At 35.5% G+C, this 72,089-nt stretch overlaps 1 protein-coding gene across 1 annotated transcript; it reads left to right on the forward strand.

Moving 5' to 3' along the window:
* The first annotated feature begins 24,713 nt into the window (after positions 1 to 24,713).
* On the forward strand, positions 24,714 to 32,653 carry LOC145276942 (la-related protein 6-like). Its single transcript, XM_080128448.1, has one exon. It carries the CDS (start codon positions 25,627 to 25,629, stop codon positions 27,625 to 27,627), a length of 2,001 nt encoding a protein of 666 aa, XP_079984574.1. The 5' UTR covers positions 24,714 to 25,626; the 3' UTR covers positions 27,628 to 32,653.
* Positions 32,654 to 72,089: the final 39,436 nt, after the last annotated feature.

The following is a 72,089-nucleotide window of genomic DNA, read 5'->3' on the forward strand; positions in this document are numbered from 1 at the left end:
TTTAGGTAGAAGGGGGAGAAAAAATAGAATGAAGGAGTTGAAGAGTATGTGATGCCACTCTAAGATTGAAGCAATTGGTGTAGAGTCTATGACGAAAAGAAAGGCTGGGGTGCGGGTATCTTGGAGGTTTCCTAGGATATGTGTTTGATTTACCCACATGTCCAATAAAAGAGCATAGTGTCATCAGCAAATAAACTTATCCGGACGAAACAATTGCATGGATGAAGTCATTTATAAAAATTATGAATAATGAAGGTCCAAGGATCGACCCCCTTGGAGCACACCAAGATTAATGTTTAACTCAGCCATCAACCCAAACTAGAGTCAATATTTTTATACATTAATCTCTAATAGATAATCTTTTAATCGGATTAAGGATTAAGCTTGAACTTGATTACTAAATGGAAATTCTCAAATTACACTTACTTTTTTTTTTTCTTAAACTTAACATTTCAATTTTTAGAGGGAGGGGGTCAGTTTGGTAATTTTTTTTAACTTAAAATTATATGGCACTGTACTGGAAGTTCCCAGTCTGGAGTTGATACTGCGTTACAACTGCCTAAGATGGTATGGACATGTTGAATGAAGCTCTGGTTGAATAAACAGATATGCACATATTTCAGTTAAGGGTAAGCAAGGAAAGGGCAGACTGAGAAAGGCTTGGATTGACGCAGTCAAAGATGATTTCAAACAATGGCACATACGGCATAATCACGTTGACACACTGGTTCCCATCAGATCAAAGCAATGTTGAGCCTGGTTATTACTAAAACGGGTGACCAATTTGGGAATTCCAGGCACTGCATGTAGGAGGACATCGACACCTCCCTGCAAGGGTTGCAAAACCTAACATCGTCATGTCCCCGAACAGGGATATACATGCAACTAGGGACCACTTGTGAATTTCATACTCCCATGGAACTCCCTCCTTTGAAGGAAGTATGTTAAGCCCGAATAGGGTTAGTGCCGTTTCTCACACACACATATAGAAAATTTATGTCCCCCCCCTCCTCATAGATGAATCACTACCTTGTCCCCTTAGGCTGGCAAGATTAGGGGTCACGTGAAGTAGCTTCTAAAAACCCTTGCATGAGTGTGCTCTACCTTTTTTTCGCACTTTTTTTTATTCCAGCAATAGGACAGCTGAAGCTCAGTGGCATAGGCCCAAGATATCAGTCACAGAAAACCAGTCCACTTCCTACCATTAGCGACCTGAACTGAAAACTATTTTATGACAAGCCCAAGACGGCAGTTACAAGTTATCACCGAATTCCTATTTGGATTGCAACCAAGTCCGATACCAAAAGAGCCAGAAGTGAAGAACGCACATGTGCAAGTTGCTACTCGAATTTTCCACCACCAGATAAGTTCTCACAAGGAATGTTTCTTTTGTTTTTTTTTTTACATAGGCATCACCACTTATTAAGGTGCAGAGGTAACTCGAGGATAAAGGTTAAAGAGTGTACAGTAGTCAATGGGACAATATAGTAATCGTTAGTAATGGAATTTGGTAAATTTGTTAACTTAAGTGGAATGGCTCATTAAGAACTTGTTTACGTTGGACTTGAAGACAACCATATTGTGGTCAGCTGGAAAGCAGGCAAACAGAAGACAGTTCCACAGGCGTGCAGTTCTAAGAAAGAAACTTTGTTCATGGAATCTACGTTTGTTCTCCCAGAAATATTGCTTTAAATATTGTACACACCTGTCGTGTTCCTTCTCGCAAACCAACCATCAAAATATTTCTGTCTCAGAGCTTATTCTTGGTTTGTTACTGCATTCTTATATGTGAGAATTAAACTTTTTCCGGGGTAAAATTAGTCTCAACGCATGGAGAAAGTCACTTCGTGTTGCAATGGCCAACATGCAACCAACATGTGAGAGCGATAGGTTAAACGAACAAGATCTGCTTGAAATTCTTAAAAAAAAATTGTAAACAGGATTATTTCGGCTAAAGAACAGTTAAAAGAAAATTAAGCAGGTGATTCATTTTGTGATAAACTCACATATCAAACTGCCCCCACTCACACTCTGGCTAAAATTTTAAAGTAGTGAGTGAACACATCTCTTTATATATTTTTTTTTTAATAGTTGTTTTCTTACACTAGTCTTTCTCTATTCTACCGTTATGTCCATGGGAGATGCTCGACTGAGCTCTAATCTCTGGTTCCTCCCTAAAAAACATTCACAACAACAACTCATCTTCTTACCACAACTGAAAAAAAAAAAAACTTCCTTAATCCTCGGTGTAACTAGTGTTTGGCAGAATTTTCATGAAGAGTTTTTTCCCCCAAGAATGTTCCATCTGTGCAACACATTACCACGAGACTGGTTCTCTGTATACTGCAACATAGTCGTCTTTAAATCTAATGTCAACAAATACTTGTCATAAACCGTTATTAGGATTAATTTTACCCTGGTAAGAAGTCCCATTCTCACACATGAGAATACGGTAACAAATTGAGTATAAGCTCTGAAACAGAAATCTGGTAAAAGTTGGTTTGTAAGAAGAAACATGACAAGCGTGTACAATATTTAAAGCAATTTTACTGGGTGAACAAATGGATGATACAAGAAGAGTTAATTGTACAGAAAAGAATAGGATTTGTGGAAGACGTGCTTGGACTTATCTGGGAATGAAAAGTTCGAGTAACTATTTGCACGTGTATGTCCTTCAATTCTAGCTCTTTTGGTATTGGACTTGGTTGCAATCCAGCAGGAATTCAATCATAAATGATGCCTAACTTGTAAATCTCGTCTCGGGTTTGTCACAAATAGTCTAGCCTCTCTCTGTTTTATCGATATTTTTGTGGCAAGTGCTTGTCTGAGCTCCAATCTATGGTCTTCCCACGCCAAACATTCATGAGAAACACTCGTTTGGCTTAAACACTATCAATAATCCTCCCCCAACTCTTTATCTTTGCGTAAACCTAAACGTAGATTCCATGAACAAAGCTTCTAAGAACTGCACACCAATGGAACTCTCTTCCGTTTACCTACTTTCCAGCTGACTACAATATGGCCGTCTTCAAGTCCAATGTAAACAAGTTCTTGATGAACCGTTCCCCTTAAGTAATCCAATTTACCAAATTTACACTTCTAACGATTACTATGATATTGTTCTTTTGACCACTGTAGACTCTTTAACCCTTATCCTCGAGTGACCTCTGGGCCTTGATAAGTGTCGATTCCTTTGTAAAAAAAAAAAAAAAAAAAAAAAAAAAGGAAGGTCGGTAATGGTAGGAAGAAAACTGGATTTCTGTGACTGCCATCTTGGGTATGTGTCACCGAGTCCGGCCGCATTTTGTTGTTAGGTCAAAAAAAGGGGGATGCGAAAAAGAGGCAGGGCGTACTCATGCAAATTTTTTTTATAAGCCACCTCACATAACCCCTAAAGCAGCAGGGACTGGAGTTCTTGCCAGCCGAAAGAGTCAGGGTCATCAATGAGGAAAAAATGTGAGGGGGGGGGCATTTTTTTTTACATAGGAATCACCACTTATCAAGGCCCGAAGGCCACTCGAGGATAATGGTTATTGAGTGTACAGTAATCAATGGGATAATATTGTATTAACCGTTAGTACTGGAAATTTGGTAGATTGGATTACTTCAGGGGGAAAGTTCATCAAGAATTTGTTTATGTTGGACTTGAAGACAACCAAGTTGTAGTCAGCTGGGAGCAGGCAAACGGAACAGAGTTCCACAGGCGTGCACTTCTAAGAAAGAAGCTTTGTTCATGGAATCTACGTTTTGACTTAGTCACAGTCAAAGAGTGGGGGAAATTATTAACAGTGGTTTCGGCTGGACGAGTACCGTTGTTCCGTATCTGCGTTTATTCTATTCATTATTTTCAATTCTTTCATAATATTTTTTTCATCACTCAACTGACAATCTATCCATCTGGTGAACCATTATTCTCGAGTGGATTCTGACCTTGATAAGTGATGATTCAATAAAAACTAAAAATTTCCGTTGACGATGACGACGAAATTAAAAATAAAGATTTATATTCCCGCGGTTAACAATGAGGCCAGCTGCTTCCCGGGTTTTTCACAAATATCGACCTTTGAGTGAAACTTGACGCGTGGGAGTGTTTAGCCTTCGCTCTAAATAACCTACAACTTTCGCAATTCGCCACGTGGTCCATTGAAATTGCAAGCTCGTTGTAATAAACAATAATAATAAAGTACACGTTGTTATTAATAATTGTATGCTTTGCCGACCCAAGTAATGAATTGATTAAAGTTAAAGCAAGTAAACCTTTTTTTTTGTTTTTAAATATATCATCCAAATAAATTCAATCTTGTATATTAAAAAAAAAAGCAATAAATAATTCAACTTTTTGTTTTTAGTTTGCCAGTACCACCGTTCTCATACAAACGTTTAGCTCTTTTAAAACAACGGGGGTTCGTTGTTCGAAAATCTGTTTTACTTTGGTTTAGGCGCACATTTGAACCATGATACTTGGCATATTTTTTTTTTTTTTTTTTTTTTTTTTTTACATTGAAAAACTTTGATTCCAACCATAAATCGCTTTCGGACTTCGCTATGAATACGAAGTAAAACATTACGATAGACGTGACAAAAGTCGGTGCGGGTTCGTTTCACAATAGAGAAAGGTACGGGAAAAAATGGTTAAGAAACAAAGATATAACAAATAAACGCCACCAAAGGCAAGATAAGTTACTCCCTACATGAATAAGTTTATAGTGTTTTAATTGATCTTCAAGTGTGTTTTAAGCGTGAAACGTAAGTAGTGATGAGCGCTTCAGTTAAAACGAAAACAAAAATGGCGCTATGCTTTCCCCTTTGGAGTGCCGAGAATCGGCCAAGACCTCGAAGAAAAAAAAGAAAATTATATATATATATATATATATATATATATATATATATATATATATATAGAGAGAGAGAGAGAGAGAGAGAGAGAGAGAGATGGGATATGAATGAATAAATATCGTGACATTTATTGAGTAGATTTCTATAAATATTGTTCTTCGAGTTTTTAACAAGGTAAAAGAGTAAAATTGTAATTTAGTTTTAACTTACTTTAATTATTGTGTTTTTATGTAAATTCAATAACGTGTATTCATTCATTTATCTTAATTCTTTAGGAATTCCCCTTTTTAACATGTTTAAAAAAAAGAAAAAAAAAGAAAAACTTGCATTTTCTGTACTTTTTGTAATTAAAAGCGAACATTATTGTCCGATTATTAGAATTAACCACAAGAAAAGAAACTCACTTTCCATTCATCTGCGTTTGACACCTGGAAAGTGAAATAAAAACTAATATAAATCCAACCATCGTTTTTAGAATGAAATGCATTCGTTCAAACAGGTTCCAGCTTCCCCTCCAAGAACAAGATGATTTACCAGATCGACCAAGATCAACGCCGCGGTTGAAGAACATATGTCAAATACATGTATGAAACACACACACACACACACACACTCTCTCGCATATGAACATTTAGACGAACATAACATTGGAAAGAACTCAAATAGGTCACAAAGTCACAAATAGAACTTGGGTTCAGATAGTGAAGAGCCACTATAGTAGGGCTGTGACAACAGAATATTCTTTTCATTGTTTTGACTCTTGAGTATATATCCGTTAATATCTTAGATGTTTTTATAAACAGTGATGTGGTTCTCGGTTGATTAACTGTGTCTAACTCTTTCGGATATATACTCGAGAGTCAAAAGAATGAAAAGAATATACTGTTGTCACAACCGTAGACATTAGTAACAATGACACACACGCACACACACACACACACACACACAACCCAACAATACAACATATGTTGATCCTAGCCACAACGTAACCTCACCACTTGTCGTTGGTGACAATGTTTGTATTTAAAATGAAATCAGACCTCATACAAAAAAATTGGATAGAATTGAAATGGTCTTTGAAGTACGTGAAGTCAACCAATATGTGACACACATTCACAATTCAAGGCAAGTGACACTCCGAAGCAGAAAGTTTCTAGGTAAGTATATTCCTTTACAATTCCCATCTCCATCTAGTTCCTACCTCTAGACTAGTAGCATGCAAAGGTCTGAGACCAACTCCTCCATTATATCCCTCAAAGACTTAAAAGTCTTAGTATTAAAAAATATTATGAATAAAGGAGACAGTTTGAATATGATTGGATGCCTCTCCCGATTTGGATGCTTAAGAGCCAACATCTAATCGTCCATGCATGACACTGTTCCAAAGTGATAATAATTATCTTCGATTAAGCTATACCAACATTGCTCCAACTTTTGGAACCAAAGACCGCTAGCCATTTTAACTTTCCCACCCAGCCACCAACACTGCTATGGAGGGTGTCAATTGATAGATGATACATCTTTGATCTTTGAAATTGTGGCATTGTCAAACCCAACAAAGAACTGCACATGCCAGTTCAGTCATTCTCTTTACCATGTGCCCTTGATGCGTTGAGAACACCAGGCCACACCAAGCATGCACTACAATGGTAAACGGACTATATAATGATAGTCTGGACTTTACATGACATTTAATTCATTGTTCTGGTCAACATATGGTGTTTGGTGCCCGTAGTTAATTATCTACCAGTTTGACTCTACTCAGACATTAGTTCATCAGGCATTTGTAGTTTTTTGTTTTACTAGGAATAACCACCTATCAAGGCCCAAACGCCATTCGTGGATAAAGTTAACAAATGTCAGGTGGCCAGTGAGACAATCTTTATGATTGGGAATGATGACCATTGGGTATTTAAGAGAATAGCTCAGTAAGAACTTGTTTACATTGGACTTGAAAACGACCATGTTATAGTCAGCTGGGAAGCAGCCCTGCGGTTTTGTGTTCCACAAATTAGTAGTTCTAGGAGAAAAACTTTGAAAATTTTTGTTTAGCTTAAGGCACAGATAGGGAGTAAAGGAAATTGTTGTGAAGATTTTACAGTGGGGGGGGGCACAGATTGAAGCTCAGTCGAGCACCTGCTATGAAGATAACGATAGAGTAGAGACAGACTTGCAATGTCTCTTCTGTGAGAAAGCGATAGTGGAAAGGAGAAAAGGACATCATCCATTAGATTTTGAAGCCGGTTTTATACTCGTCAAAGGAGTGCTGTAAGAAGCTCCTTCCCAAATGTGACAACAGTACTCCATTTTAGGACGTATTTGGTTCTTATACAGGCAGAGGATGCATCGGGAGTGAGATAACTTCTGGAGCCATAGAATTATGTAACCATTTTTCCAGCAATCTTGATGCAGTCTTCTCTTTCAGGTCAAGAGTGAAAGTCAATCCCAACAGTTTGTCAAAACAAAGTGCTTCCTCAAGATGAGAGCGTTCATTTCAATTGGGGTCAGTTTGGTGATCAGGCTCTTTGGGACGAACAATCCTAGATAAATAGCTCTCACAGAACAAGATATTTTCACAGACTATTAAGTACAGAGTCAATGTATATGCACTGTTAACCAAACATTCCTAGATATAAGTTAATTCATACACTTTCTCTCTAACAAAACAAACTCATGCTAATACAGACACAAACACACACACATGTAAACACATACACAGACATGGTGCCTGTCAAAACAAATATGTGTACTCAATTTCTCCTTGCACAAACAAACATTCCTTTTCTCATGAACTCTGGTGCTATCAGATCACGCTGTCTGAAGATATTGGCTTCCTGACTTAAATGCACCAAACATTCTTTTTTTCTTTTTCCTTTCCTTTTGCAAAACTCAATCATGTTCTGCGAAGCCAGAAACAAAAGCATTTTTCTCTACAAAACAACCAAACCAAACACCATAAATAAATATCTAGAGATATAAATAACTTCAACATGAAAATTTTTTCAAAAATGATTGAACCAGAAAAAAGGCTGACATGCTGTAAAACAAAACCACCAAACCAAACACCATGAATAAATATATGAAGATTTAAACAACTTGATGCATGAAAACTTTTTTTCCAAAATCACTGGATTCAGTATTAAATAACAGGAAAAGGGTTGATATGCTGTAAAATAAAACAACTAAACAACCCGTGGTGCAGTGGATAGATGCGTTGAGTCTCTATGGTTCTAGGAGAGCATTGTCGGAAGATAGCAGTTTCAATCCTACCCAAGCAGGCCAGAAAATTAGTTGGCCAAAACATGGTGAGACAACAACTATGGAAGGCAGTAATTACTGGGGATAAGTTATGAAACTCAGCATTTCTATCCCATCGCGATTAATCACTTGAAGAAGGCCAGAGGATGAGTTGGCCGAAACGTGGTGAAAAAGCAACAGCTTTGAAAACAAGGATAACAATCCGTAAAAAAGAATTAATTAACCAAATAATAACCATTTACTCCTGGACATTTCTTGGACTCTATCTTTATAACTCTTTATTTGCATTGTTTTGAACAAGTCGTCAAATAAAAGTCAGTTATAAATCTTGTTATTCTATTTTTTTATCATTTTTTATTCTCAACAGAGGTTACCAGTCGATGTCTTATTTGAGAATGAGACACTTGGAGAGGGGTGGGTAATAATCAAACTTAAGATATTGCTCTTGTAAAGCAAGGAACAAAGTGTTTTTCTCAAACCCAAAGATGTGGTGTGTTTTTTTTTTTGTGTGTGTGTGTATGTGAAATCCGCTTATTAGCGGATTTCACATACAAAAGAGCAGACATTAACATAAAAAAGAGATCTATTTTTTACTAAGATATTTTGATTTTAAGTGTCTTAGAAAGATTCCAGGGGTCAAATAGAGCAATCTGTATTTCTATAAATTTGTTTTTTTTTTTTTTTGTTTTTTTTTTTGTGTGTATTGATATTCATATTAAAAACCCTTTTTACTATTGGTATTTATTTGCTTCCCCATGAAAACAAAATGTGACACAAGGTCGTCTTTAATGTGGGGGAAAAACCAGCTCCCGAAAAAGAAGGGCAAAAAGGGGCACTCTGGCAGTAGCCGAAAATAATAAGTGTCTCAGTATAGAGGGTTTCCCCTCCATTGACCAAGGAAAAATTAACTTAAGTGTAGCATCAGAACAGATATTACACTTTGATCCAGGCCTGAAAGCCAAGGGCGTTTTTCTATTGGTATTTATTTGCTTCTCCACGAAAGCAAAATGTGACACAAGGTTGTTTTGAATGTAGGGGAAAACCAGCTCCCCAAAAGAAGAGCTAAAGCAGCACTCGGGTACTAGGGGCGAAAAATAATTATCGTCTCAGTATTCCCCCCCATTTGACTAAGGACAAATTAACTAAAGTGTAGCACAAATACTACACTTTGAGATATTAAATCTTTTATTCAGGCAAAAATAAACATGAAACAATAAAAATTAGGCACAAGGTCAATTCAAAAGGGTCGTTGGTCATCCTTGTCACTCTAGAACTAAACAAAAGTTTCTCTTAGCTAGAATCTTCTTTCACCATAATACCGCATTCGCCCTTTCGTACGTGGGGACGTCCTACTTAGCACCAAATTTTACTACAGATACTACACTTTGATCTTGGCTCGAAGGCCAAGAAAGAAAAAAGGAAACCCTATTTTCTATTTATTTCTATTTATTTAAAAAGCAAATACAACTTTGTTGTATATGGGTCGTGGAATTGCATTTATCTGCAAAAGATCTAGCTAATTTGCATATTCTTTTAAACATTCATTTTAATTATTTCCCTATTAGTTTTTTTCGTTTTTTCTTATGGGATGATCATCTTTAGTTTACTATTACGTGCAATTATATTCACGCAGACATTCTACATGATTTATACTTGCGTAATATTTGTCTAAAAAGGTTATAGTAAACACACACCTCTTTCTATATATATTTTTATGTATGCGTATATATATATATATATTTGTTTAAAAAATTTTGCTTACCAAACTCCTCTTTCAGTTTTTGGTCTACAGACATGAAACTTAATATACAGGGTATTTGAACCCATGCGAAACTTTATATCTGGATTTTAGCCGGGGAAAATTGGTGTAAAAGTGTGAAAATTGAAAAAATGCCAAAAAATTTGCCAGGTGAAGGTGGAACAGCAGCATTACGAATAATTGGTTCATGTTTTAATTCTTAGCTTTGCAACAAACATGTTTTCATAGCTCAGGCATTAACGTCAAAAAGAAAAAGTAAATCATAAGCTAAATGTTTTGGTTTCGATTCTCGATGGTGACACACGAGTCATTTTTTTTTAACTTTTTAAATCATTGCTATATATTAGGTCCAATATAATCTATATATCTATAAAAGTGAAAGTGTCTGTCTGTCTCTGTGTGTGTCTGTATGTGTACATTTCCCTACGCAATAACTCTGTCAATTTTTAGTTTACAGACTCGAAATTTGATATACAGGATACTGAGATTTGGGAAAATCTTTGTGATCCATTTTCAGCCAGAAATTTGGCTGTTAAAGGGTCAAAGTTCAACGATTTGACTTTTGAGAACTCTACCAAACTCCTCCAACACTTTTGGGTCTAAACACTTGAAAATTTAGATATAGGTTCCTTGGACATGGATCTAACTTAATAACTTGATTTGAGCCCAAAACAATAAATGTTTAGGAGTCATAATAGGGGTCAAACTTTTAAAAAAACTGACCTCTGCGGTCTCTACGAAATTACTCAGACAATTTCTAGTCTAAACATTTGAAATTTTACATAAAGAGTATTTCAGAGATAGGGCAAGCTGTTTAATCGGTTTGGGTCGAAAATTTTTAGTTACCAATATATAAATGTATGTATGTATGTATGTTTGGATGTCTGCCTAAAACTTTCGACAGAGGCAACGGATTTTACCAAGATCATTATCGTTTTGAAGTTCGACCTTTCAGACGACAAATATAAAAAAAAATTGGCTAAAAACCTTAATACCTATACTTGGGCACTTTTTTTACAGGGGGGAGGTCGCTTTTTTCGCCGATATTTTCGAAAGTCATCATCTCCTTTCGATTATCTAGCCTTAATTTAAACCTATGTTACTTCCAGCTTGGCGGTGGTCGTTACAGCAAAGACGTCAGGGTTTTTTTCCCCGTTCTTTTCCTCCTTTGCGGTACGGGTTCGAGCCTGCCTTCCTACTACCACTTTTTTTTTTTTTTTTTGGTCAACACACACCTTCAAACACCCGACCAACGCCGGGCTGAAATACTAGTATATATATATATATATATATATATATATATATATATATATATATATATATATATATATATATATATATATATATATATTATAAAGTCTGTTTAATATTTTGTTTCCTTTATTGTTTCGTCGTAAAACGTTAAAACTAAATTAATTTTTTAAAATAAAATATTTGTTTTAGTACTTGATAATACAAGAAGTGCTTTTGTTGTTGTTGGTTTCGAGATAACACAAGAAATGTTAAAACTAAAGTATTTTTTTTTTCCTTTTGAATACATATATGGTTTCGTTTTTTTGTTTTGTTTGTTTGGGTTTTTTTTTTTTGTTTTTGTATCTTGACTCCGTGACTCCGTTCCGTTTCATATAACACTAAAAATGAGAACAGTAGTCGGAAGAATCCAAATAATACGAATAATCAACTCTCATCTAAAAAATTCAGAAACGTGATTAATAACATTTCCCCCTTTCTATTTTTAGCCCTTCTAAAAATTTCCGTTTTTATTTATTTATTCATTTATAAAATGTGTGTTATAACGAGACGGGTAACAAACACAAAACGATCCAACATGTTAATTTTTTTACGGGTGATTGATGGGGTTTTATGTTGTTAAATAGTGTAGAGTCATTTGGATTAGTAAGAATATTTATACGTGTAGTCATTCATTTGTTGTAAATGATACGCCAAGCGAGCAGATTGCATCAGTTACCCTGTTGGAAAGTGACGAGCGTGGGGGTGGGGGGTGAGAGACAGAAAAACAGCAACACATTAATAGGATTTTCCAGAGAAACTTACCTTCAAAAAAAAATAAATAAAAATTAAAAATAAAAAGTACTTACTTCCACGTGCCAGCTGACGTCATCAGTTTGTGCGCAGAACGTGGGCGCACATGTTTCGTGAATAATGTAGTTGTAGGTTGGTTCGTCTAACACCATTATTCACGAGCGCGTGATTATGAATAATAATAATAACAATAATGATAATAGTAATAGAAAAAAAGGTAAGGAAAAAAAGTCACAAGCGGATCTAAAAATGGAGAAAGATTTATTATTATTATTATTATTATTATTAGAAACGCTATGAAACGTTTATCTTAAGGTAATAACAAAAAGTATCGATAATTTGATAGCATTAAGTAAAAAAATAAATGTGCTCACATTTTGACCAACTGTAAACAGAAAAAATGAATCGCACATGTTTAGAGCGCAATTGGGTTATGGGTTATGTGTAGGGAGATGTTTATTTCAAATATATCCCTCCTTCATTCATTCATGTCAATTTCCAGATTGTTAACGTATTTTCTTCAGCATATGTAGATTGTAGGTTTTTATAGGTAAAACATAGGTACGTGTAAAATAAATGACCAAATCTAGTGCCCAAAACATAAAAATATTTTAACTCTTCCCTCCATTTAAAAAATCACCAAAATTTATTAAATCAACCAATTTATTGATATTTTCAGCATTTATTACAAGGAATTTAGCAGAGAAGCTAACAAAGACAAAAAAGGGGGGGTATATATGTTACCAAAGGAAAAAAATAAGTTACTCTTCTACCTACCTGGATAACGTATTTTAAAGCTTTTATACAGTTAAAAAGTTTCACCTGTTAACATCTACAATGTATTATTTTCCATTAAAAAAATCAAATAAATTAATGCGTATTTTAACGATAATTGAATTTAATGAATCCATTATTTTTTATTAGTGAAAATGTATTATTTTGTAGACAGAAAAAAGCATTTTGAGGATTCAGCAGAGAAGCCAACAAAGGCAAAAAAAAAAAAAATGTAAAAATTGAAATATATGCTAATGGCAAAATAAGTTACTCTTCTAACTACCTGGATAGGTTTTAAATGCTTCAAAATAGGTGAAAACACACAAAACTTTTGTGTGTTTTCACCTATTTTGAAGCATTTATTCGATTAAATAATTAAATTATTAACATCAACGATGCCTTATTTTTATTTAAAAAAAAAAAAAACAAACAAAAAAACTGAAATAAATTAAAGCGTTCTTTTTTTATTTTTTAGTATTTAAAATATAACTTTAGTGAAGATGTAGATTTAGCAGAAACGTCACCAAATTAAAAAATATTAACAAATAACTGTAAGATTGGGTGGATTTCTATCAATATTTTTTTTTTTTTTTTTTTTTTTTTTTAGAGTTTGAAACCATTACTGACACTCCAAAGACAGCATGTTATTGTCGGCCATGTTCTCGGTTTAACTCACTAACTCGGCACTATTTATTTTACAAACCGAATAAAAGCTTCAAAATATGTTAAAACACACAAAACTTATCCAGCGTGGCAGAAGAGTTATGGCAGTTACTATAATGTAATTCTTGTTGAGTAGGTCACCATTTCAGCGGGTCCCCCTTTTAGGGAGTTGGTGAAATTAATAAGACGGGAGTAGAAACCGACCTGGGAATAATAATAAAGAAACAAAGGAACTTCCAAACGAAACGGTTTTATATTCATTTCAGCGTACAAGTGGTATCGGGTTATAGAAAGCTTGTGATTTTCATTTTTGTCCCCTAACTCTGGAACCACTCGCATCTCCGTCTTTTTGCTTCCAACACTTTTTGTATCCCTCTTTTTGTCTTTCCCACCAGAACGGTTCTTCGTCCTGATTGGTTACAACCTCTGGTCACATCTATGAGGAAAGGAGGAAGGAAGGAAGGAAGGGGGAAAGGGAAGAGTAGAGAGAAAGAGACATGTAGTGGAGAAATAGTAGTCTTGGCTTCACTACACGAGTCCCCTTCCAGTAACGGAGTTAGTTAATATCCTTAGAATTACTACTATGTCTACTTCTGTTTTTTTAAATATTCATTTTTCTTTTTCCATGTCACTTTTCTTCCTGATCTAGATTTATACATGCCACCAGCAATTTTACTCTCTACTTTATCATCTGTTCTGACATCCTTATCATTAGTAGTACCTATCTGTGCTTTCTCGGTCACTCTAGTTCTATTGCTGCTTGTTGGCTCTGTAAACGGTTTTAACCTATCGATTGATACGTGTGCATGAGTACCGTTATTCATATCGATCTGGAAGTGTTTATCTAATCGAGTCAAAACTTTATAAGGACCTGAGTACGGTGCTTCTAATGGTTTCCTAACTCGATCAACCCTTAACCATATTTCTCACAGGAAAGTAAGGTTTTTGGTATAAAAGATTTTGCATTTTCATGGATAAATCCTTTTTCATCGTTGAGTACGTCGATTTGGGACATCCATTCACACAAATTACGTACATACTTGTTGTTAACTGGAGTTTCTTTTTCTACTCTCTGCTTTTGTATCAGCTGATGAGGAATCAATATTGGTGCTCCAGTAACAGTAGTAAAAGGTGAAAAACTTGATTCATTAGGGGTGTTGCGTATACCTGGTAGAATCACTGGTATCGCTTTCATCCAGGATTCTTTTCGCGTTATTATTGCTGCCTTAAGGGTACGATGTGCTCTTTCAATCATCCCATTACTTCGAGGATGATAGGAAGTTGTTCTCAATCAGTAAAAACCTACTACCTTGGCCAACTCTTGAAACAATTCGCTCTCAAATTGGCTACCTCTGTCAGTTACAACATGCAATGGAACTCCAAATCGAGATATCCAGGCATTGATAAATGTCTCTGCTACCGACTGCGCAGTTATTTTGATCATTGATTGTACTTCGATCCAGCGAGTTGCACGATCGATACAGGTCAGCAAATATTTGTATGGACTGAGGTAAGAATCTGACTCATTGAGCGTTAGGGGTAATGGGCCAACAATATCAATATGTACCGTTTGGAAACGTGCGGATGGTAAATCAAACTCCTGGATTGCAGACTTTGTTTGTCTGTGAACTTTTGACTGTTGACATACAACACATTCTACACAGAATTGCTTGACTGTCTTATCTAAGTTATGCCAGAAGTATCTAGACTTAATCAGTTTAATAGATGCTCCAGTTCCAGGGTGCGCTAAACCATGTAAACTGTCAAAGACAGCCCATCCGAAGCTCTTTTGAGACAAACGGCCTGGGGTACTTGGTTGAAGTATCACACAGGACAGAGCCAATTTCATGTGACATGCAGTATTCTTTTAAATTAGCGTATGGCTCTATTTCGTCATCTCCTTTTTGTGCCTGGGCTATTTCAGCCAAATCACATGCATCTATTTGCACCACTAAAGCAGTTCTAGACATACAGTCTGCAACTACGTTCTCGTCTCCTTTAATATGCACCACGTCAGCGATATATTCAGCAAGTACTGACAAGTGTCATTGTTGTCGATCTGACTTTGCGAGTGTCTGACTATAAAAGGCTCCACATAATGGCTTATGGTCAGTGAATAATGTCACGTGACAACCCTCTATGAGGTGACGGAAATGTATTACTGAAAAATAAGCTGCCAGTAGCTCTCTGTCGAACGTAGAATATTTGGCCTGGGCTTGCGAAAATTTCTTGGAAAAGAAACCTATAGGTACTGGTTTCTTATCTATTAGCGGGTGTAATGCAGCACCAGCTGCGTATTGACTACTATCCGTAACCAGGTGGTACTCTGTGGCTGAAGACTGCGGATGAGCTAATGCCGTAATTTCTGACAACTTGCTTATTATTGTTCTGAAAGCATGAGTTTCTTCTTCGTTTAGCTCAAACCTTGCTTTAGGGTCCAACCTCATTCGTTCAGATAGTGGAAGCACTATGGTTGCGTTATTAGGGAATAACTTGCGATAAAAACCTGTCATTCCCAAAAATATACACTAGCTTTTCGAATCTTTGGGTACTGGAAAGGTTTCTAATTCTTTAATTTTTTTTGAAGTAGACAACAAGCCTTCTTTGCTTACATGAAAACCTAAGAAGTCCAACTCTGGCATTCCGAATACACACTTAGCTAAGGAAATCTTTAAATTATTATCACTAAGAATCCTGAATACCTTATCTAAGTCTTCCTTGTGCTGTTGTTCACTTTTCGCTAAAAACTAATATGTCGTCTAAATATACGAATACACAATTTAATTTTAGAAATATCTTGTCCATAAAACGCTGAAATGTGGCTGCAGCATTCTTTAAACCAAATGACATGTAATTAAATTCAAATAAGCCAAAAGGTGTCACGACTGCCGTCTTAGGCACATCTTCAGGGTGTATTTTAATCTGGTGATATGCTTAGTCAAATAGATCTTGGAAAAATATTGTCTACCAGCAAGTTGTGTTTTTGGGGAGTCATCGAAATTAATAAGATGGGAGTAGAAACTGACCTGGGAATAATAATAAAGAAACAAAGGAACTTCCAAACGAAACGGTTTTATATTCATTTCAGCGTACAAGTGGTATCGTGTTATAGAAAGTTCGTGATTTTCATTTTTGTCCCCTGACTCTGGAACCACTCGCATCTCCGTCTTTCTGCTTCCAACACTTTTTGTATCTCTTTTTTTGTCTTTCCCACCAGAACTGTTCTCCGTCCTGATTGGTTACAACCTCTGGTCATATCTTTGAGGAAAGGAGGATGGAAGGAAGGAAGGGGGAAAGGGAAGAGTAGAGAGAAAGAGACATGTAGTGGAGAAATAGTAGTCTTGGCTTCACTACAGAGTAACTTATCTCGCCTTTGGCAACATTTATTTGTTATATGATTGAATTTTTTTTTATTTATTTATTTTTTTTGTTGGCTTCTCTGCTAATCCCCATTTCTTATCTGTTACAAGGAAAAAAGCCTCTAAAGTTCGTGTTAATGAACACAATATAACCCAAAAAGAAAAATTAATTTCTCAAACTAACCAGATTATTGAATTAATCATTGTTTAGTCAATATTTTTACCAAAACATAAAATATGATAAAAGTTTTAAATATGATTTTCTAATATTTAATATTCCCTAATATGCATGAACGTGTTACATTTTCGCATTTTATTTATTTTTTTTTTTACTTTGTATATCTTGAAAATAAGAAAATATGAAACTTTGAAGACCTGGGCCATACACACACACACACACACACATATATATATATATATATATTAATATATATATATATATATATATATATTAATATATATATTAATATATATATATATATATTAATATATATATATATATATATATAACTACTTCATTTATTCGCATAAATTTAATATACGAAAGTATAGATTTATGCGTAAACTTTAAGTATTTACTTCAAAAGTGCTCAATACGTAGGTAGAGCTAGTTAGTAATTTATAAAATATATATGGCGATTAAGCTACACTGAATATTCTGCGTATATATATATATATATATATATATATATATAGTGACAAATTTTTTTCTCACGTTTCTCAATTTCCTCGCTTCAGAAGCAAATGAATTCCACAAACAAAAGCCATACCTTTAAACTCAAAATTTATTCACAATGTAACAGCAATGAAAGTTCTTTGGTTCTGGCAAGTCCTTTTGCAAAACAGTGGTCCGATTTGGTTGTATACACTAAAGCTGACTGGGATAGCTTCCATACATTTATATCAGTTCTACCTCTGCGTTCCATGTTTAAAAAGGATGTGTCCTCTATAGTATCAGACCTGACGGAATGTTTAATTTTAGGTATAGACCGTTTCATACCCTCAAAAAGTTCCAGCAAAAACCTAACAGCCAGCCATGGTTCCACTCAGATTGTTCACGAACCCACCCGTGTGCCCGACAATGACAGCCAGTATGCGAGTCTACTGACCTTTTTCTCACAACTTGCCCTGAACTATGTTCAGTTTCTGTTCTGTCTCCTTTTGGATCTTCCGACCACTCTGTTGTATCAATTAATATAAAAATGAAATGTAATAAGTCCCCAGGCGTACCTCTCATCGTACAGTATATCGATACACTAAGGCTGACTGGGATAGCTTCCGTACATTTATATCTGATCTACCTCTGCATTCCATGTTTAAAAAGGATGTGTCCTCTATAGTATTAGACCTAACTGAATGGTTAATTGTAGGTATTGACCATTTCATACCCTCTAAAAAGTTTCAGCAAAAACCTAACAGCCAGCCATGGTTCTCTCCAGAATGTGCTGCTGCCATTGCGCACAGAAATCACTTTTTCCACTGCTTCCAACGTAATAGATCTATGGAAACTAAAGCCGCTTTCAGGACTGCCAGCAACCATTGTAAGAAAGTAATAAGGAACGCAAGAGAGTTGTATGCTCAGTCCGTCAAGTCCAAAGTAGCTGAGCAGCGGCTTGGTTCCCACCAGTTTTGGCAAATAGCAAACAGAATTCTGAACAGAAGCATGTGCTCTATCCCAACTATTATCAATGGAGCTGAAGTAATCTCGTCAGCATCAGACAAAGCCAAACTCTTTGCCAAGAACTTTGCAGCTAATTCTACCAATATTTACTCCTGTATCAGAAAACACGCTATGTGACATACATATCTCTGTACGTGATGTTGCCAAGCTAATCAAAAAACTTGATTCCAGTAAAGCAACCGGCCCTGACGGTATTCCAAATATAGTACTCAAAAAACTTCAACCAGAACTAGCGCCCATACTTACAAAACTGTTTAAACGTTGTCTTAAGGAGAATAGCTTCCCATCACCCTGGAAAATCTCATCAGTATTCCCTGTATTTAAGAATTCAGGTGATCGCTCATCCCTCTCTCAGTACAGGCCAATAAGTCCCCTGTGCATCATGAGTAAGTTGCTGGAATCTGTGTTAAATACAGAAGTAATCAACCATCTCAACAAGAATAACCTTCTTAGTGACACTCAATATGGTTTCCATTCTGCTAGATCTACAACAGGTGTGCTTACAGTTATATCTCATTGGATTAGCAAATCTCTTGACGGAGGCAACTTTTCTAGGGCAATTGCTCTTGACATATCTAAGGCCTTTGATAGAATATGGCATAAAGGTTTTCTTCACAAGATCTCTAGCTATGGTATAGCTGGAAATGTCTTCTCAATTATAAAATCATTTTTTTCTGATAGGTTCATATGAGTAGTAATTGAGGGGCAAAAATCAGAAGCTCACAGTATTAATGCCGGTGTCCCTTAGGGGTCCATCCTGGGCCCAACTCTTTTCCTGATCTACATTAATGATCTTCCAAATCACATCCTTACATCATTTGTAGACATTTATGCTGATGACACTACCATTTATGGTGGCACATCTAGGACAATAAACGACCAAGTTCTCTCCGATTATCTCTCCTCTGATCTTGAGCACATGGTACAATAAGGAAAGGAGTGGCTGGTTACTTTTAATGCATCTAAAACCAAGCTTCTCTCTTTACATCATGAACATTCTGATCCACATCTGGCATCAATTGAAATGAATGGCTCTCGTCTTCAGAAGGCCTCAAGTTTTTACAAGCTTCTGGGCTTGACCGTTACTCCTGATCTTAAATGTAACACGTACATCAAATCTGTTGCGGAGGACGCTGGAAAAATGGTGGGATCTTTCTATCGATCCAGTAGATATCTCACTGCTGATGCAATTCTCTATCTATATAAGAGCCAGGTACGTCCAAGGATGGAGTACTGTTGCCACATATGGGCAGGAGCTGCTAGAAAGGACCTGTCCTGCCTTGATAGAGTTCAAAATAGACTTCGTAGCCTTGTAGGAGATGTCCTTTTCTCTTCCCTGCAACCTCTATCTCACAGAAGAGATGTTGCAGGTTTGTCTCTGATGTATCATTATTTTCATGGAAAATGTTCGACTGAGTTTCAGTCTATGGTCCCCCCTCGCCTAACTTTCACAAGAAACACTCGTCTAGTTGTAAACACTATCAATAATTCCTCCCACTCTTTATCTGTGCCTCAACCTAAACGTATATTCCATGCACAAAGCTTCTTTCTTAGAACTGCACACCTGTGGAATTGTCTTCCATTTTCCTGCTTTCATTATCATTATTTTCATGGAAAGTGTTCGACTGAGCTTCAGTCTATGGTCCCCCCTCGCCAAACTTTCACAAGAAACACTCGTCTAGCTGTAAACACTATCAATAATTCCCCCCACTCTTTATCTGTGCCTCAACCTAAACGTAGATTCCATGAACAAAGCTTCTTTCTTAGAACTGCACGCCTGTGGAATTGTCTTCCGTTTTCCTGCTTTCCGGCTGACTACAATATGGTTGTCTTCAAGTCTAACATAAACAAGTTCTTGATGAGCCGTTACATATAAGTTAACAATTTACCGAATTTCCATTACTAATGATTACTATATTGTCCAATTTCTACTGTAAACTCTTTAACCCTTATCCTCGAGTGGCCTCTTGGCCTCGATAATGTGGTGATGCCTGTGTAAAAAAAAAAAAAAAGAAAAGTCCTTTTGCAAAACGGTGGTCTGATTTGCTACCATGTGCATGGAGCCTTTAGTATGAATTCCTATTGTTGGAATGTTAGTCCATTGTTTCTTTGGAAGGATCCATGAATGTACATGGTAGATTCGGCTGGTATGTTGGCGCCTATAATTAGGCACATGCGAGACACGCCGGTCTCTAGATGAATTGAGATAAGATCCATTATTTGGTGAATAAACCGTGAAGAAATGATCTTTAATGCCATCCTGTAATTAGGATAATTTCCGTCTTATAAAATTGTCTCTGCTTGTAGAGATGTGATCCTTAGTTCACCAACAGTTTGGTGATACATCATGAAGGAATTGATGTAGCTCCCTTCTGTCGTGGCAACTACAGGAAACGAGTCTGTTCCATACCAAATCTTTCTGCAGACTGAAAAATAAACGCATGAATACAAAAGAGGCACCAAGTCAAATCACCTGACACATTCAAATTTAAACCAATCACAAACCGGCTAGCAAACCATGTAGGTGGCCTAAAAGAAACACAGTTGCTTCAAAATGTCCGGTTGAAGTAGGTTCTTGACTAGTAGTTGCTTCATCTTTCTCAAGAATTGAGATGGCTTCCTATAACCCAGCTCCTCTTCTGTGAGGACTTGGCGGAGGCGCTTTTGTTGTGAATCCGACGTTTATTTAATCAATTTTGACTTAAAAGTGTCATCTTTAACCGATCTAGGTGGGATCATGATTAAGTCACACACTACAGCCAATACTCTGTGTGACAGAGAAGCCATGATGTGGTTGAGCTTGGTAGGCTTGCTGTGGATCCTTTGAGTATAAAATTGGGCCTTAATCTGTGCAAACCAAAAAGGTGGGACCTTTACTATCGCCAGTGTAGTCGACACAGTATCGTTCTCCATTATGTGTCGCGTGGATGTTCTAGTCCGCCATTGTCATCCAATCATTCTCCAATTACCGTCCGTATGCCACTGAAGTTATGATTTATTAAATTAATAAAATATTCACCATCGTTATTTTATCAGTGATGTTATTTGAAATAAGCGATCTGTATTCTGTCTGAGTGGTCGTCAGATTCTAAATTCACTGCAGAGTCACCAATTGTAGGAATGTGGGTCGGGAGATCAACAATCTATAATCAGGATTTATCAATTTATAGGATTGAGGTTGCATTTTATTGAAGTCGAAAGTATAAGTGTATCTGCGGGACCATTAAGGGTAAATTAAACAGGATCGCTGATTAATAGAAAGGTTTCACTAATCCACATTCCTTACATAAAGAAATAAAAATTAAATCCGGAAAATAACGACTTTCGACAAAGAACACAAAATCATAGTATTAACATGAAATAAACAACATTTATTTACGTGTGAGAAATATTAGTTTAAATTGTTCCAACGTAAGTGTTTCCTTGTGTTGAATGTTCATAATGAAGAATTAATGAAGTGACGATTTCGTGAGAAGGCTTGAAATTACTACTTTTTTTTATGATAAAGGTGTCACATGTGGGTTTAAATATGTGACTATTTTGAGAAGAACAGTCCATAAATCATATAAGCGAATACATGGGTGTGTGTGTGTGTGTGTGTTCATATCATAATAAGAGTAGTTTGAAATAAAATTGTTTAAAGGAAGATTTAAGTTCTCGCTCAATGTGGTAAGTTTCCATGAGGGTTATAAAGTTCATGTTTGTCGTGTGGAAAATCATGATGGGATGTTTTTATGTCTTCCAGGACAGAGTGTATGCAAACACATGTTGACACTTGAGAAATTGAAGAGGAAACTGAATATTTATTTTCAAAAAAAATACAAAATGAATTTTTAAGAAAAATTTGGCACAAGGCCGAAAAAAATGGGGGGGGACAGTCTTCACAGTTTAATGCTAACTAAGCTACTTCCTAGATTCACTCTACTTTCACAATAATATCGAATTCATACTATACATACTTCATCAATCACCATAAAAACATCATACCATGATAACCTACTTAAAACCCATATAAGAAAACGGGAGGTGGGGGGGGGGAATAAAAATTTTATGTACAAAATAAAATGATATTTACAATGTTAGTAACAAAAGATCCTCACCCCTTACTAAACTGTGACAGATACTCCAGTCGAAACACCTCTTCAGAAAATTTAGAAAGGGAACCGTATCTCTGGCAAATCAAGCAATCTTGTCACCTAATTGAGGTAGTGAATGGGGGTCAAAAAAAAAAAAAATTAAATAAAAAATTAGGGGACAAACTAAAGATGGGACTTAATGATCACTGTCACACACTAGCTAGATTATCAACGTTAATGCCTACAAAACTGGTCGTTAACCTAGTCTAAAACGTGAACTGCTCTTTACTGAAAAAAAAAAAACGGTCAAAGCTGGGGTTCCTTTTGTTTTTCAAAATTTTTTTCCTAAGGCATGTCCAAGTACCAATCAAGTCTTGCTCCAATCACTTGGCAAACGTGCAACAGATACCACCTTCAGCAAAGTTTGACAAAGAGTCTAACTCTCTTGTCCTTAGTACGATCCTTCAAGTGGTAACGGAAGATTCGTATAAGGCTGAGAGGAGCAAAGTCCTCAAATCCGTAGACTACTTTCATAAAGTAAAACACATTTCTTTTTTAAGCCCGTCAGTTATCAGTGTCCAATTGCTACAGACATTGATAGGAACCAGAGTAAGAGACGATACATTCAGGATGCGGAATATGAGACCTGCAACAAACTCAATCAGTGGCACAACGATGTGACAATAAACGAAGGCGGGACAAAGTCTCAACCTCGTCGCCACACAGTTTACATCTGGGCGAAGTAGCCAAGCCAGCTGAGTGAAGTCTCTTACGACCCAGAGAGCATCTTGAATCACCAGCCAGACCAGAGAAGCCTCATCGTTAGTGAAACACCCTGACCTAGGCGCCCCAGGCCAGAGAGAAAACTGATTTGATTTTTGGCGGGCAAATCTTTATATACAGACCTTCTCAAACGTTCCAGCCTATTTACTGCATTTATTTTCCTTTTGTTTTATGTGTGTGTGGTCACATCACGTCATGTACCTATGCGTTCTTCTCTTCATACACATAGGTGTATCAAAACGGTGTTCGCTGTGAAATGTTCCTGCCGGGCATTTATTCCTGCATGGCATAGCGGTTGCTCCAACATCATAGTTTCAAGTTATTTGGTTCCAACCACAAGAACAAAAGACATGTTTTGTGATTTTGCTTGAACGTGAAAAAATTGAATACATATATATATATATATATATATATATATATATATATATATATATATATATATTATATATATATATATCAAAATAACCTCTTTTTTAATAATTAATTCATTTTATCGTTGTATATACGTTCAAAACAGAAGCCATAAACTAAATAAAAATACCTTTCAATCAAGTCGAATAGTAAAGCAAAATACGTAATAAAAAAAAATAAAAATAAAAATAACAAATATTAAATAGAGTTTATTTTGGCACTTATGCAGTTTAACATTCTTGGCAAATTTAGAAAGCTATTCTTAACATGGGAACGAGGAGAAGGAGCTTTGTTGACTATACTCATGCCAGGGACGAAACTCCTAAAATTATGAAAACAATTCATTTGCCGGAGGTTGTTAAAATTCAGGTGTTATTTTTTTAGTAGATTTTATAAGATCTTCCTGTTACCACTAAAATTCCTTAGAGGAGAAATGCTGTTACTTACATAAACAATTGAGACAGAAGTTATTTTCAGGACTTTTTTTTTTTTAGTCCTTAAACACAAAATTACATTGTATTATTTTTATTTTACGAGTTTTTAACTTTATTTTTCTTAGTAAGATTTAAAAATAAAATGTCGAAAATTTTTGGCGATTGGTACGAATAAATAAACATCGTGATCGTTACATATTACTCGAATAAAGACGGACGACAAAACCCAGATTGCGTTGAGAGGGAAAGAGCGAGAATAAGTGAAAAAGAACAAAGAAAATGTGTGACGTCACGATTCAAACAAAGCGGAAGTTTATTTTTTGCTGTTGTTTTTAATCATATAACTATATAAAGCGTGTACACTATTTTCCATGACGTCACAAGATTGTGGGTAAACGTCACGGCCACGTGATCCTACGTAGGCGCCGTTTTAGACAACAGTAGCAGCACAGACAGTCAGCGGGATTAGCAGGGTGTACGAGGAGCAGTAGCCGTTGTATCAGTTTTTTTTTACTGCTGGTCTTACCGAGGCCGAGGTTTTGTCTTAAAAGGAGCTGAGTTTTAGGACCAACGGCTGTTATTCTGAGAAAACAAAATATCCAAAAGTCACCCCCCCCACACACACAACATTAATACCAGGTTTCGTATTTTTATTGTTGGTATTTTTTTGTTTGTAAATCTTTTGTTCTTGTGTGACTACCTCCAACTTGCTGGATATTTTACTTTTTTTTCTTCTCATATTCCAACAACATCCTGCTTTTAAAAAAATATATATATATATATGCTCTACTCTGAGTGACTTTATAAACATTTTTCATTATAACTCAACCAGCAAGCGTGGCCGGCAGGGACAATAATTTTTTTTTTTTTTTTCTTTGTATTTTTTAAAGATCCGACGGTAAAAGCTAGCTCGTACGACTGTGGGCTGGATAAAAAATAATGAAAACGGCTGGCCTGGGTCTGTCTGTCTGTTTTTAATGTTTATTCGTGGAGAATTTAAAGGAAAAAAAAAAAAAGGACACTTGCTTGGAAGGAAGCGTGAAATACTGGGAGAAAAGCTATGAAATCAAAAAGAATAACCTAATGTGATTTGTAATACAAAAAAAAAAAAAAATTCCAATATCATATTGGGTTAAAAATTGGTTACTATTGCTGTGCCTGGCTGGTTTTTCTTTCCAACGTGAGGAGCCATCTTTAGAAGTTTACACCACCAAAAAGACTTTGTACTCCACGGTTAAACTCCTTGTTATTGCTACTTTTTCATATATAACTAGGTACTGCTGTTTATTCCTTCAAACTGCTGCCTACGGATTACTTTTACTACAACTAGAAATTACTACTAACTCCTAAAATCCACTGCCGCAATTCTCTCTCTCTCCCTTTCTCGTCTGGGGCGGTGTATTGGTATTAATAGACAGTGATAAGAACCCGGCCCAATCGTGTATACATTTAAAGTGAACAAGAATTTCTACGGATAAAAAGTACCTTCTTGCGGAGTTGAGGCAACGAACTATTTGCTTTCCTCCTCGGATTCTTTTCTGTTAAGTACATGATAGGCGATAACAAGTATTATTATATTACCAACGCGAGCAATCCCGCCGCCCCAACTATGAGCAACAACTGTAACAACCGCATGGCCGAACATGGGCTTGCTGAAATCGTCAACACTTCTACTGCTACTACTACTACTACCTTGTACACGGATAGAGAAGTAATTAGTAGCGATAGCAAACACATTACTACAGGTCTTTCAAAAGTCCAGCTAGTTAACAATAGCACGGACATTGTGGTGGGTCAGTTCGCCGATGCTGACCAGATCAACGTGGACAACGCCAAAGATGTCGACATGAAGTCTAAAAATGAAGATAACCGATTCAGGACTACAACTTGTGAACAAACAGTCTCCACAAACCGGATAACTGTCAAACTGAATGACGGGCATCCGAACCAAGCTAATCATGAAGGCCTGTCATCACCGTCACCATCGTCTTCATCCTCGTCTCCGGTCGAAACGCCGGACCCCTCTCCCCTACGATCGGAGAACGATCACCATTCCCCGTCACTCTCGGAAGTAATAGAATCTCCGAAAGCTTCCCAATCTGATCCCCAGTTACCGGTGTTGGTCAACCTTGTCGGACCCGCCCCCGTCCTTCGCGTGGAACAGCTGCGGGACGGGGACGGCGGCGGGGGAACGTCCCTGGTGGTAACGAACTATACCAGTGACGAGGAAGGATTGGGCCACGCGGAGATGTCCGATGACGGCGCCGACGACAAGGAAAAACTTCCCGAATTCGTCGAACCTGACAAGGAACTCCAAGACAAGATCGTTAAGCAGGTTGAGTTTTATTTCTCCGACGTGAACATCCTGAAAGATGCCTTCTTACTCAAACACGTTCGCCGCAATAAACAGGGCTATGTAAGTTTAAAGCTGATCACCTCTTTCCGTAAGGTGAAGTCCCTCTCCAGAGACTACCGCGTCGTCGCCTTCAGTCTGAAGAATGGCTCCACCAAGCTGGAGGTTAACGACGAGGGCACGAAAGTGCGCCGCGTTGATCCATTACCGGAGTATGACGAGACCACACCTTCGCGAAGTGTCGTTGTTGTCAATCTTCCAATTGAAAATCCGGTAATCGAAAGTGTCGCCGAGCTGTTCGCCAAATGTGGGACCATAACTCTGATCCGAATTTTGAGACCCAAGGGATCCATACCGCCAGATGTGAAGAAATATTCATCCAAGCATCCAGAGATTGGCACTACCTTGTGCGCTGTTGTCGAATTCGAAACCTACGAGGCCGCAAAGCTGGCCTGCTCGACAATGAACAACACAGGCGACTGGCGGAAAGGTATGAGAGTCGTCCCACTGTCTGCTAAAAAGAAGGAAAAGGAGAAAAAGAAATCGAACTCTCCGAATAACATTAATGGCGACAAAGACGGTCGATTGGAAGTTGACAAGAGAAAGAAGAAAGTTGGTCGAAAGAAGAAACGCGTCGACGAACTTTCCCGTGAAAACGAGTCGTCATGCTACAGTAGTGGCTCCGAGGCGGACACTCCTCAATCGTCTCTATCTCCTATGTCTTCCCTTGATCCGAACAAACTTAGTCCAGCCACCACTCCCAAATCAAGCCCGAGGTCGAGCCCTTTGAGCAGCCCGAGGACACCGCGTCGGAAATGGATTACGAAGAAGTCCCCCCTTGCCGAGACGGACAATAGTCCGCGGATCAGTCCGCGCGTTAGCCCACAGATTAGTCCGGAGTCGCTCCGGAAGAAATACGAGAACGGCGAAACCCCGGCCAGTCCTTGGGTCCAGCGCCGGATGAAGGCCGCCCAGCAACAACAGGCGAATGGCATTCCAATGAACGATAAGAACAATCCTGCTTCTGGTCGTAGTCCCCGGGGTAGTCCTCTGATGCCCAGGAGGGTACGCATGCTTGATCCGGGGATGGTGGTACGATCTCCTAGAGGTCCCGATGGAACTAGAGGATTTTGTGGAGGTATTGGCAGAGGGAAAGTTATTAATATTAATAATAATACATCAGAAATTATTGCATAAATTTGATTTGTATCGTTCCTTTAATATCGGGCTTCATTATTATTATATAACTTCAAGCTTACATCAATGTTCTTCCAAAAATATTTAATTTCTTTAATCTATGATTGTACGTGAGAATTTTTTCCTATTCTGTTCTACAATCTAAAAGCTTCAAAATTGCTTTCGAATTTTGTGTCACAACAGAAGACATGTCAGCCACAAATCCAGTAATAAAGGATTTAAAAGAAATGACGCGTTTTTCTTTACTGACTAAATTATTCGCAATTTTGAAGCCTTTAAATTGTCGAATAAAAAGTAATTTCTGAGTTAAGGTTTATTCGTGTTCCTAAATTAACGAAAAATCCCATCACGCACCTGCGTGTCATATGAAAGAACACAAGACTTCATACTTTTTTCGGTGCTTGTGCACTTTTGCCACTGCTATTTTTAAATAGTTCTTTCAGGTTAAATTCAAGTTTCACGATATCTTAAATTGTTAGGTGGAAGCACAATAGTTACAACCCCCTATGTTAAGAATGGCTTTCAAAATGTTATTTCAGTACGGTGGCAAAGTGCACACAAGTACCTTTTTTATTTTTATTTATTTATTTTTTTTTGTAAGCAATCATTATTTAAATCAGATTTGGTTTATATAATTTGGAATCTCATTTTAGTTTTTCGAAATGATGAGATTTTTAAAAAGATAAATATTTAAATTTAAAATTTTTCTATCATTCCCCCTTCATTTTGTATTAAATTATATCATTTTTGTCATCTAAAACTGTAAAGTTTCCTGTTGTGCATTAATTCAATTGACATTTTTAAATAACTTTCATGTTTTCTTACAAAATATGGATTATTGTCTAAGAATGTCAGTTTTAATAACTTGTTAGATCATATTTTAATCGCATCAGTTATTTAGAATGAAATGGGCTTTGGTGTTTTTGATATTTATTTACTTTGCTTGAACCATGTGTTAAAACAAATCTTAACAAGTTTCATCATACGCGTTAAACGGCGAAAGGGAAAAATCACAACAAAAAATACTAATCGCCATCTTTATAAACAACCAAGAACCGGTTAAGGGTGATAAAATCCACGTTCATAATTTACTGCTTAAAGTACAGGGGACCTTGAAATTAGAATCAGAACAGGCGACTCGAAGTAGGCAGCAAACTGTCAGATTTTTTTTAGTCGAGTGCTTGTTGAGGTGGAGGCGACAAATCGATTTCTTTTAAATATGTCATTCTAAACAAAAACATTGTTCGTGCCGAAAATAGTAATCTATCCAAGAATTACGAAAATGCATGGAATAAAGGCTTTATTATAAAGCTGCTGTGCGTTTTAATAAGTCTATTGCGCTTGGGTATACAAATTCGACGGCATTAAAATGTAATCTAAAATGTGTTCAGAGTTATGTCCTCTGTGTGTGAACGTTTCACCGTCTACTCTAAAACATCTATGAAAAATGCAATTTCCCCAATTTTCCGTAAAAATTATTTTAAACTATACATAACTTTCTACTCTAATTTTCGTAAAATTTGGATATATTACCATTTTCGACATGAGTCATTGATTTTGCCTAAAATGACATACTTCGCCTATCTCAACAAGCACCCAAATTCGCATTATACTTATTTTAGTCTTGTACAAAGAGGCAACAAATTTATTTTTTAAACGTCCTTTTAAGTAAAACAATATTACTTACCGTATTGTCATGTTGAAGATAGTAATACCCAAAAATTACGAAAAATACATCGCGTAGAACTGCTATTGTTTTTCTTTTAGTATATATCTGTCGGCTAAATATGTTGTACGCAATTACGAATAAAATAATGAGGGTGGACGTTGTCGAGATTGCCCCCTCCCCCACCTCTAAATTCCACAATTTTCACTTTACTTTTTTCCTGTTATCATCGATTAGACTTAAGTTTCAGATTATAAAAAAAATTTAAATTTTTTATAACTTTTTACGTGGGGGTTCAGTTTTCAATTAAAGCGTTGTCCGTTGTACTAAATTGAACACTGACTTTTTGGCCAAGATGATGAATAGATAGATACAAAGAGATAGATACATACATAGATGAAAGGTGGGGTGGAGGGGGTAAAAGAAATTTTTTTTTTTTTTTTTTTTTTTTTTATAGCCCTCTATTCTAACCCCTAACTTCCGGTCACATCAGGGAGAGTTGCCATTTTTTTCATTTTGTGAAGTTTGTGTTCAATTTAGTAATTGAAAACTGAACCCCCACGTGAAAAGTTAAAAAAAAAATTCAATTTTCTTTTATAATCTGAAACTTAAGTCTGTAATCGATGATACCAACAAAAAAGTAAAAAAAAAAAAAAAAATGGAAAATTGGAATTTAGAGGGGGGGCAGTCTCGACAACGTCCGCCATTTTTGTAGTTTTGGGGGCATATTACTATTTTCGATTTGGCTTTTATTGTTTGTTTAAAAGGACATTAAAAATTGATCTGTCGCCTCTTTGAACAAGTACCCTTATTTTTCATAAAATAAAATCTTACTGTTTAGTGTTTCGCTGTAAAAATTTTTATTTGTATTTGAAATATTGGTACTTATACAGTTTAGTCAAGACATTCAGAAATGAAAATATCGGAAAAGGTTATATTGTACGTACCCGTTTTGGACTGAAAATCTTCGAAAATTCATTTAATTTGATTGAGTAGTTTTGTTTTTTACAGCGGAAAAAACGTTTTTATGAAAGCGCGTTGAAGTCAGCCATTATGAAATTTGCTGAACACGCCACAGGGAGATAACTATGTAAAGCGCCGATACTCCCTCTCCATCTTTAATTCTAGCTTTTCCTAAAAATCGAACTTTTTGTTCGGTATCATAACAATTTTTTTTTTTTTTTTCACTGTAAACAAAAACTACTTGATGAAATTAAGTAAATTTTTTATTCACGGAGAACTTCGTTTCATAACAGTTACATACAATATAACCTTTTCTTCGATATTTTCATTATTTTAATGTCTAGATTAAACTGTACAAGTACCGAAATATTTATTGATTTCTCTTATCAGAAAAATTGAATAATTTATCTGACACTGTTTGCTGTGGACTTCGAGTCGCCCGTTCTAATTCTCCATTTTTTAAAAATGTAATGAAAAATAAAAACGTTTTATTCTTTTTAATGGTTCTTTGTCCTTGCCTTGAAAATTATGAACTAGTTATCATCCTTAGCCTCGTTTCGAATTGTTTATAAAGATGGCGACTATATCATTCTGACCTAGTTTTCATTTATATATTTCACGTGTACGATAAATTTACTGTTATTTCGTTATGGTTATTTTCAAGTTCAGTCTGTTTACAAAGATTTTCTGCTGAGCTGTCGGCTGCAAAATGAAACTATTTTTTATTTATTTTATTTATTTTTTTTTTTTTTTTGAAGTCAAATTACACCAAAACAACTAAAGACTTTTAAAGTTTGCTTCTTTTTTTTTTTTAATTTTTTAGGGGGTATTCGGGTCTTTTTTTGAACGATTATCGCATTTAAAATTTGTCGCCATCAAGTAGACTTCCTGATATCAAGGCCTTTATTATCCGATGTGTTAATCTGTTTTCACTGGTGGCCATGTTTGTTTGCGCGCAAAAAAACATGGCCACCAGTGAAAACAATAAGGACCGCATTATTGGATATTCTTGTCGACGACAATTTTAAATGTGATAATTTCAAACTGTTTGTTTAATAAGCAAACGAACAAAAATAATTATCAGTTTTTGTTGGTTTGCGTATTTAAAAAAAAATGTTGGAAAGAAATGAACTCGTTTCACTTTGCAGCCGACAGCTCTGCAGAAAGCCTTCGTAAACACAGGAAAAGTGAACTTCAATATAAACTTTTTTTAGTGAAAGAAAAAAAAATTGTTACTATTTGGCTGTGTGTACTACTGTGTCGCTGTAAAATGAAATTCGTCAATAACTTTTTAATGTTTGTGACCTTTTGCGTTTAATATAATAGATGTAAACATTTTAAGTTGCCATAAGCATCTGTTCTAAGCAAAGTACCCATCTTGTTTAGGTACCTTTTTTTTCCTGTTCTTAAACAAGATGGTTACTTCGTTCAGAACCGATGCTTAAACGGTAACTTAAAATGTTTATATTTAATAAAAACTATCGTAAATGAGTCAGATTGTTTTTTTTTTACTAGTTTCCCAACTGAAAAAAATACTTTGAAATAATGAGCATTTATTACGTGAACAACAAACCGAAAAAAAACATGTAAAGAATGTTATATAATATCACCAAAAGCACAATTGTTATTCTTCTACTTACCTGGATTTTTCGCTTTCGCTTGTTTTTTAAAGCATGTATTTTTAATTGGAAGCGAAAAAAAAAAATACCCGAAATAATTAGTCGCCGGTAGTAACGTTTACCAAATTAGAATGCCGAAACCCACTTCACTTTAAATAATTTAGATGACTAATGAGATTTCTTGCTTTATATATACTTTTTTTTTTTTTCAAATCTGCCCGATTGTTTAGGAAAGAAGGATCGACTATTTCAAACTTATACCCTCTCTTTAAAAAAAAAATAAAAAAATGTGCATGAACAACTAAGCAACTATGATATTGGATTTGGATAATTGCATTAAGTCGATCCATTTCCTTGTTCATATTGGATATATGGCATTATTTTTTCTTTTAAAGTTTTAATTTGATTCATTTATTTGGCTGTGTGTCGCTGTAAAAATTTCTTCCCTCCTTGACTGGTAAAAAATACAAGATTTCATTCATTTTCACCTTTCCATTTTTTTTTTTTTTTTTTTTTGTGGATGGACAAAGAAATCCAACTCGCAAAACAACCCCCCCCCCCACATGAAATGTGGAACATTTAAATACCCCACCACCATACTTCTGTAAAAAAAAAAACAAACAAAAAAAACACAAAAAACATTCAAAATAAAATATGTGGATTGAACACTGAAAAAAAAAACTGCTGTACAGGTGATAAAAACAAAAACTGACGCACGTAAAATTATTACGGCAGCAGTGACCATTCATGAAAATAAAATTTTACAAAGTTGAAAAAAGATTTGTTAAATTTTGTAGTAAAGTATGTGCATGTGGCGCACACATTAACCTACTCGAGTGTGGCCTTCATAAATACAAGGCCATTCTACTAAAGTCGCGTAACCTGCTGACGTAGAATAAAGTACAATGGCCAGTTGGGCGATAAACGACTTTTACTTGGTTTATGTTAAGAGGTGCATTTTTAAATTAATTACTTTAAAAGTAAAAGGTGCTTGTTCAAAGAGGCGACAGATCGATTTTTTTTTATGTACTTTTAAACAAAAACAATGTTATGTCGAAAATAGTAATATATTTAGAAAATTCAATGAATAGAAAAAGTAATTTTTAGGGAAAGCTGCATTTTTTGTAGATGCTTGAGTAGATACTGAAGATTTCAGAAACGAGGGACACAACTAAAAAAAACAAAACATTTTAGATTATTCCGTAATGACGTTCAACATGTGAAATCGGTATTGAAATGCTTTAATAAAAACACAATATTAATTATTCTACTCGATAAATTTTCGTAAATTATTTGGATATATTACTATTTTCGACGTGGTCAATTCACTAATATTACTTTTGTTTAAAAGGACATTTTTAAAAATCGATCTGTTGCCTTTTTGAATAAGCACCTATTACAATTTCACTATGACATTGTCCCGGCAAAAAATACTCTTAATTACGTGTTCAAATGTAAAATAATACTTTCCTTTGGAAAAAAAAATAGTCACTTTTAGACTAATTTTATAAATCTCTGGACGATTTCTTTGAGAGTTGAAACAAAAAACTATCCTTGTAGTAGTCATCTATTCCTAACCCTGGCCACTATATTTTGTTTTGCAACGTCAGGTTATACGACTTTAGTGGAACGACCTTCTATTTACATAGGCCACGCTGGAGTAGGTTAAATATGCGTAATCACTGCTTGTGTAGATTAGTGATAATTTTTAAAGAAACTTATTTCAACTGAAAGCATTATGTACTTGTGTTAAATGAAGGGTTTTGCGTCCTATTTATTGTTTACTTTGCTAATCGTTCTCTTTTACTATTCTTTTTACGGGTACCTTACTAAGGGTACTTGTAAATGTCTGTGTTCTTATCAATGTTCTTATATGCGTGTGTGTATCCTCTTATTCTTACCACGTTTCTTGCCTTGGACGGTTCCGAGACATGTACGTGCAATAACATAATCGTACATACCTGCTTGCCTTGTCCAACGGATATCTTCTTGGACATTGCTCTGACATCTCATGGGGAGTGGTCACTGCTGCAGACAGACACATTGATAACACAAGATTTGAAGCTTAAATTCTTTTATTAAAAGGCAAGCCTATATCTGGAACCCTGGTTGTCAGGAGAGACCCTAATCTTCCATTTGCTTCATCTGCAGTCCAAAACCAACTCCCGGCCCATGTGGCTGTCAACAGGAAGCCTACGACCACAATTACTATTTTACCCTTAATTTCCGGTGCACATCACCCCTAATTTCCAGTGCATTCTATCCTAGGTCATTAAAGGTGACGGAGTTTGATGGGTGTCAAATTTAACCTCCTCCGACCCTGCTAAATCACTGATGGGAAACCCAAAATGTTTATATGACTTCTATTTCTAAAAACTACCTATATAGCATTTAAGCTGGGATTCCCAATACTACACTTGGGTGTCATACTGAATTTAGTATAAATTCCAAAAAATGTGAAAAATGATCCAGTAACAAATCGTCCACAATTACTGTCTGATATTTTCTGCTTAAAAATGCCACTCTTAAAGTCAATGTGTCGGTTGTTATACTGGATTGGTCGCACAACTTTTCCACATTAAAACCTACAATAACTCAATAGATTTTATTTTTCTACTGAATCATTTTTCATAACTTTTTGAATTTATACTAATTTTGAAATGACGTGTAAGTAAAGGTTTCACCTAAGCACTGAAAATTATTTGGTAAATCCCTATTTCAGTCACATAACTTGGGAATGTTTTGGCACTGTTCTTAAATTTAATTTTTGGTCCTTGTGCATTATGATTAGATGTCATAAAAATGCATTTTAAGTCTAGGTACTTATGTCATATCAAAATTATTAAAAAAAAAAAAAATAATAATAATTGCAGAAAATGGAGGTTTGTTAGAGCTGTTAAGAAAAACATTGATCTGCCATTTTCTAATTTGAAATGACAAAGGAGATAAATCGGCTTGTCATACGGAATAGGTCACAATAGAAATTTAGTTCTCTCCCACTGCAAGAACTCTGACACCAGGATCGAAAAGTGAGATTGAGGTGTCACTGCCCACGAGGAAGGGCACTCTAACCTGCAAAAAGTGTCTAGATAGCCCTGTCGGCATTCCCCGATAAAGACATAAACCATAAACTAACCACTTCTCAGAAGACAAAGCTTGGGAGGGTGGACCTCCTAGAACTGCACAGAACTAGCATGACACCGCAATCAACAGGGACCAAATTATTACTGGAATGGTCTAATTTGATTTTTGGACCGAGGATGAAAATCCCTCACAATAGAAGATGCCAGGTGGCTGTTCCACTAGAGGCGATGCAAATTTTTTAAGCTAATTGATATAGCTTTTTTAATTAATATAGCTTGTTGAAAAATTCTTACATATCTCAAGGCATGGGAAATTTTAAACAAACTATTACGGTAGGATTTTATTTATTATTTGTTTTTTTTTTTTTACATAGGAAACTTGTACTTAATTAGAATCCTTTCATAATGAAATTTTCTAGGAAAAATAGCCGTTAAGTGTTTGCAGGTGAAGATTCCTGAAGACTAGAAATCTTGCCTCTAATTAAGACTCCAAATGTTAGTTCTGTTTGTCTATAGCAGCAGTCACAAAACTTTTTTTTTTTCTTCTTTTTTTATTGCAGGCCGGATAGCTGTTAGAATGACAAATGTGAGCCGCATAATCATTCTATTCAATACTTGCAAGCCTGAGCAGTAGCTCTGGGGAAAAAAAGATGACAAACTAAGTTTAGCAATTCATGTTGATCATGAGTACTGCGCATGCAATGAACAAAAGCAACCAACATGTTTATTTACTAAAGCTATCAAAGAAAGTAACAGAAAAAAGATAGTTATATCAGACATAATGTGCACGTATCCGAATCTTACAAACTAAGCAGCAAAAAAGGTTGGCAAGATTTGTGAAACTTTTTTTAGCAGCCATAATGAAGGGTGAAGAAAATAAAATGAAAAGCCGTTGAATTAGAAACGTAATTATCCTGTTCAAACACGAGGATTTAGGGGTCACTGATGAAGCTACAGCTCACCAAAGGTATGGAAGAATTGGGAGAAATGAAATGTCTGCTTTAAAGAACAAAGCAATCAGGTCTCTACAAGCATGAAAATTTCCTAGTATTCTAAACATAATATTCAAATTGAAATTTTATCAGTTTTGTTTTTTACACTTTAAAAAAGTAAATTCAAGTACCGTTGGCAGGCCGAATGAACTGACGTCTTTGGCCCACTGGCCGTAGTTTGGTGACCCCCCCCTCCCCGGTCTATAAGGAGATCCCTACATGGACCCTAACTATAATTGGACCGTTAAATGTTCAGATGAAAAATAATGTTTGGCTATTTATGTAATTTCTCTGACTAGTCTGCCATGGAGATTGGGTTATACAAGTACATAAGTGTACACCAATTAGTTTGTCTATTTAAAAAAGGAAACCGGATTTTTTTTTTTTTCTCACGTGATTGCAAAAATTGAACCAGTTTTGATTATTTGATTTGTTTTAGCATGCTGTACTTGTTTACTTGTACAATTTTTTTTTTTTTTTTGCTGATTGTGCAGTATAGTTAACAAGTGATGAGAAAAAATAAATGTATATTCATTTGTAAATGTCAACGAAACGATACTATCTTTTAAGTGGGTTTAAATCCATAATGAATGAAATATTTTGAAAGAATTTGGCTAAGAGTAATCAAGTTGTCACAAAGAATAAACTGGACTATCCACACACACACTCCAGATTAACCGGTGGGGGGGGTGTAATGGCTAAGTTTAATAGATTTTAATTATTTTTATTTAAATTGGCTAAGTAAACGTAACAAATGCATGGATAATAAATCTTACCATTACTAAACACATCTGGAAATTATATAGACAATTAGAAAAGTAATTTTTTTTTTTTGCACTTGGTAACACATTTCTATTTACCTCGTTTCTTTCTGACTTCTACTGCACAATCACAATTTTTGATTGATTGTTTTATATGTATTTTGTATTGACTGATTTATTTCTGTTTCAGTTTTAAGTGAGTTTCAATTCAATTTTTTTAATTAATAACAAACACGTTAGGATTTCCAAGAAGGAGGTAATGTCGTCTCAAAAAAAATTTCAGTCTGTTTGAAAATGATTTTTTTTTTTTTTTTTCCAAAAATCACCAAAACAGATCTAAATGGGGGAATGCATCAAAATGGATATAATTTGGTTATGTTGACAAACACCAGAAGTTTACATTGTATAAACATTTACTTCCAGAGCAGTTACAAATTCTTTTTTCTGACAAAAATAAATACAAGACCTTATAAAAAAGCAAAATTGTTTTTATCATAAATTACGACTGTATCACTAGTCAATCATGTGATCCTAATCACTAACAAAAGGATTTTTCTTCCAAGTAAAACCATTTATTATGAGATTAAAATGATACTTGGTCTCTCTTCCAAACGACACTTACAATCCAGACAAACGGCCACCCTACTGATGGGGCCATGAATTTTGTGACTGCAGTCCCATGCAAAGGGGAAAGCCACCACCAGGAGTAGGAAACCATCTGCAGGCTGTGGATGGCGATACATTAGATGATTTTGGTGTCAGTAATTTTTCCACTTTGGTCCTTACTATTACTGATGCAATTCTCTATCTATACAAGACCCAAGCACATCCAAGGATGGAGTACTGTTGCCACATCTGGGCAGGAGCTGCTAGGAAGACTGTATCCTACCTTGATAGAGTTTAGAATAGACTTTGTAGCCTGCAACCTCTTTCTCACAGAAGAGACGTTGCGAGCCTGTCTCTGCTTTATCGTTATTTTCATGGCAAGTGCTCTTCTGAGCTCCAATCTATGCCCCCCTCCTCGCTAAACATTCACGAGAAACACTCGTTTGACTGTAAACATTATCAATAATTTCCCCCACTCTTTATCTGTACCTAAACGTAAATTCCATGAACAAAGCTTCTTTCTTAGAACTGCACACCTGTGGAACTCTCTTCTGTTTACCTGCTTTTCAGCTGATTACAATATGGTAGTCTTCAAGGTTAATGTAAACAAGTTCATGATGAGCCGTTCCTCTTAAGTAATCCAATTTACCAAATTTACCCTTCTAACGATTACTATTATATTGTCCTTTTGACCCTTACCCTCAAGTGGTCTCTGGACCTTGATAAGTGCTGAATAGGGGACACTTAAAGTATATCTAGAATCTATCTATCCAAAATTTATGTAATTTATTATTTACAATTAAGAAGATAAACAAAAATAGTCAACTTTTACTGTTTAGTTCAATTTATAAAACTTGCTATGTTTGCGTGTCTGTTTCCATATTTTTTTTTTATTTTTATTTTTTTTTTTTTTAACTGCATCTTCTAAAACGGAAAGGTTGCAGAACTGCACAAGCTAGGTCAAATGATTGTATTTTTGTGGACTGTTCTTTCATGGGTCTTTAGTCGGTAAAAATAGCTGCTAAGGGGTTCAAATTGAAAAAATTGAGACTTGGCAGGCATAAGTTGACTTGTGTGAATGGGCAAATATATATGTATACATTTATACATTAAAGTTAGTTCTATTTTAGCTATTTGTTATTCATCTGATAATAGCTCAAACCATAACAATTAAGGCTGGAGCGCTAAATGTTTTGGTTTCAATTCTAGCTGATGGCACCCAAGTAATTTTTTAACTTTTGAAATCACTACAATATAATAAGTAATAGAGAATTGGCTTTTCAATAATAAATATGAAATTTGCTTAAAATTAAAATGCCATATTTAAGCATTTTTTACGACTGGGCAATGCCGAACGCTCTGCTAGTTACAAATAGTTTAGTTCTTTGCTCAAGGTACTATTGTGACAATTACGATTTTGATGGACTGAATATAGGGTTGGGCAATTAATATACGAGGGGCGTGCAATAAGTAATGCCCCTGACCCACTTCCCATAGTAGTAGAGCAATGAAACTTGGCACAGTTATTAGTCTTTCTCTACATAGGAACCACCCAAAATTATGCATTTCTCCCATCGTTTGATGCAGCTCTGGGGACCGTTTTTGGAGAACACCCCAGGTTGGTCCTCCAACCACAATGTGACTTCAGATATCAAGGCTGCATCATCTGGGAAACGCTTTCCTTTTGAAAGTCAGAGGATGCAAGGTTAGGGGAGTAGGGAGGATTTCATAACCACGCACCCATGCTTCTGATCTGGCAACATGCGAGTTGTGGACCGGAGCTTTGTCCTGTGGAGGAGGGTACCTTTACTGATCTTGCCCCGCCTCTTGATTTTGATAGCTTCCCTTAATTTCCTCAAAAGTGAAGCATAATAGGTTCCTGTAATTGTGGTACCCTTTGCCAGAAAATCTGTCATCACTACTCCGTCCTGGTCCCAGAAGACTGAGCATGACCTTGCCAGTGGATGGCTGCACCCTTGCCTTCTTTGGAGGTGGTGAGTCCAAGTGCTTCCACTGCATTGACTGGGCTTTGGTCTCTGAATCATAGTGATGGACCCAGGTGTCATCCTGTGTAATCAGTCTTTTGAAAAACTTTGACTCCTCTTCTTGACACATCTCCAAATTCATCCTCGAGCACTCGATGCGTTCTCACTTCTGGAATGGTGTGAGCAACCTGGGAATCCATCTGGCAGACACCTTATGCATATGCAAATGGTCATGAATGATAGTTTCCACAGACCCTGTACTAATCTTGACATCTTGGGCTATTTGGCGAATAGTAATGCGTCGATCTTCCAAAATGGCAGCCTCAACTTGACAGACAGATGCCTCATCAATGGCAGAAGGGGGGGGGGCGACCAGGTCTGGTAGCTATTTCCATAGACTTCCGGCCATGTTTGAATTCACGATGCCAGCATTTTACAAGGTCATATGATGGGGCATTATCAGCATAAGATTCTTTCATTTCATCAAAAGTCTCCTGTGGTGTGCGTCCTTTCAAATACAAAAACCAGATCACTGCTCGACATTCAACAGGCTCCATTTCACACCTGTAAAACAGAAACCACAATTAGTTCAGAGCTGTAATTTGCCACATAACCCGTAGAGATATAAATCATTGCACATGCAAAATTTCAGCTAGATCAGACAACTGGAAGTGGGTGAGGGGCATTACTTATTGCACGACCTTCGTAATTTCATTCTTAAACAAAAAATGAATACCACTTTTCAAAAAAGAAAAAATGCACCAAAACAATCATAATTATCTAATCTTAGATCAACTATGCTTGAAACACAATAAAAAAACAACCAAAATGATGCATTTTCGCTTGACACCATTTTGTTTGTTTTTACTTTCAGCTGAATTATAAACACACATGACATCACAGATGTTTTCTTTTTACAAAACGTTTTGTTTTGTAAACGAATAACTTTAAAAAAAAAAAAAAAAAAAAAAAATGAAATAAGATGTTGTGTAGGTTTATTTGCAAGCATTTGGTAAACCAGAATAATAACTGTCAACAATAAACGGTGTTTGGTCAGAATTGGTCCCAGATACGAAAAACTCCCTGCTTCGGCCAAAACTAAGTAAAAGTAGGTGATAAAGAAAGTCTGGAAAGTTTTGTGTAAATTTTTATATTAAATAATGTACAAAAATAATTATTCAAATAAGTTTTCTTTTCTAATTTTTGTTGTTTAATCTGTCATATATAGAGAAAATGAAAAAAATTGAATGAATACAGAGAATGTGAAAATCTTATTGGAAGTTATATTGTGAATGGAGTTTAATATCTAGAACCGATTCTGACCAAACACAATTTATTGCAGACTTTAAATTCGTTGTTATTCTGGTTTATCATAAAATTCTTAGAACTGCATGCCTGTAGAACTGTTCTGATTTCCTGCTTTCCAACTGACTACAATATCATCAATGTGAATAAGTTCTTGATGAGCCGTCACCTTAAATAATCCAATTTACCAAATTCCCACTACTAACGATTACTACAATATTTTCTCATTGACTACTGTAGATTCATTAACCCTTATCGAGTCGCCTCTGGGCCTTAATAAGTGGTGACTCCTTTGTAAAAACAAAAATTTTTAAAATACATAGTGTCACAAAGATAGGTAAAATTCAGTAGTGACACTTTTCTTGAGGTTGAGGGTTCAATCCTCTGTGTGGGCGATACTAGAACTACAATTCTGAATTAAGATATCTATTCTGTATTGGCTGATGGAACGAGAGCATGCTACCCCCATGGATTAAATAATGTTTTGTTGGAAATTCCATACAGATTCTAGAATTCAAGAATAAGATTTTCAAGTTCAATAAAATATACCTGTTGAAGGTCAGAGGTTACATCGACCGTAATGGTGTGCAAATAATACTCACTATGAGAACAGCAGTCCGAATAATTCAAATAGTACAAATGTTTTCTTTTTTTTTTTTTTTTTTCTTTCATTTTATTGCCAGCTTTTTGGTTTTCACTGATTTTTTTATTTATTCTAACTCATTGTGACTTATTTAAATGTTATATTTTGTGTGTGTGTGTGTGTATATATATATATATATATATATATATATATATATATACTAGCATTTCAGCCCGGCGTTGCCCGGGTGTTAGGAGGTGTATGTTGAGCAAAAAAAATGCGGTCAATTTTTTTAACTTTGACCCCTATTACGACCCCATAACCTTTGTTTTGGGCTCAAATCAAGTTATTAAGTTAGATCCATGTCCAAGGAACCTATATCTAAAATTTAAATTGTTTAGACCCAAAATTGGCGGAGGAGTTTGGTAGAGTTCTCAAAGGTCAAATTGTTGAATTTTGACCCCTTAACAGCCAAATTTCTGGCCGAAAACGGATCAAAGATTTTCCCAAATCTCAGTACCCTTGTATATCAAATTTCGAGTCTGTAGACTGAAAATTGACAGTTGTGTAGGGAAATGTGCACACACACAGACATGTTCACTTTTATAGATATATAGATTAGGAGGTATATTTGGTTTAAAAAAAAAAACGGGGAAAAAAGTGCTCTATATTTTAGTAGAGCTAAATGTTTTTATTTCAACCTTGGTTTTTTTTTTTTGGTTTTTTTTTGCTTAAATCGTTACAGATTGTTTCAATCGTATTATCCTGCCAATCTCTTCAGACAATTCAAGTTTTTTTTTACTTGAATTGTCTGAAAAGATCGGCAGGATAATATTGTCCCATCGATTAAAACAATCTGTGATGATTTAAGCAAAAAAAAAAAAAAACAGACAAGGTTGAAATAATAAAAACATATATATACATACCTCTATTTTCACTGCTGGTATTTTATTAATATGCAGTAGAACCCCAGGATACGGTGGCCCTAAGATACATTTTTTTTTTTTCAGGTTATGATGTGAAATACGATGCTTTTCTGGACCCTGGTTACGGTATTTACTCGCCTTATGGTGTTATTTATATTATTTGATTATATACATGTGTATTATATACTGTACTGTATTTTGTTACTAATTAATGCTTGTACAATGTAAACAATGTTAGGAGAAAAAGAGGATCGAATATATCTTATTTTATTTATTAACTAGCAAGACCTACGGAAATTCCACAGCGGCATCTTTCATATGTAATATATTGTTGCTAGGCATTCTGTGGACGTTCAGCATAAATGGAGATCCCATGATATTATTGTAGCCCTTTCATTAAAATTGCAAAAGTATTTAACTTAATTAATCCTAGCGCGAAAGAGCAGGACACAAAATGTTTTAAATAATAGAATAACAATAATAAAGACTTTCACTGGTGAGGACTGCTATTGACCGTAAACAGTTATACAGGCCTTTGGAAATTTTCATCTCTATTTTTCTCGTTATGTACTGAATATTTGTTAATGAAACCTATATGAAATATGTTCCTTATTAAATTTTAAAGATTTTCTATTCTGAAAGAAGTTTAAAAAAATTTAATCTAAAAAAGTTATTTTAAAGTTTTTGTTTAAAAAAAAAAAATCAGATTTTCTCATTCAGACTTTTATTACAAAGAGGGGATTGCAAAAATGAGTTGTGGTGTGAGGAGAAATACAAACTGAAATAGAGAGTTTTAAAATATAATATTAAAAAGATGAGATACAAGTTAGAAAAGCATTTCATCCAAGGCATGAAAATTGTTAAACAAAATGTTTTAATTATAGGTTTTAAAAATAAAGGTACAAGATTCAATTTGAAATTTATTTATCTTTAAAGTGCACTTTTATAAATTTTGCAAAGGTATAAAAATTTAATTTAAATTGAATCCAAAAAAATTACCTTGGATTTATTTTATGTGATGTACATTTTGTTGCAATTTAAAAACATAATCTTTCATCTAGCAATTAATGATATAGATATGATTTTTTTTTTTTTTTTTAAGGGGCAACAGAATGTACATTACATAAAATAAATCCAAGGTAATTTTTTGATTCAATTTAAATTAAATTTTTATACCTTACTTTGTAAAATTTATAAAAGTGCATTTTGAAGATAAATAAATTTCAAATTGAATCTTGTACCTTTATTTTTTAAGCCTATAATAAAAACATTTTGTTTAACAATTTTCATGCCTTGGATGAAATGCTTTTCTAACTTGTTTGATTAGTGTCGTGTCAGAATATATTTGATTACAGTTTATCTCCAATGTCCTTATGAGTTTGTGACATATTTCCATTGTATGGACGCTGGGCACAAACGGAACCCCCACGATATCATATCATCTTCAGACAAAACAGATACTAACCTTGCATTCTTGCCTGAAGACCAAGAAGGTAGATTTTAGTTTCAGGTATACCCCAAAAGTGACTTTTTTTTTTTTTTTTTTTTTTTTTACATTGCTTCTTCAGTGATCAAGACCTTCTATTTATTAAAAAGGAGGATGGAAAGTGATAACATTAAATTATCGTATCTATAATTCCCCTTATTAATAAATAGTATCTCCGGATTGAATAGTTTATAATCTGGAAACCTGACACATGTATGTATGTACGTACATTAAAGGTACTACGGTATTAATATATAGATTTATTTTTTTACAAACGAATCGTCACTTAAGTCCCAAAGTCACTCGAGGATAAGAGTTATTGAATTTGTCAGGTAGACGGAGAAATACTGAAGGAATAAATAACAATGGTTTTAACGAGTCAGAAATTGGTTAATTAACACAATCAGACCTTGGGGATGGGGAACGGTTTCAACAGTGTGCTAATGACCATGTTTAAAGTCAGCATAACATCTCTTGGGTTTCTTTTTCTTTCAATGTATTAACAAGTCACCACTTATTAAGGCACGAAGGCAACTTGAGGATAAGTTATTGAGTGTCAGGCAGACGGTAATTAAAAGGACTGCTGAACCAGAATTTGTTTATCTTGGACTTAAACAGCAATGTTATAGTCAGCTTGGAAGCAGCCCCATGGTACTGAATTCCAGACATTCAGTTCTAGGAAAGAAACTTGTCTCATGGAAGTTTTTAGTTTCAGGTACACAGGAAAAAGAGGAATTTGACAGTGGTTGGAGAAGATGAGTTTTTGTTAAGAATGTTTTGCAGAGAGTTGACCATAGATTGGAGCTCAGTCAAGCACCTGCCATAAATAACAATAGAATCGAGAAAGACTACATCTCTTCTGTGAAAAGAGGCTGTAGGGTGGAGAAAAGAACATCATCCACTAGATTTCAAAATCAGTTTTGTACCGACTCAAGCCAGGAAAGGATGCTCTGAATGGCACGTCTGTAGATGGGGCAACAGGACGTATTTTACTCTTATACAGGTTAAGGATTGCTTTAGGAGTCGGGTACTTTCTGGAGCGGTGCCTTTCATAACTTTGCAAAAATTTTATAACTTTTTGCAAAGGATATTGTTGATGTTTTAATTTTCACTGTTGCTATTTATTTGTCTCCCTTCAAGGGAATAGGCACAAAGTTCGGTTTTTAATGTGGGGACAATCAAGCTCCCTAAAAAAGAGGTTTGGTACGAAAATAAAAATTACCTCAATGTAGAAGGATTTCTCCTCCACCTACTCCAAAAGAAGAGTAGAAAATTGACGTTACGTTTACGTTTTTGCAGCCCCGCAATGTTCGCATCCCTAATTTTGTCCTTTAATTCTCACAGTCCGTGAGTGACGTTTTAAACAAAGGGGGGGGGGAGAATAGCTGTTTTCTGGGTTGGAATCTTATCTGTGTAACAGTAACACATGTTTGGTTATTTTCTTACCTTAAAGTAGTAGGTTTGTTTTTTGTTTTTTTTTTTTTTGTTTGTTTTTATTGTTGCTTTTGTCTTTAGCTCTATCAAGTGGCTTCATGTCTTGTCTGGAGTGATTTCCATTAAAAAAAACTCTCAAAGACTGAGTTTGTTTTATTTATATTTTATTGCTTCGTTCAGACACTTTAAATCCTTTTCAAATAAAATGAGACAGAATTGTCTGGCCACCGACCGGAAGTGTGCATCAGTAGATAAGATAAATACGCCCCACCTTATCATTAAAGCAGGTATTATGTCATCCCCATTAGATGTTTTTCTCCTGTTCATTTAACTCTTATTTGTGTCTTTCTTATCAGCGACGACCTTGTGAAGAAAGCGAAAGCCTATCTTTAAAGTTTAACAAATTTTAAATTGGCTGCAAAAATAAACATTTCCGCTATAACTTTTTATTTCTTTTCTTGTATACATATTAACATCAATTCCGTGGGAATGTGACCACCTTGCTGAGGAGTTATTCATTCTAATACAAAGCGTACTCATGACCCGTTGGGTCACAACGACTACCATTATTTATTCTATAACGATTTCACTTTTTAATAAAAATCTATTGTAATTACAAAGGCTACTTCCCTCGAAATGTCATGAACATATTTTAAGAAAGGTTTTGGTGATTTATTATTTTTCTTTTAATTAAATTATTTTAATTACTATTAGTATAGGCAAAACTATTGCATATATATATATACATATAGGAAAATAAGACAATAAAATTACAAATAGATAACACAAAACATTAATCTAATTTATAAAACTCACTATGTTTCTGTGTATATGTGTCTGTCTCCATTTGTTCAAACTGCATCTCCTCCGAGACGCAGATCAAATGATTGCATTTTTTGTGGGTCGTTGTTTTATAGGTTTTTAACCAGTAAAAATAGCTGCAAAAGGGTCAAAATTGAAAAAAAGATTGGAAGTTGGCAGGCGTAAGTTAACTAAATATGTTATTCGTACACATGCAGAAATATGTACATTTATATGTTAAAGTCGGTTCATTTTTAACTATTTATTATCCATCTGACTCAAATGATAGCTCAAATGGTAATGACTAAGGCTGGAGCGCTATGTTTTGGTTTTGATGCTAGCTAAGTGCACCAAGTCTTTTTTTTTTTTTTTTTTTTTACTTTTGAAATGACTATTATATATTGGGTACAATATAATAATTGATAGAGAATTGACTCTATAATAATAATAAAAACGAATTCTGCAAAAAAAATTATAACATTATATTTAAGTGTATTTTATGACTGGGCAACGCTGGACGACTAGCTAATCTAATATATAAAAGGCTGTCTCCATATTTTCAAACTCTATCTCTTCCGGAACTAAAAGTCACAGAGTGGCGCTAGGGGCCTCAAATGACTGGATATTTTATATACCGTTCTTTTATGGGTCTTTAGCTGGTTAAAATTGTTTTTAAGAAGTCAAAATTGAAAAAAATCGTTATACATTTTGTACATTCATCTTAGTTTATTTTTAATCAGTTCATATGCGTGTCACGTTGGTACAGTGGTAACGTCACCAGCTTTGAATGCTACAGTTTTGCTTTCGGTTTCGATTCTAACTGATGGCACCCAAATACTTTTTCATTACTTTTGAAATCACGACTCTATAATAATATGAAATCTGGACAAATTAAAATATCATATTTAAGCGTATTTTACGTCCGGGCAAAGCTGCCCCCCCCCACCCGCTAATTTATTATAAACTGTTTAAAACTGTGCCTAAACCTAAACATAGATTCCATGAACAAAGCTTCTTTCTTAGAACTGCACATTTGTGGAACTGGCTTCCGTTTACCTGCTTTCCAGCTGACTACAATATGTTCATTTTCAAGTCCAATGTAAACAAGTTCTTGAGGAGCCATTCCCCTTAAGTAATCCAATTTACCAAATTTACACTACTAACGATTACTATGATATTGTCCCATTGACTACTGTACACTCTTAAACCCTTATCCTCAAGTGGCCTTTGGGCCTTGATAAGTGGTGCCTCCTAATTAAAATATATATATATATATAGTTATGCAAATTAGGCATATGTGTTTGGGGGTCTTGTTCTCTACTTAAAGTACAGAATTTAAAAATACTACTTTGTATTACTTATTTAAATAACTGAGCCGTTTTGACAAATGTGATGAATTAAAAAATATATTTATTCATTTATCACAGAGTACCTAAATCTTTACAAAATTATAATTCGCCATGCACGGAGTATTGTTGCCACATTTTGGCTAGTGCATCTATCACTCTCAGACATGTTGAAAAAAAAAAAGAGTTATAAACTTCATAATCCTGCACTATCAGCCACGCTCTAACGCCGCAGTGCTGCATCCCTGTACCTGTTTTACAAATGTTTTAATAGAATGTGCTCTAACCAACTCATAGCACTTATGCCCCTTCGATATTTATACTCTCAACTAACCAGACAAGCAGCAAAATCGCACCTCTTCACGGTTGCGGTCCCTAGATACCAGGAGACCTACTCTAATAGTTTTTTGTCACTTGGACTGCTAGACTTTGGAATTTCCTCCATGTTTCTTGCTTCCCTTACTCTTCTAACATGCAGAAGCTCAACTCCCCAACTGGCAATATGCAGAAGTTTGAATGTAATGTGAACAGACATCTCGCAGCTCAACTCCCCAACTGGCAATATGCCTTGTTCGGGATGAAAAAAAAGTTAGTGAAATAAATTTATCTTATCAAATTTTCCAAGTCAGACTCATCTGAAAAATCTCTACTTGGTTCAGAAGTTTCTTTCTGCTAATAATAGACTACCTTGAAAGCTTGTTGGACTGGGGCCATTTTTTTCTATGTACTAAAACAGAACTGAACAATTGATCAAAAGAAACTCCTACATTAATCTGTATGTAATTTTTATTTTCTACCAGCCTGGGTGCCCGGTGTTGTCCGGGTGTTTGGAGGTGTGTGTTGAGCCCCCCCCCCCCAAAAAAAAAGTGGTAGTAGGCAAGCAGGCACGAACCCGTACCGCAAAGGAGGAAAAGAATATGAAAAAAAAACAAAAAAACCTAACGTCTTTGCTGTTGCACCCATCGCCAAACCTGAATTGACATATGTTTAAATTAAGGCTAGTCAATCGAAAAGAGAGGATGGCTTTCAAAAATATTGGCGAAAAAAGTGACTGCCCCCTGTAGAAAAGTGCCCAGTCAAAAGTTTTAGGCAAACATACATACATACATACATTTAAACAGACAGGTGAGATTTATATTATAGATGATCTTAAAATAGAAAATCCTGCTTTTGTCCTTAATAAAAATTTTAATATTACACGGTCAATGGGATTTCAGGTGGATGTTAGCACAGCGCAGGGGTCTCATATATATATATATATATATATATACGCATTTGTATTTACAATACAAGTATATGTGTATGTGCACATGTATGTGAGTACGTAAACAGGAAAAAATTATTTACTGCAAGGTATGTATGTGTCTATTGTAATCCATATAACAGAAAGTTTGTATATGTACAGGGTGGAACGATAAAATTGTCGCTTAAAGAAAACAACACTAGTTTTATTTTAAAACTTTTATTGAAAAAAAAAATCAATTCAGGTAACTTGATTATGTAGTAGAGCTGACATCTATTCAATGTACCTGCCTTCAGACTCAATCACCACCTCAATACAGATCTGGAGCTGGAAGCATGCCTTTTTCACAAGCGCCGGCAGGAGCTCAGCAAATACTTTGCAGATGGTGGCGATCAGGATGGTTTTGGTGTTGTGGGAAGCCATGTTAGTGATGCTCTTAACGTATGACCAAACGAAGTAGTCCAGCAGGTTCAAGTTGGGGAAGGAGGGGGGGGCAGTGAGAGAAAAGTACAAAATCATAGCACTCTTTCTGAAGCCAAGCCTGGGTCTCTTTGAACTTATGGGCCGGTGCTGAGTCCTGCTGTTGCACCCAGGGTCTACCAGCGGCCCCCTGATTGATCAGCACATTAAGGTACACTTTGGTGTTTACTTTCAAGCTGATTTTGAAGATGTGAGGTGGTATGATGTGGCCCTCACTTGAAACCACACCAAAGACTATAACCATGGCCAGAAACTTTGTTTTCATCACCTTGGGTATGTCCTCAAGTGTTAAACCGCCCAGATTTACATTTTAAGGGTGCTGGCAATGGTCTTGTTGTCATAACTTAGATTGGTAGTGAGCATGAGTTGTACAGCAGCACATCTCCGATCTCGCTTGTTGAACATTGTGTCACTTTCAGACATGATACTAGGCTCCTGTCGCTCTTGGGATTTGTACACAACTGGACAACTAGTAGATGGTCTGCAACAAAAAAAGAAAAATGGTTTTAATCAAACGGAAATGGAATGATGTCTTTTCTAGGACGAATATTTTATCATTCTACTCTGTACAGAGAAAAGTTCTTACACACAAGGAGAGTGTCATTGTGTGTGTAAGTATAAGGTGATAGCAGTCATCAACCCAATAGGAGAGAGAAGCAGTCTGTCTGATATTATCTGCAGCAGATAGTGAGATAGAGAGAGAGAGAGTCTATGAATCCCTTTTGATAAGGCAAAGTTATATGCCCCCTGGCATCATGATAAGGGGAGATAAATAGAGTTTGGTACCACCTAGTGGTATGTGTGTAATTGTGTTTTGAGAAGGAAGAAGGAGTTAAAGTTACATTAGATTTATTTGTAGGAAATATAAGTTTCTTTTCATCTAAAAGCAAATTGTTTTTTGTTTTTTTCAATGATATAAGCAGTCAATTATTATTCCAGTATAATGTAGTTCCCATTAAATTCTGCGCGGCAGCTTTTTAATCTTTGTCAATGATTCCTTCTTAAGATGAACTTATTCTAATTTTTATACAGCTTTCACACACTAAGCTTTTTCATTTCAAGAACTTAAAGGTGAAGGATGGATATATATAAAAAGTGGGGGGGGGGAGAAAAGGAATAAGTAGCATGAAGAGAGAGGGAGTCATATTAACAATTAGAAGGAAAATATTGGGGTAGAAAGGTTGATGAATAAAGAATTTGAATAGAGGAAGATGGAGGGCGAACTTTTTCTCATACATTTTTTTTTTTTAAATCTTTTTCTGGTTTATGACATATCTACCCGTTTGCTGCTGAAGCAAAACATTCCCCAACTTAATCATTAAGCACAATTATATTTTAAGTAAGAAATAAACAATGGTTCTTAACATGGTAAGTGTTGAGATTTTATGTTGAACAAAGATGGCGACAGTAAATCAAATAGGCGAAGAATCCATGCAGTCAGGATTTCGAGTGTTGAGTAATTCTTAGTAACAAAGATGGTGGCGAAGAATTAATGCAGTCCCTATTTTGAGTGTAGAGTAATTCCTAGTAACAAAGATGGCGGCAAAGAATCAATGCAATCCCGATCTTGAGTCATTTCGAGACAGAGGCCGACGGCGAACTGATTGAACCCAAAATTCAACATTTTTTATAATAACTTTTGAAGCTTCTGATTGGTTGATTATATTATAACTGTGGTTATAAAAACGATCGTCAAAATCATTGGAGTCATACCCCCATTATAAATCACAGACATTTTAATGAGTAGTGTTTTAAAAAAAGTAAATTATTCTCTGCAAATAAAATTGTTAATGCATGTTTCTCACCTCTCTGTGACTTAAGCATTTTCTTTTATTAATCCATTTTTTATGGAAATCTGTCAGGAAAAAGTGTGGTGCTAATGGTATACAGACGATTTTTTCTTTTTCCTTTTCTGTTTCATAGGTACCTGTATTCCCTCAACATAAATGCCCCCCCCTCTCTGACTGACCTGATTAGCAGTAAAATCACCTCTCTTCTTTTTTTTTTCTTTTTTTTTTTTTGTAGAGGTCCCTTCTTGGTCAAAATTTGGCCAAAGTATAATTTGGAATTTATTTAATTTTTTGGTGTATGGATCAGGATAAGAGAAAACGTGAAACATCTCACTTTTATTGATAACTTTGGTTTTGTGCTTTGTAGAGACTTGCTACTTGGTTCATATTGTAGCCAATGAAATCCAGCATCTCGCATAACTTTCAAGTTCAGCTATGGTTGAAATGTTGACAAAATTTTAACATTTGATTTTTTTTTAAATTTGATGAATGATGCTCTTTGATAAAAAAAATGGCCATCATTTAAGCTTTCGTCTTGATGAGGTAAATAGTTTTTTAAGTTATCAACAGTTCCATGGCATAAGTTTGGGAATACTCTAAACAAAATGGAGAAGTAAGGCCCAGGTATGACCTTGGTATATCCTTACATTGTCAGGCAGAGGTATGCAGTCGCACGACTGACTTATGTTTTTGTTTAAATAGACCAAGTGATTTAATGTGTGTAACCATGTTTCTTAACATATTTTGAGGTAAGACCTTTTTATTAAATGATGGATGCTTCAACTCTCCTGAAATTCATGTGAACTTATGTACTTGTATTATTGCTTAACATTGCATTACCACAGTGTGAGTGCAGTATCTTCAACAACATATTGTATAGCAAACATGGAACAAGAGATATTTTTTTTTTATTATTCTTGATATTCATAAACGACCTTCCTGATAATATTGTGTCCGAGATGGGGATATTTGCTGATGATACAACACTCTATAACATGCATGAGGAAAGGGCAGATGTACATAAATCTAAGACAATGGTAGAATCGTTAGAAAATGACCTCCAGACTATAGTGGAGTGGGGCCGCAAATGGACGGTAGCATTTAATGCTAGTAAGATTAAGCTGCTCTCATTTAATAATTACAAAACGTCTCTCCAATCACCGATATCCATAACAAATAACACCCTACCTGAGAATTCTTCCTTCAAACTCATCAACAATTCACAGGCAATATGAACTGAAACAAAGACATTGAGGACATTGCAAAGGCTGCTGCAAAGAAGGTAGGTTCCCTCTATCGAGCTAGAAAACTACTCACACCTGAGGCTATCCTGTATATCTACAAGGTCACCATTCGCCCATGCATGGAGTATTGTTGCCACATCTGGGCTGGTGCATCTACTACTGGCCTCTCTCTCTTGGATAGGGTCCAAAAAAGAGTTTCCAATCTAATAGGTTCCATTTTGTCAACTAAGTTTCAACCCCTGTCCCATTGACGCAATGTAACATTTCTGTGCCTGTTTTACAAATACGTTAATGAAATGTGCTCTGATGAACTCGTTGCACTTGTGCCCCCTCGACATACATATCCTCAACAACTTACTTAGCAACAAAATCTCACCCCTTCACTGTTGAGGTCCCTATATGCCAGATAGCTTTTTATTCTAAGAGTTTCTTCCCTCGAACAGCTAGACTTTGGAATTCCCTTCTTGCTACCTGTTTCCCTGGCTGTACTGATATGCAGAAGTTTAAATGTAATGTAAACCAACATCTTGTTAATCTTTCCTTGGTAGCCGCTAATGTCCAAATGGCGATATGCCTTGTTAGGGGGTAAACGTGAGTAAAATAAAAAGAAAGAAAAGAAAATTCATCACCAACTTATGGAAAGTAAAGATTTTTTTAGTTAGAAGTGATTTCTTACAGAGGAAATGACTCATAACTAACCTTTACTTTACTTCCTACACAACATCTTCAACTTGTAGAAGGCTTTCACTTAGAACGGATTATTATTTAGCACTTATATGTATGCGCCACCGGTTCATCTGCCCTTGTGGATTGAGTGAAGGGTTTAGTTTGTGATTTCATACAGATTCCCGAGTTCGGCATAAAGTTTATGGAGTTTTACAGAACGCAACCGAAGAAAGCCGGAATGTTAAAAGAATAGTATTCGGGATGAGACTAGTGGTCTGAATATTCGAAATAATACAAACTTTTTTTATTAGAGAGGAATAAAGTTAATGGTAAGATCGTTTTGAGAAAAAGATCAATTCATTTTTGTTTTATCAAATATTTTTTCTTTTACCTAGAACGTTCTTGGACTCTTTCAAGTTTATATATATATATCTATATATATATAAAAGTGAACGTGTCTGTGTGTGTGTACATTTCCCTACGCAACAACTCTGTCAATTTTTAGTCTACAGACTCGAAATTTGATATACAGGGTACTGAGATTTGGGAAAATCGATGTGATCGGTTTTTGGACAGAAATTTGGCGATTAAGGGGTCAAAGTTCAACGATTTGACCTTGGAGAACTCTACCAAACTCCTCCGACAATTTTGGGTATACACACTTGAAATTTTAGATATAGGTTCTTTGGACATAGATCTAACTTAATAACTTTATTTGAGCAAAAAACAATAAATTTTAAGGGGTCATACTAGGGGTCAAAGTTTTTAAAAAATTGACCTCTGCGGTCTCTTCCAAATTACTCAGACAATTTCTGGGCTAAATATTTGAAATTTTACATAAAGGGTATTCAGAAATAGGGCAAGCTTTTTCATCAATTTGGGTCCAAAATTTTTTGTTACCAATGTATAAATGTATGTATGTATGTCTGTTTGCATGTCTGCCTTAAACTTTCAATAGAGGCGACGGATTTTAGCTAGATCAGTATCGTTTTAAAGTTCGACCTTTCATACGACAAATATCGAAAAATTGGCTAAAAACATTAATATCTTCCACTTTAACTAGGCACTTTTCTACAGGGGGGGGTCACTTTTTCACCGATATTTTTTGAAGTTATCCTCTCCTTTAGATTGTCTAGCCTTAATTTTTAAAAATGTCGCTTCCGGTTTGGCGGTGGTCGTAACAGCATAAACGTTAGGTTTTACCCCGTTCTTTTCCTCCTTTGTGGTATGGGTTCGAGCTTGCCTTCCTACTTCCACATTTTTTTTTTGCTCAACATACACATCCAAACACTCGGGCAACGCTGAGCTGATATGCTAGTATATATATATATATATATATATATATATATATTCATAACAAAAATTAGACACAAGTCCAAGGGATGGGGGGAGGTCACACTCGTCACTGCACCTTTAATTGGTCTATGCTATTCCTAGCTAGAGTTCTCATTCACCACAATACCGCAAACACACCATGTGTTGTTATACTTGAGATTCCTTGCATCAAATCGTCTTTTTTTCAATATATGTAAATTAATAAATAGTATATTGTGTATATCTATATAACTATGAAAATGTGTGCGTGTGTGTGTGTACATTTCTCTACCAAATAACTCTGGCAATTTTTAGTCTAGAGATTCGAGATTTGGCATAAGAAGTATTGAGATTTGGGAAAATCTTTTTAATCAGCTTTTGGCCAGAAATTTGGCTGTCAAGAGGTCAAAGTTCAACGATTTGACCTTTGAAAACTCTACCAAATTCCTCCGCCAATTTTTGGTCTAAACACTTGAAATTTTAAATGTAGGTTACTTAGACATGGATCAAACTTTTTAATTTGATTTGAGCCCCAAAAAATAAATGTTAAATCAAAAAAAATTTGATCTCTGCACTCTCTACCAAATTACTCAGCAAATTACTTATCTAAACATTTAAAATTTTACATAAAGGGTATTCAGAGATAGGGTAAGCTTTTTAATCGGTATGTGTCAAAAATTTGAGCTGCCAAGGGGTCAAAGTTCAAAAGATTTTACCTTTGCAGTGTCTAGCAAACTACTCAGCCAATTTTGGGCTTAAACATTTGAAATTTATACATAACAGGTATTCAGACATACAGCAAGCATTTTAATCAGTTTGGGGGAGAAAATTTGGCTGTCAAAAGATCAAAGTTGAAAGAGTTGACTTTTTCAGATTCTACCAAACTTCTCCGCCAATTTTTAATCTAAAAACTTAAAATTTTAGATGTAGGTAATTTGGACATGGATAAAACTTTGCATTTTGATTTGAGACCCAAATAATATATGTTAAGGAGTCAAAATTGGGGTCAAAGTTAAAAAAGTTACCTCTGCAGTCTCTACGAAATTACTCAGACAAATTTTGGTCTAAACATTTGAAATCTTACATAAAGTGTATTCACATGTCGGGCAAGTTATGAACAGTACATAGGGCCCGAGGAAAGCCGGGCTGAACTGTTAGTTTATAATATAGTAAGAAATAAAATTTTCTTAAAAACTCTTTGAATTCTTGTTCATTGTTGATACTTTGTTTTGCATTGTCTTAATAAGTTGCTAATAAAAATGAAATATTTTCAATAGAAAAACTGCCTTTTTTCTTTTAATATTTCTTTGAATTAATTACTCCATGGGGAGTTACATCCTTATGTCTGAACTACAAGTTGATGCTGACATTACATCCTTGATGGACAGAATCTCAAGAGGTACTTGATATTTGGGATCTCCAGATAGTTAAAAACATAACAATGTCTATATAAGTCAGTCAGATTTTTATACCAGGGGAGAGAACCTCATTTACAAGTCTGATGTGAAAACACCTGGATTTCAGCTTGGTGATATCAACTGTATGTTTTTAACAATATTGGAATTGATAAAATATTCATGGCTTTGTAAGTCAGTGTGGTTGTCTTATACATAATGCACATTGAAAAATAAAATAATCAGAAGATAACCACGGGAAAAGCCAATCGACATACGACGGAAAGAAACAGAATTTTCGAGGTCAAGCATGTGCACCTGTTCTCAGAATAAGATAAGCTCACACAAATAGATATCTTCGAAAACCCTCACTCTGTACACTTCTCTTTGAACGTCATCTTTTATTACTTGAATAAAATTGTCCAACCAATATACACTAGAAGCATAATCCCACCTCTTTAATGGAGAGGTCCCTAGATGTTGGAAGATTTTCTTCTGTGATATCTTCTTTGCCCGGACCGTTTGCCATTAGATTTCCCTTTCTGCCCTTGTCTTTCCCATCGTACCAACATGCAGAAATTTTAATTGCTAATGTGTGCTTCTCACATTTATGTGACTTACATATTCCGTCCTATTAATCCATTATTTATGAAAATCTGTCAAGTAGTATAATGTACAAATACCAGACACATACACTCATACGTACATTCACACACATATAACAATATCTATATGTATAGTCTTGGAAGTTTTTAACCTTTAAATCTATATAGAAAATAAAAATAATTTTAATAATTTTTTTTATTAGTATACTAGCATTTCAGCCTGGCGTTGCCAGTGTGTTTGGAGGTGTATGCTGTCCAACATTAAAATTTAACGTTCAACGTTAAAATTGACAGAGTTATTGCGTAGGGAAATGTCCACAGACACACAGATACACACACAGACACGTTCACTTTTATAGATATACTAGCATGGGTGCCCAGCGGCCTGGGTGTTTGGAGGTGTATGCTGTTCAACGTTAAAATTTAACGTTCGACGTTAAAATTGACAAAGTTATTGCATTGGGAAATGTACAGACACACAGATACACAGACACGTTCACTTTTATAGATATACTCGCAGTTCTGCCCGGCTTTGCTCGGGCCTTATGTACTGTTCATAAGGTTATGTGCAGATGTATATATTAAAAAGTGTGAATATGTAAAGTAATGCCTTTCTGTATAATAGTCTTTCTTAACTACTATAGAAAAAAGACAGAGAGATATTTTCACTTATATATATATATATATATATATATATATATATATATATATATATATATATACTAGCATGGGTGCCCGTGTATTTGGAGGTGTATGTTGTGCAACAAACAAAAAAACTTTGACCCCTTAATCGCCAAATTTCTGGCCGAAAACCGATCACATCGACTTTCCAAAATCTCAGTATCCTGCATATCAAATTTCGAGTCTGTAGACTTAAAATTAACAGAGTTATTGTGTAGGGAAATGTAGACACACAGACAGACAGAGACACAGATAGACAGACAGATGCACAGACACGTTCACTTTTATAGATATATAGATAGATTATCGTTTGGTTATTCAATTATTAATTGGATTAAATTGTTAGAAGAATTATAATTATTTTTATTGGTTTCTGGGAAAGAAATCTGCTGAGGATGCTGAGAGCCATGTTTGAAAACACTGTCTTTAGTATTTATACTTCAATTGTGGAGATGTTTTAAGTTGTTAATTGCAATTAGCGTACCCCTCTCTTTCTTTCTTTCTTTCTCTCTCTCTCTCTCCCTCTCTCTTTATTTCTCCATCTCTCTCTCCCCCTCTCTCTCTCTCTCTCTGGAAATTGATTAGCTGTAAACAATAGTGGTGTATTCTTTTAAGCGATGGCTATATTACGACCTGTATATTAAAATAACCTAGAGAGGTTGGAGTCAGAATCAAACAAGATTAGATTGGACTGAGAAGATAAACTCGAAGACCGACACGAACAGACATCTAACAACGGACAACATTTGGGGGTCTTTTTCTAAATTACAAAACAATATCACACACACACACACACACACACACACACACACACACACACACACACACACACACACACACACGCACATGCACACGCACATGCACACGCGCACACATATGCACACACACAAATATGTACACACACAAATATGTACACACACAGACTGAACTAAGTTATACTGGCAGCTGGTATTGTTTTATTTTTATCATAGTACGATCATCGGACTACAATGAATCGGAGTTAGACTTGTATGAGTGTTAGGAATTGGAGTTGATTTGTGGAATCTTCGAAGGATCAACAGATAATGTGAATGCTGGAAGATCTTTAAACAGGAAGTCGAGTTCGCACCTCATACCCGCCGTCTCTCTGCAACTTTTATTGTAAGTTCAAGTAGGGCATGTTACGAAATATATACAACACTGGCTGAACTCATGTCCGACGTTGCCCGAGAAGATTAAGGAAACCAAAATCGAAACTCAGATGTAAATTGACTGGAAAAAAAATCTTTTCACACGAAATTGTAGACTTTTATTAACGATATAAACGACTTGTTTGCGATTGTGACAATCTCTGGTTTATGCATGCTACTCTTTTACAAAGGAGGAAGGTAATACGTGGGAGAATGGTCCGATGACAACATAACAGATACTGCACTGTATTCCCAAAAGCCCGAGAGGATTGTCTCGTGACAACGGAATAGATACTAACCTATGCCTCCTGAATTGAGTGTTCAAAGATAGTGGTATATTTGCTGCAGATAGAGAAGTAATAGTATAGTGTTTGTTCAGACAAACAGATACCAAATCTCCATTAGCACTAGAGTTGGAGATAAAAATTTCATTTAAAATTATTTTTGTTTTAATTAATTCAATATAAGTAGAATTAAATTCCAATTCAAAGCATTTTTAATAAAAAAAAAAAAAAAAAACTTTGACAAAGCAACTTCATCAGATAGCTTATCTATATATAATCACGGCCAAAAAATGGAAGAAAAAAAAAGTCTTTTTTTTAACTAATTAAAATCTATTAAAATCTATTATTCTTGAACAGCATTTGTTCCAGAAAGATATCATATGAAAAGCAGAATAATATAAAACTTTTTCTATTATTTTTAATAGAAGTTAAAATTTAAAAAAAAAAAAACACCATTCACCGTTATTTTTGTGTCGATGGATAACACATTTAAATATTTTTAAAAATGTTTTTGAATCAATTTTTTTTTGTCTAAATAAGATTTAAGATAATTTGCTATAAGAATATGCAAAAATATTATAACATAAGTACCTGAATTTCAAATAATTCTATCTTTTATCTCAGTCTATGGATTTGGCGTGGCGAAATTTAATGATAGTTTGGAAGAAACTACGGTAGCCTCTACAGGACTAAATAAAGTTCATCTAATCCTGTAAATTTCCATGTATTTTTAACGTTTGTTTTGACGATTAAGTGAAAAATCAACTTTATAAGGGTTTAATTCTTTTTTGTAAGCAATATATATATAAATGACAAACGGCTATATTCCAAACTTCATGATGTTGACCATCTTATAATTTATTCCTTTAATTCAGTTGACATTTACAATTCTTGACAGTATCTGTTTCGTAGAGCAAAAGCAATTACTTAATTATTATATCTATTAGTGAATCTGTTTTGACCTTAACTCATCAGAAGAAATAGCAACAATCAATCCGTCAAAAGGAAATAAAGTGCGCTTTGACATGATTAAAAATCCGAAAATTGGAAGAGAAGCTGTAAATGCCTTATAATATGTTTCCATTACGCCATTATGAATTCATAAACATACCGTTAATAATAGTATTTTTTGTGCTTCTTTACATTGATGATCTTTTAAGCCAACGCATTTCAGGTGAAAACATTGTTACGTACTTACATATCATGGCGAATTATAATAAACTCCAAAAATTACGAAAAATGATCTGGTAAAAAATGTCCTAGATGTATTTCTAACAAAAATCATTCACAATTACGTTCTGAAATATCTTGATTTAAAGATGGCGGACCCTTAATTTGTCAATTTAAGTCAAGGATTATCTCCATACTGAATTGGTTGTACTAATGTTCTACATAAAAAAAAGGTACGATAAAACTCAGTAATTCGATGAATTATATTTTTACCCGTAATTACTTTTTCATTGGAGCAATTTTCGTAATTTTTGTAATTTATACTCATTTTCGTCATGTAACGTAAGTACATGTTAATGTTTACACCTGAAATGCGTTGGTTTAAAACATCAATCTAAACAAGTACCGTGGTTTTTACCTGAAATAAATTTGTTTCGGATCTTTCTATTCTGCAGAAACAGAAAAACAGTTACTTTTGTTCTACTTGAATTAAATTTATTTTTGATATCTGCTAATTTGGATTTCCCGCTACATTAGAACCGATAAAATTTTAACACGGCATATCCACTTCCAATGTACGAGTGTAACCATTCTGCAAATCAAGGATTGGAACGTCAGACTAAAAATACATGCCTTGAAACACCCTTTCTGAAATGCAGCCACAAATTACAAACAGTGCAGCTGCACTCACATACAGATGTAAAAACCAGAAAAATATAAACGCACATCAAACAGATACGCACTCGTACGTGCCATTGCACCGTGGGCAAAATGTCGCACCCTCATGTGGCGGGGAAAAAAGCAGAAAATTATTTATGTTGCGTAGATCATTTCAAAGATGTTGTTTCTGTAAACAAGAACGGAGTTTGTTAAGATACGTCTACTTATTTATGCGTGTGTTAGAAACCAAAAAAGCTCCTTCAACTTGAAGCGTGACACAGACAGAAATGCTATTGGAGCCCAAAGCGTGACGAATAAACGAAAATGTTATTTCTAACCTAAAGCGTGATATATCAAACATTCTATTTCAATCTAAAGCGTGACAAATGAAAAAATTATATTTCAAACTAATGCATGACATAGACGAAAATGCTATTTCAGCCTATAGCGTGACAGATCAACAAATTGATATTTCGAACTAATGCTATTTCAGCCTAAAATGTATCAGAGTGACGAAAGTAATATTTAAACCTTATGCATGACAAGCAAGGAAAATGCTTTTTCAGCTTTAAGCGTGATAGACAAAAATGCTATTTCAAAGCTTAAGTTTAACAAAGCAACAAAGATGTTTAAAAAAAAAAAAAACATGCGATCGAAAAGACGACACAAAGATATATTTCGTGACTGACTGTTCGACGTGCGTTCTCGAAATGATGGATGCATTTAAAATAAGAGGCGTCTATTTAATATGTGCGTTTTGCGAAGCAAATCTTTATTTAAATTTAACTGTGACAGACTGGCGGATGGACATAACTTCACTCTTATCTAGAGAGGTTTAGGCGCATCTAAAGTGAGATACATTTGCGCGTTTAGCAATTAAAATGCTTGTTTACTCTTAATCCGGACAGATTGACGCATTGACAAACAGATCGACAGAATCTCTTATAGAAATATGGTAGACAGATCTAAAATGCTATTTCGAGCAAAAGCGTTATAGACTTACAAAAATGGTATTTTAAATTCAAGTGTAACAAATAGACACGACTGTTTTTGTAGAAATGTGGAACGAGTCATTTAAAAGGATATTTGAAACTTAATCGTGACGAGCAGACAAACAGAACGAAACTTTTAAAGAGTTTCTTGGACGCATGTTGAATAAGATGCGTCCATTCTATCTGCGCGTCCAATGATGAAAATACTATTTCAACTTATTGTGTGAAAAAGCAAATCAACTAACCGACAAACAAGTCTTCCCACAGCGATGCGAAGGCGCACCTGAATACCGGATGTATTTCTAGAAACTGAGATAATTTCTGCGATATTGGTTTCGTAAACAAACAAAAACGCGAAGATGCATCTAATTAAGCAGGGCACGTGTAGCCGCCCGTGCCACCGCAACCTGTATGTTCTCGTATGTCCAAGCACATGTTCGATGATAGCCTATACTGTAAGGTAAAAAAGAAAAAGGTCATCCCCGTATAATCTTGGAAGGTGGTGGTGGTGGTGGTGGTGGTGGTATTATTATTATTGTTATTGTTGTTATTATTATTATTATTATTATTATTATTATTATTATTATTATTATTATTATTACTACTACTACTACTACTACTACTATTACTATTACTATTACTATTATTGGCTCACATGGAGCTTTCACACAAGTTAACAAACGATCGGTTTGGAGACCTGTGGTGTTCTCTGGAAGCTGAGTGACAGCAAGTCTCCCCAGACGTCCAGCTCTCTCCACCTCCTTCGATAGTATTTGCAAATAAATCTGCGTCATCGCAACAGCTTCATACCATTGATTTCTCGCAGGTAGTGGCCATTGGTTTGTACTGGAATTTGAGTGGCACTAAGCCGCCCCACGATCCCAGTTCTCTTCGTGCTTATCCAGCGGAGGTCTGGCCAGCGCTCTCTCTTCAGTTATTATTATTATTATTATTATTATTATTATTATTATTATTATTATTATTATTATTATTATATTAATACGATAGCGTGTGTGTTCTTTTGTGTGTCACGCTTATATCCAGGTCGTTTAATTGTTATGAAATTCCATCCATTAAAACAAAGAAAAAAATTGGTGTCGCTGTTAAAATGATTTGTTTTTCTTGACCTTTTTGGCCAAGATCAAAGTGTAGTATCTGTTCTACATTTCAATTTCTTCTCTCTCAGTGGAGGAGAAATCCTTTACGACTAAGACAATTTTTTGTTACTTTTCTCCACGTTAAAAAACGACCCTGGTGTCTAAATCTGTCCGCTGGTGAGGCATTGTAAATAGGTACTATATTTAATGTAACAAAGTTTTAATATTACAAAAGTAACTGAGAAAAGTAATTTCTGATTTAATTACAAAATGCCGTGGAAATATCCCTTCTGATTAATAAGGCACAAGGGCAGAGTTGGACATGAGGTCGGTTAGAAATTGGGGGGGGGGTAACCCGCTCCCCAAAAGAGGCACTCTGGTCAGTAACAAAAACTAAAAATTGTATCAGTCATGAAGAATTTCTCTTCCATTAATTAAGACCAAAAAAAGGAGGGGTGAAGTCATTGGAATGCTGAGACTGATATTACACTGAGAAATTCATGATGAAGCAATGATTGCCCAATCTCTAACCGTGTTAATTTTTTATGTATTAATTTCGAAAAGCTGCTGAAAGAGTTTATGATTTTAACATTACTTTATTTCTAGTATATTTTAAACAGTGTGTTGGGGGATATGAAGTTAGTCCCAGAAATGACTTAAACCATTTACGATTTAAACATTACTTTATTTCATGTATATTTAAAACGGTAGTGTAGGGGGATATGAAATCAGTCCCGGAAATGGTCTAAACCGTTTAAGCATTGAATATTACTTCATTTAATGTATATTAATAACAGTGGGGTGTGGGGATACGAAGTCAGTCCTGGAAAGGGCTGAAATAGTTTACTATTTAGACATTACATTATTTCATGTATATTTTTAGCAGTGGGTTGGGAATATAAAGTCAGTCCCAGAAATGGCTGAAACAGTTTACGTTTTAAACATTACTTCATTTCATGTATATATTTAATAGTGGGGTGGCGGGCATGAAGTAAGTCCCGGGTTTGAATGAGATAAGCGCACAGAAGGCATCGCCCAGTATTGAATGAGATAGGGAGGAAAACATATAGTAGCAGAATACCAAGTGTCGCCTGGGATCGAATGACGGGGGAGGTGAAAGATATATACTAGCAGAATATGCAGCATCACTCGGCATTGGATAAGGTAGGTGGAACATATATACTATGAGAATACCCGGAATTGATTGATGTGTTTGTAATGAAATAATCAGCCCAGGCAAATAATAAAAGTTATTATTTAAGTAATACATAATGGGTTAAAGTTATGAAAATTATTGTCGAAATTAGTAACATATCAAAAAAGTATGAAAAATTATGAAATGTGAGCTACTTGATTGGTGTGTTTGTAATGATATAATCAGCTCAGGAAATATATCAAAGTTATCATTTTAGTCAGAGAGGGCGTTAAGGTGTGTTTAAATTATGAAAAATTATTGTCGAAATTAGTAACATTTCCAAGAATTACGAAAAATGATGAAATATGAATTAATTAATTGGTGCGTTTATAATAAAATAATCAGCCCAGACAATATATCAAAGTTATTATGTTAGTAAGAGAGGGTAATAAGGATGGTTTAAATTATGAAAAATGATTGTCGAAATTAGTAACATATCCAAGAATTATGAAAAATGATAATATGTGATTTAATGCATTAGTGTGTTTGCAATGAAATAATCAGACCAGACAATATATCAAAGTTATTATTTTAGTAAAGGGATGATGATTTCGCTTAAAATGATAAAAATTAGGTGTGTTTAACTTATAAAAAATGATTGTTGAAATAAGTAACATATCCAAGAATTATGAAAAATGATGAAATGTGAGTTAATTGATTGGTGTGTTTGTAATGAAACAATCTGCTTAGACAATATATCAAAGTTATTATTTTAGTAAGGTGTGCGATATGGTAAGTTTAAATGATGAAAAATGATTGTCGAAATTAGTACCACATCCAAGAATCATGAAAAATGATGAAATGTGAGTTAATTGACCGGTGTGTTTGTAATGAAATAATCAGCCGATGAAATATATCAAAGTTATTATTTTAGTAAGGGGGGCGATACAGTTTTAATAAAAGGGCTAGAATAATATAATTGTGCCTTCATTCATGCTGAACAGAATGCCAAGCAACAATATATTACATATGAAAAATGCTGCTGCGGAATTTCCACAGGTCCCGCTAGTTATTATTATTATTGTTGTTGTTGTTGTTGTTGTTGTTATTGTTGTTGTTGTTGTTGTTGTTGCTGTTATTATTATTATTATTGGCTCACAAGGAGTTTTCACACAGATCATCAAAGATCTCATTGAATACAGCCTGTGGTGTTCCCTGGAAGCTGATTGACAACACGTCTCCACAGATTTTCCAGTACTCTCCATCTCTTTCGATAACATTTGCAAATAAATTTGCATTATCGTAACAGCTGCTTGCCATTGTTTTCTCATTGGCAGTGGCCATTGGTCTTTACTGGAATTTGAGTGCCAATAAGCATCCCCAAGGTCCCCGTTCTCTTTGCACTTATACAATGGAGGTCCGGTCAGTGCTCACTCCTCGGACTTTCCTTCCTTCTTGACTACTTGGTTATTCAGCCTCACTCCTTTTTTTGTTGGGGTGGGGATAGTGATGTGATAATGGGGTAATGGATTGATGGGAGAGGGGTTAGAGAACTTATAGGTATGCAGCTTCAATGTTCTTGGTTCCGTGTAGCGCTTCATGTTTTGTCTCTGTAGCAGTTTGTCTGGTCTGTGCTTGTGGTTTGCGTCTGTTAGTCTCCACATTCAAGGGTTTTCCATTAATATTTCAGCTGTTTTCATTACGGGTATTTGTTGTATTTTTGTTGTCGTTCCTCTGATTCCAATTTCTCTTATTCTTTTTTCAAAGTTTTTCGGTATTGTTCCTAGTACTCCCACTATTATAGGTATTATTTTGACTTTCTTCATCTTCCATATCCCTTTCAGCTCTCTGGCTAGATCTGTGTATTTACCCCGTTTATTATTATTATTATTATTATTATTATTATTATTATTTTATTTATTTTTATTTTTTTTTACAAGGTGTCTTCAATAAGTTTCCAAACTATTTTTGTGCGGACATTTAAAATCGTCGTAGACTATTGAAAATTCAGTATGTTATTGCTATACATCTAATGAGATGACTAACCAATTTTTATGATTTAATATTCAAATGAACCGCTGCAGCAGGAATTGGAATACACCCTACTAAAGCTTGATTGTCACAGCTGGTGAATTTCAAAAGTACAATCTGGACGTGATGACACTTTAGAAAAACGATATGCAATAAAACTGTTTTAAAGTTGGAAAAGCTGCTACAGAAACGTATGGAATGCTTCAGACTGTTTTGGACCATCTTGTATGAATCGGGCATCAGTTTTTGAATGGTATAAGAGATTAAAGGAAACATTCACAGACTCCCTGTTTTCCTTTAATCTCTTATGCCACTCCAAAACTGATGCCCGATTAAGGAAGTCAGAAAACACAAATTGATTGGTCAAATAAAGAATTTCATGAATAAAGACCGTTGTGTGTCTATAGAGACAATAAGTGCACAGTTTGATGTCAGTGTGGGAACTGTATGCACAACTATTCACAATGGCTGAAGATGATGAAGATTTGTGCAAAAACGATGCTCCATATACGTCCAAGGATGGAGTACTGTTGCCACATCTGAGCAGGAGCTGCTAGAAAGGACTTATTCTGCCTTGATAGAGTTCAAAATAGACTTTGTAGCCTCGTAGGGGATGTCCTTTTCTCTTCCCTGCAACCTCTTTCTCACAGAAGAAATGTTGCGATTTTGTCTCTACTTTATCGTTATTTTCATGGCAAGTGCTCAGCTGAGCTCCAATCTATGGTCCCCCCTCACCAAACTTTCACAAGAAACACCCATCTAGCAGAAAACACTATCAATAATTTCCCCCACTTTTATCTGTACCTAAACCTAAACATAGATTCCATGAGCAAAGCTTCTTTATTAGGACTACATGCCTATGGAATTTTCTTCCATTTTCCTGCTTTCCAGCTGATTACAATATGGTTGTCTTCAAGTCTAACGAAAACAAGTTTTTGATGAGCCGTTCCATATAAGTTAACAAATTCACCAAATTTCCATTACTAACGATTATTACATTGCCCAATTTCTACTCTTTAACCCTTATCCTCGAGTGGCCTAAAGGTCTTGATAAGTGGTGATGCCCATGTAAATATATATATATATATATATATATATATATATATATATACAGAGTGAACGAGAGAGAGAGAGAAAGAAAGAGAGAGAGAGAGAGGGGGAGAGAGAGAGACAGACATACAGACAGACAAACAGAAGTTATTATAACGCAACTTGTGGTATTTACTCGACATCTATCTCTGTACATTAAAAAAAAAATAAAATTCAAATAATACAAACAATAATTCTATCTGTGTGCGTCAGACTAAAATACGATTACCAATCTTACACAATTGAATTTAGTGTGACCCCAATATATATCTACTTATATATTTTTTATCTATCTATCTATCTATCTATCTGTCTATCTATCTATCTATCTACACACACACACACACACACAATATATATATATATATATATATATATATATATATATATATATATATATATATATATATCTGTAGTGGAATGGGGACATAAATGGATGGTCACATTCAATGCTGCCAAGACTAAACTGGTTTCCTTCAATAATTACTAGAAACCTTCTCTGCCACCAATAGCAATGGCCAGTGACTCCCTGTCTGAGAGTACATCTTTCAAACTGCTTGGCCTAACGTTCACAGGAAACATGAGTTGGAACAATTATATTGAAAACATTGCCAGGGCCGCTGCGAAAAAGGTAGGCTCTCTCTACCGTGCTAGAAAACTACTGACACCTGAAAGTATCCTGTACTTCTATAAGGCCACCATTCGCCCATTTATGGAGTATTGTTGTCACATTTGGGCTGGTGCATCTGCTGCTAGTCTCTCGCTCCTAGACAAGGTTCAAAAGAGAGTCGCCAATCTGATAGGCCCTAAACTGGCATCTAAGCTTCAGCCTCTGTCGCATCGACAAAACGTTGCATTCCTCTGCCTTTTCTACAAGTATTTTAATGGTGAATGCTCTAACGAACTGCAGACACTTGTGCCCCCACGATGTAGACACCCTCAACAAACCCGACAGGCAGCTAAATCCCACCCCACACGGTAGAGATCCCTAGATGTAAAAGATCTTTCTACTCCAGTAGTTTCTTCCCCAGAACCGCTAGACTCTGGAATTCCATTCCAGGTTACTGCTTCCCTAACTGTACTGACATGCAGAAGTTCAAGTGTAACGTGAACCGACATCTTGCTGCCCAAATCCCAACATAGTGCCCCTGATAGTAGCCCCCTACACCAAAGTGGCAATGTGCCTTGTTTGGGGTGAAAATATAATTTTAAAAAAAAATAATAAAATATATGTACCGATGTTCTCTCCCCGCCCCCCCCCCACACCAGAAAAAAAAAATACTGAAACTATCACTCAGCCTAAGGACGTTTTTTTTTTTTCTTCCTTTTATCGCTTTATTATATTGAACTATTTGCACGATTAAATAACGTTTACTGTCGGTGAGATTACGAAGTTGAACTGTATAATAAAACAGACGTTAATCATCTCCCGGAATGAATTGTACGGAAAAACACCACAAAGTTCTAATTCTTACTTTTTGGGCTTGGTGTTGCCCCAAGCACCAAAATATGAAAAATGTCAATTACAAATAATCCAAACCATGGGCCCCAGAAGAAAGATCTGGGTGTCATGATCAGCAGGTGCTCCTTCGGTAGCCAGCATGGGGAATCCAGTCGTCATCCTGCGAATGTTGGCCAACTTTTTAATTTCAGAAACTCAAATAACATGGACGCTGAACAGGTAAGTATAACCTCTAATTGCAGGGAACAAAACGATATCGAACAAACACAGCACAACCATGATAACCATCAAAATAGAAAAAAAATGAAGAAAGAAGTGGACACCATAAGAGAATAGACTTGTAAAGGAATGCTATTATAGAAGTCATCCTAAATATAGATATGGAGGTTATCGGAAACGAATGAAAAAACTGTGGGACCTGTCCAGTGACTACCCTGCGACAGAACAAAGAATTGTGAACCAAGCAAGACTGATACTCAAGAAAGGTTGGCTCTCTAAACTAGAACTAACAGAAATTCAGTGAAAAATAAATGATGAAACTGAACAAGAAGCATCCCCCAACGGAACTGCACATAGAGAAACCCCACAAGTTGAAGCCTCACTAGTAAAAACACCAAAGGCCGAGGACTGATGAAGACCGAATTCTACAAACGTGGAAACCGAGAACAATGAAACAGAACTAACAGAGAATGAAGCAAACGAAATAAATAAAATAGTACAGCTCATGAGCGAGGTAAAAACAAAGCTCCCATCGTTAAGGAACACAGAGCAGAAGAAATTAAAAACAGAAACAGAGAAGGTTAACAAGCTCCTCCTACACACATCCAAACAAATACAATCACAGACTTAAACAACCTAATTTACGCAGGTGCCAAAATGGTAAGTATGAATCTCAAATCAGAAAAACAATCCGGGACAAGTGGACCGACAAAACCTGGATGGGAAATTAGACTTGAAACTCAAATACACAAACATAAAAAAGAAACCAAAATGATCAACAAGAAGAAAGCAATGTGGAGAAAACAAAATATTGGAAATGTAACTAGCAGGGAGAGATTAAACAAGAAACATGAAGAACTGAACCAAAAAATAAAAGCAAAAGAAGCGAGATTGAGACGATATAGATATAAATCTGAACAATGCAAACAATACAGGACACTTGAAACTAATGAAAGCCAATTCTACCAAAATGTGAACGGAGGAAAAACTAAAACAGAACAACCAAATCCGACAGAAACAAAACTCTACTGGAGTAAAATATGGGAAGAGCGACGAGATCACAACAGAAATGCTGAATGGCTGAAAGACATGAAAGAAGAGTTACGACAAATAGAAATCAGCAAGGAAACCCTAAAGAAAACCATAGGAAAAATGGCAAACTGGAGAGCACCAGGACACGACGGGATACATGCATACTGGTTCAAAAAATTCACAACCTTACACAAAAGGCTAGCCCAAAACCTGAGAAGATGTATACAGGAAGCAAGCATACCAGACTGGATGACAAATGGTAGAACCACACTGCTACAGAAGGACACGGAGAAAGGAACCGTCCCTAGCAACTATAGGCCAATTACATGCTTACCAACTATATGGAAGATACTGACAGCACAATTGAGGGAACAAATCTACCACTCCCTGAATAATCATAGACTCATCCCCGAGGAACAGAAAGGATGCTAAAAAGGAAAAAGAGCAACACATGATCTGCTATATATAAATCACATTTTAAAGGAGGTAAAAAGAAGGAGAAAGAATTTAGCCATGGCATGGATCGACTACAAAAAAGCGTCTGACAGGATCCCCCAAGCATGGATAATAGAATGCTTAAAAATATATAAAATACCAAGCAGGATCACCAACGTAATAGAAAATGCAATGAAAACATGGAGACTGGAATTGACAGCTGATGGACAGCACATAACAGAAATTAACATACAAAGAGGCATCTTCCAAGGAGACTCACTACCACCATTACTGTTCATCATAGCCATGATGACCCTGAATATTATTCTGAGAAAGTGCCAAGCCGGATACAAGTTTCCAATACAGAGTAAAAAATGAACCACCTGATGTATATGGACGATTTTAAACTTTTTGCAAGGACCGAAAAGGAGCTAGAGACACTAATTAACACAACCAGGATTTTGAGCCAAGATATCCAAATGGAATTTGGAATGGAAAAGTGCGCACTACTAGTTATAATTATAGTTATAAGAAAGGGAAAACTGGAAACAACAGAAGGCATGGAACTACGCAACCAAACAGAAATGAGGGCACTAGGGAAACAGATGACTATAAATACTTGGGAATTCTGGAAGCGGACACCATCAAAGCAACAGAAATGAAAGACAAAATTGGAAAGGAATACCTCAGGAGAACAAGAAAACTCCTGGAAACGAAATTATATAGCAGAAACCTAATAAAAGGTATAAATACATGGTCAGTATCACTAGTAAGATACTCAGGACCGTTATTAGGGTGGAAAAAAGAAGAACTGAGACAGCTCGACCACAAGATTAGGAAACTAATGACCATGCATAATGCACTACACCCAAAGGACGATATTGACAAACTCTATGTGAAAAGAAAAGATGGCGTAAGGGGACTGATCTGTATAGAAGACTGTGTGAAGGACACAAAAAAAGAACTAATAAAATACATAATCTAAAACACTGAAAGGATAATTATAGCAGCGAGAGACACTGAAAAAAACCAACAAAGCAGAAAACAGAGAGACAAATGACAAAACGAGAAAAGAGAAAAGGGAAGAGAAACAACTCCACGGAAGATTCATAAGAATGACAAAAGAGGAGAATAACGAAAACACCTGGACATGGATGCGAAAAGGACATATAAACCGATAAACTGAATCTCTAATAACTGCAGCACAAGATAACTCGATAAGAACCAACCATATCAAAGCAAAGATTGATAAAACACAAGAGAACAGCAAATGCAGACTCTGTGGACAAAGAGACGAAATGATAAACCATATAGTAAGTGAATGCAGCAAACTGGCCCAAAAGGAATACAAAAACAGGCATGACCAAGTGGGGAGGGCGGTGCACTGGGAATTGTGCAAACGGCTGCATTTTAACCGTAGAGACAAATGGTACAAACATAACTCCGCAACAGCACTCGAAAATGAGAACCACAAGATCCTATGGGACATGGACATACAGACAGACAAACCCATCCAAGCAAGAAGACCAGCTGTTGTAATAATTAACAAGAAAGAAAAGTCCTGTCAAATCGTAGACTTTGCTGTCCCAGCTGACCACAGGGTGAGCATGAAAGAAAAGGAGAAACGAAGCAAATACACAGAGCTAATCAGAGAGTTAAAAGGGATTTGGATGATGAAGAAAATCAAAATAGTATGGATAATAGTAGGAGCACTAGGAACAATTCCGAAAAACTTTGACAAAAGAATGGCAGAATCAAAGGAATAGCTGCAAGAATATGACGACTAACGATAATGAAAACGGCTGAAATATTTAAGGAAAACACTTGAATGCGGAGAATAATACAAGAATACAATATAACGAATAAGCGTGATAGGGAATGAAGAACACCAAAGCTGCATATTTACAAGTTCTACACCCCCATCACGCCGCCCCCATTATCTCATCACCGTTCCCCCAAAAGGAAAGTGATACCAAAGAGCCGATAAGGGTCAAGGAGGATTGAAAGACAGAGGAGAGAGTGCTGACCAGACCTCCACTGAACAAGCGTGAAGAGAACTGGGACCTTGGGGAGGCTTAGTGCCACTCAAATTCCAGTAAAAACCAATGACCACTGCCAGCGAAAAATCAATGGTAAATGGCTGTTGCGATTATGCAAATTCATTTGCAAATGCTATCGAAGGAGGTGGAGAGAGCTGGACGTCTGGGGAGACTTGTTGTCACTCAGCTTCCAGAGAACACCACAGGTTTCCAATCTGATCGGTTGTTGACTTGTGTGAAAGCTCCATGTAAGCCAATAATAATAATAATTAAAAACTGAAACTGCATATAATTGAAAAATACCGGCCACCCTCCTGTTTTTTTCTTTTTTTTCTTCATTTTTTTTTGTAAGTGTAACCATAAAAATGCACCATACGAAATAAGGAGGGTCAAGAATGATGACAATACCGAGGAAAGAAAGCACTAGGCAGACCTTCGTTGGAGGAGTGCAAAAAGCTTGGGACCATGAGGATTAATGGCAACATGATGTAGCAATTGCTTATACAACTAGAGCCACAATGCAATTGTTAACTGTAAAGTTTCAGGATCGAAATAATCTCTCAAAATTCTGATTTTTAATGGCCTCCACATTCACCTGATTTGACAGCATCAGACTTTTGGCTGTGGGGATATCTTAAAGATGAAATGTATGCAAACAAGTCTCGAACCATCCAA

Source organism: Euprymna scolopes, chromosome 5 (assembly GCF_053919585.1).
Source record: "Euprymna scolopes isolate OS-2025 chromosome 5, ASM5391958v1, whole genome shotgun sequence".
Lineage (NCBI taxonomy): Eukaryota > Metazoa > Mollusca > Cephalopoda > Sepiida > Sepiolidae > Euprymna > Euprymna scolopes.

Coding starts and splice junctions, on each gene's coding strand:
- LOC145276942 (XM_080128448.1), top strand. CDS start 25,627: ATGATAGGCGATAACAAGTATTATTATATTACCAACGCGAGCAATCCC.